This window comes from Bufo gargarizans, chromosome 1 (assembly GCF_014858855.1).
Source record: "Bufo gargarizans isolate SCDJY-AF-19 chromosome 1, ASM1485885v1, whole genome shotgun sequence".
In the NCBI taxonomy this organism is placed as follows: Eukaryota; Metazoa; Chordata; class Amphibia; order Anura; family Bufonidae; genus Bufo; species Bufo gargarizans.
This window is the reverse complement of record NC_058080.1, coordinates 278725169-278797257: the sequence shown is the minus strand read 5'-3', so window position 1 is coordinate 278797257 and position 72089 is coordinate 278725169. Positions and strand designations below refer to the sequence as shown.

The window sequence follows — 72089 nt, the reverse complement described above, 5'->3', positions numbered from 1 at the left end:
GTCTTTCATTGGAGGTAGCAGATCTCCGTAAGGGCTCTTTCACACCTGCGTTCTTGTCTTCCGGCATAGAGTTCCGTCGTCGGGGCTCTATGCCGGAAGAATCCTGATCAGGATTATCCCCATGCATTCTGAATGGAGTGAAATCCGTTCAGGATGCATCAGGATGTCTTCAGTTCCGGAACGGAACGTTTTTTGGCCGGAGAAAATACCGCAGCATGCTGCGTTTTTTGCTCCGGCCAAAAATCCTGAAGACTTGCCGCAAGGCCGGATCCGGAATGAATGCCCATTGAAAGGCATTGATCCGGATCCGGCCTTAAGCTAAACGTCGTTTCGGCGCATTGCCGGATCCGACGTTTAGCTTTTTTAGAGTGGTTACCATGGCTGCCGGGACGCTAAAGTCCTGGCAGCCATGGTAAAGTGTAGCGGGGAGTGGGGGAGCAGCATACTTACCGTCCGTGTGGCTCCCGGGGCGCTCCAGAGTGACGTCAGGGTGCCCCAAGCGCATGGATCACGTGATCGCATGGCACGTCATCCATGCGCATGGGGCGCTCTGACGTCACTCTGGAGCGCCCCGGGAGCCTTGCGGACTGTAAGTATACTGCTCCCCCGCTCCCTGCTCCTACTATGGCAACCAGGACTTTAATAGCGTCCTGGCTGCCAAAGTAACACTGAAAGCATTTTGAAGACGGATCTGTCTTCAAATGCTTTCAGTACACTTGCGTTTTTCCGGATCCGGCGTGTAATTCCGGCAAGTGGAGTACACGCCGGATCCGGACAATGCAAGTGTGAAAGAGGCCTAATACTCTTTCTCAGTTTCAGGTGACCGGTTCAGCTTGCGTTCATGGAGTTTGTTCTGAGCCTAAGATCTCGCTCCCGGATACGTTCTCCGGGGGGTAGTGAGAATTTTGTTTGTTTTAGAGAGGCTTGCAAACTAAATTTTTGCCTACTTTCCCATTCCTCTGGTGATAAGGAACAGAGTGGGGATCATCATCTCGCTGCTCAGGGATAACGCTCAGTCCTGGGCCTTTTCGCTGCCGGTGGGGGCACGGCCCCTCCGTTCAGTGGATGAATTCTTTTTAGCCCTGGGTCAGATATATGATGATCTGGATCGTATTGCTCTGGCTGAGTCTAGACTACGTCTTTTATGTCAGGGTAAACAATCCGCAGAGATATACTGCTCAGAATTTCGGAGATGGGCAGCTGATACTGGTTGGAATAATGCTGCACTCCGAAGTCAATTTTGCCATGGTCTTTCAGAGGGATTGAAAGATGCATTTGCCTTTCATGAGAGACCTACCTCCTTGGACTCAGCCATGTCTCGGGCGAAAATGGAGTTTGCAAGCCTCTCTAAAACGCACAAAATTCTCACTACCCCCGGAGAACGTATCCGGGAGCGAGATCTTAGGCTCAGAACAAACTCCATGAACGCAAGCTGAACCGGTCACTTGAAGCTGAGAAAAAGTCTTACAGAGATCAGCTACCTCCAATGAAAGACCCTGGAAGCGTTCAGCCAAAAGTGAAACCGGATCCATGCTTGAGACGGTTATGGCGGCTTATAATGTCACGGACGGTGTACAGGAAACAAGGCAAAGCAACATGTATAAATGACTCGCTGGATCCAAAAGCTAAGGAACCAAGGGAGACCCCTGCAGAAGACCTGGCACTTTCCCTGGCTGCTCAGCCTATGCAAAGATCCTAATGGTGGAGGTTTGCATATCCAGGAACCTTGACTATAAAGCCCTGAGCACCCTACAATAGTGAGGGGACACGACCACCGGCTCCCTACACAAGATACGGAGGGAGTCAGGGTCACCTGGGATCCAGCAAACAGAAAATAACAGATAAAGGTACAACACTTAGCTTTGAAGCAAACAGGAGAACAAAGTCAGCATGCACACACACTCCAGGAAGTAGTATAAGCCGCCCAGAAAAGCATTCTGGGGAGGAATTTAAAGGGAAGCAATTAGTCCAACACATGACAGCTGAGAGAGGCTAACGAGAGGAGGAACTGAATACCACAACACAGAAACTCAAGGAGGAGGTTCTGAAAGGCCTCTGTCAGAGCTTCTCAGCTGTCTGGTTGTGACATGGTCTTTGTTCTTTTCCAGGTTTAATTTTGTTGTCACGTTCCGCCCTGGGGTTAAGAATGTGAAGGCGGATGCCCTGTCACGTTGTTTTCCGGGAGGTGGGAATTTTGAAGACCCGGGTCCCATTTTGGCTGAAGGTGTGGTGGTCTCTGCTCTTTATCCTGAATTGGAGGCAGAGGTTCAGGTAGCCCAGTCAGAAGCTCCTGATCTTTGTCCTCCTGGGAGGTTGTCTGTGCCTCTCGCTTTAAGACACAAGATTTTTAAGGAATACCACGATACTGTCCTTGCTGGGCACCCGGGGGCAAGAGCCACACTGGATCTCATCGCTCGGAGATTCTGGTGGCCTGCGCTTCGTAAGTCGGTTGAGGGTTTTGTGGCAGCCTGCGAGACCTGCGCTTGTGCCAAAGTTCCTCATTCACGGCCATCAGATCCTCTCCTTCCCTTACCCATTCCTTCCCAACCTTGGACACATCTGTCCATGGACTTCATTACGGACCTGCCTCATTCCTCGGGGAAGACTGTGATTCTGGTTTTAGCAAAATGGTGCATTTCATCCCTTTTCCTGGCTTGCCCAATGCCAAGACGCTGGCGCATGCATTTATTGATCACATTGTCAAATTGCATGGTATTCCTTCAGACATAGTCTCTGATAGGGGCACGCAGTTCGTTTCCAGATTCTGGAAGGCTTTCTGTTCTCGCTTGGGGGTTCGGTTGTCATTCTCTTCTGCTTTCCACCCGCAGTCGAATGGCCAGACTGAGCGCGTCAATCAGAATCTGGAGACATATCTGCGCTGTTTTGTGGCGGAGAATCAGGAGGATTGGTGTTCTTTTTTGTCCCTTGGTGAGTTTGCTTTAAATAACCATTATCAGGAGTCCTCTGATATGTCACCATTTTTTGGTGCATATGGGTTTCATCCGCAGTTTGGGACTTTCTCGGGAGAGGGGTCTTCTGGTTTACCTGATGAGGACAGATTCTCCTCGTCTTTGTCATCTATTTGGCAAAAGATTCAGGATAATCTAAAGAGCATGAGTGAGAGATATAAGCGTGTGGCGGATAAGAGACGTGTGCCTGGTCCGGACCTGAATGTTGGTGATCTGGTGTGGTTGTCTACTAAGAATATCAAATTGAAGGTTCCCTCCTGGAAGTTGGGTCCTATGTTTATTGGGCCTTACAAAATCTTGTCCGTCATCAATCCTGTTGCCTACCGTCTTGATCTTCCTCAGACTTGGAAGATCCATAATGTTTTTCATAAGTCCTTATTAAAACCTTATGTCCAACCCATTGTACCCTCGTCTTTGCCTCCTCCTCCGATTGTGGTTGATAGTAATCTTGAATTTCAGGTCTCTAGGATTGTGGATTCTCATGTTGTCCGCGGTTCTCTCCAGTACCTCGTTCATTGGGAGGGTTATGGTCCTGAGGAGAGGATGTGGGTCCCAGAGACGGACATTAAGGCCACTCGTCTCATCAGGGCTTTCCATAGGTCCCATCCTGAGAAGGTGGGCTCTGAGTGTCCGGAGTCCACTCGTAGAAGGAGGGGTACTGTCACCACCAGACATCTGAGAAGCTCTGACAGATGCCTTTCAGAACCTCCTCCTTGAGCTTCCTTTTGTTTTGCTTTCATTTTCTCATCTCGTTAGCCTCTCTCAGCTGTCATGTAGTTGCACTGATTGCATCCCTTTAAATCCCTTCCCAGACTGCTTCACTTTGCGGTTTATATTCCTTCCTGGAGTGTGTGCATGCTGATCCTACTTCTGAGTCTTCTACAGATAAGTTTTGTTCATTCATTTGTGTTTTTCTGTTTGCTGGATCCCAGGTGACCCTGACTCCCTCCGTATCAAGTGTAGGGAGCCGGTGGTCGTGTCCCCTCACTATTATAGGGTGTTCAGGTGTTATACAGTCAAGGTACGAGGATATGCGATCATCTAATATTGGGATTTTCGCATAGGCTGAGCAGTCAGGGAGAGAGCCAGGTCTGATGCAGGGCTCTCCCTTTTGTTCCTTAGTTTTGGATCCAGTGAGTCGGATATTCATTTTGTGTCTTCTAGTTTCCTGTACACCTTCCGTGACACTATAGTTGTCAGGGTTGCACTCTGACTACCTCAGAGACCGTCTGTCATAGGCAATGACTCTCTCACGTCCATCCTGAACTTGGGATTACACAGCCCCCAGACCATTTAGACTTCTGACGGTGTACAGCAGAAATGGGGTGTCGAACTGCGCTTAAGCCAGAATCGGGGCACTGTTTAGCGCCTCCTTCACTGCTTAGCACCTCCTTCACTGCTTAAAAGGCCTCTTTTTGCCGGGGTCCCCACTCGATGGGACGATTCTTTGGACCCCCTGAAGTGCCCCTTGCTAACTCGTTTAACGGGCCCACCAAATGAGCAAATTTGGGTATAAACCTCCTGTAGTACCCGGCCAGTCCCCCGAATGCCCACACCTCTCGTAGTGTACACGGCTGGGGCCACTTCTGGACAGCCTCCACCTTGCTGGAGGCTGGCTTTACCCCCTCCTAGGTGACCAAATTTCCAAAATACTGTATTTGCTGTCTAAACAGTTGGCACTTCTTGGGCTTGAACTTGAGCCCATGGTCTTGCAGCCATCCTAGGACCTGTCACAGCTTCTGGAGGTGATCCTCAAAGGAGGCCCAAACACTTCTATGTCGTCCAGGTATATCAATCCCGACTCAAAGTTCAGATACTTCAGACAGTGCTCCATCAACCCCTGGAATGTTCCCAGGGCATTGGACAGGCGAAATAGCATCCGGTTGAACTCGTAAAGTCCCATAGGTAGAATGAAGGCTGTCTTTGCTTTGTCCTTCTTGGCCACCGATACCTGCCAATACCCACTGACCAGGTCAAGAGTCAAGAAGAACTTTGCACGACTCAGGACGGACAACGATTCCCTAATCCACGGAAGGGGGTATGCATCCCGGACGGTCTGGGCGTTCAGCTTCCAAATATCCACTCAGAAACGGAGACTCCCATCTTTCTTCTGCACCAAGACTACTGGAGAAGCCCAAGACTTTGACTCTCCTGGATCATCCGGTTTTCCAACATGCTGGCCACCATATCCTTCAACTCCTGTTACATTTTAGTTGGGATTTGCCGGTAACGTTTCCTGATCGGTGCAGCATCACTGGTGGAGATTTCATGTTCGATGGCGGAAGCACACCTGAAGTCCTCATCATATCTCAAGAATGCCTCCTAAAAATTCCTAAAGAGTGTCTTCCAGCAACTTCTGTTGTCCTGGAGTCAGGGTCTTGCAGTCCACCCCCATGATCACTCGACTATTCCACTCTGCCGTCGGGGTCTCCCTTTGATGGACTTCTACAGAATAGGTCCAGGCAGATCTCCTACATGGCTGTAGCATGAAGCTCCTTTGTTGAGAGATATCCCCTTCGGACACATAAAATTTGGCCAGCAAGGTATTCCCAGGAAAGGTTAAGACTTCAACATTGAGGCAGCATACAGGCACACATCCATCCTTCACAATAGTGAGGGCCCGGGCTACCAGTGGGCAAGTCTGCGTTTCCTCTTGGTAAGCAAGCTCAATCAGGACCTCCAGTCCATTCAGTTGTCGTCCAGCCCCCATCAGCAGCATAAAAATTTGTTCATGTCGAGGTGGGATCTTCACCGGGGTCCTCCTCGGCACCTTCACGTGTCCAATGGGCCAACCGGACGAGTTGCTCTTTTGCAGACTACAGGTCCTCACCATCTGCTGTAGAACCTTTTGGGTTGGCCAGTGTGTGGTGGCCCATTGCCAATACTTTGGCCCTTCTTTGGCATAGAGTTGATGGTCTAGGTCTCCCAGCACATTCATACCTAATGTCACGTCCATTCCTCTCCGGAACGAGTGGTCCACCAGCACGACCCCCTTCTTGCCGACGTCTTCCCCAAACAGTCTGACCCGCATCCAGACTAGACTAGAGGACAGTCAGCAGCTACTGACAAGCCAAGATGTGGAGGAGACATCCGCTGCATCCTCCACTAGGAGGGCAAGTATGACGATGACAAGAGTATGTGAGTATGACGATGACGAGAGTATGTGATGACGAGAGTGGCGCGGGAGCTGGTGTTGCGAGCAGTCAGGCTCCTGACCCAAAGACGGTTGAGGAAGACAACAGTGACGTGCAGACAGTACTCGACTATGATGATGTACCATAGCTAACCGCACTAGGGAGCCTGGTAACGAAGGGGCTTCATCATCATCAGGAGAAGAAGGTGGTAGCTTGCCTGTGAGGCAGGGGCGGAGCCAGCAAGTCACTAGCATGTCCGTGAGTCAGCAGGGTGGCAGCAGTGGAAGGTCGGTAGCCAAATGTGCCCGGGATTGTCCACGCCCAACGCAGGAGCCTACATGCCTGGGAAGTAGTGGTGCATGGGTTCATGGAGGCAGTGGCGGTAGTAGCTTTTTGTTAAGCCGCCGGAGGTGGTACACATGGCCATATGTTAAATCTGTGGACAGAAGATGAAGCATGGCCAGGGTGCCAATGTTGGCACTACAGCCCTGCATCAACATATGCAGCGTTACCATAAAGTGGCCTGAGAAAACCATGGCTCCGATGTGGTGGTCCAGCCTGCTGCAGCAACCGCTGCATCGCCCAGTGGCACACAGCCAATTTCAGGCAGTCAAGGCTCCACCACCCCAGCCAAAGGGAGCTGTCTGTCCTTCCCATCATCTTCTGGTCCTGATGCTCCTGCTCCCCCTTCTCCTCGTCAGTCATTCCGAGGCTAAACGTGCTCCTGTCCAAGTTGCTGGTGCTGCAGTCCCTCCCTTTCCAAGTGGTGGACTATGCACCTTTCAGAGAACTGATGGCTTGTGCCGAGCCGAGGTGGAGAGTCCCAAGCCGTCATTTATTTGCCAAAAAGGCAGTACCAGCCCTGCACACACATGTAGAACAGAATTTGGGCCACTCCTTGAGCCTGTCGGTGTCTGACAAAGTGCGCAGCAGCGCGGACGTGTGGAGCTGTAACTACGGTCAGGGACAATACATGTCCTTTACGGCCCACTGGGTAAATGTGGTTACTGCACAGCCACACCAGCAACTTGGCCAGGTGACGCCGCTTCCGCCTCCACGTTGTCATGCCATTGGTCCTGCGACAATGTCCGCCTCTGCCTCCTCATCCTCCACCGTGTCCTCAGCCTCCACTGCAGGGACAAGTCACAGTGCCCCTCCAGCATACCACATGTGCAGGGCTCGGCGGTGTCACGCTGTTCTGCATCTCATTTGCCTGGGAGAACGGAGTCACACAGGGGAGAAACTGCTCCGTGTCCTTCATCAAGAAATTAAATCCTGGCTTTCTGTGCAACAACTAAAAATTGGAACCATGGTGACCGATAACAGGAAGAACATAGTGTCGGCGCTGCGTCAAGAAGGGCTGAGCCATGCGCCCTACATGGCACATGTGTTCAATCTGGTTGTCAAGCGGTTCCTGAAGTCTTCCACCCATCTGCAAGACATCCTAAAAATGGCCAGGAAACTGTGCATGCACTTCAGCCACTCGTACACCACAAAGCTGCAGCGGCAGAACGGCATTCACCAACATAGGCGGATATGCAACGTTTCCACCCGTTGGAATTCCACCCTTGTCAGAATTATTGGACATAAAAGAGTCCATCATATAAGGCCTATACAGGTATATGAACAGGAACATTAAGAGAAGACATTTTGGTCTGATTTTATATTATTCAAGAGGGTAATATAGTTCAAACCCTTGTGGACTTAGAAGTAAGAAAAGTCGACAGGCACTCTATAGCTGGTTTCTAAAGATATTTATTGGTTGATATTGTACAGAGTTTTTGTTAAAAATTTTAATTTTTATTCCTATTCATTAAAAATTATAAAAAATTATTAAAATATTGGAATTGTTTATTTGTTGTTGTGGTGGGAGATGGGTGGTGTGATCTGGATACTTGGAAGGTGTAACCTGAAAATATTATTCGGATGATGGGGGGCTGAGGTTGTGTGTGGTGCTGATGTGGTCACCCAGGTAGTGGGGAATTAATTTCTAATTGTTGGGAGTAAAATCGAGAAAATATGATCAAGAGTGAAAAAAATCAATGCAATTAATAAAATACAAAATAATCAGTGAAAAATAATCGATGTAAAATAATCGAGGCAAAAATAATCGAGATAAAATAATCGATGAACAAAAATCGATACTAAAGTACTATTGAAAATATAGAGGGATCCAATAATGTCCAGGATATGTCCAAGGTTTAGGATAAAAATATGATCAAAATATGAAAAAAAGTATATATATATGTGACTTGATAAGTAGAAAATAAAATAAAAGAGCTAAAAAATAGTCTTTGCAGATATATTAACATGCGATAGTATAGGCGGAATTTGTCTCCTGTTCGAACAAATGGTTGGTAGTATAATGTTCGCTTTCAGTTTATTGCTGGTGGCGTCCCACACAGCAATTGTTTGTACTCACCCTTCGGTCTGAGTTAGGTACCTGTTTGGTAGAGCTGTAGCTGGTGTGCACTGTGTATCACACGCTTTTTCTCGCTGGATCGGTGTCTGGATAAGCGGTAGTTGGTGCGCTTTTTCTGGTGGTTTGTTCGTGCACGCTGTGTGTTGCGCGCCTTTTCCTGCTAAATCGGCGTCTCACGTGATTTGTCACGTGATTGTTGGCCGTTCAGTAAGTGACTTTTTCTTCGTATTTTAAGTCGCAAAAGGTTCTCTGTGTGATTCCGATCTTCTAAGTTCTTCTTAGCAAAGGCATGGGTTTTGGTGGGTAGTCGCAAAGTAATGCCAAGTTGCCATACGCGTTTCGAGGTGTTCCTACCTCTTCATCAGTGGCCATATTGGATTCATTAGACTGCCCACTTTTATACCCACCTCTTTATTGTCCCACCAAAGACCCGGCCTGGATATTGCTAATTGGAGTTGGGTTTGTAGTTTAGTATTGTCAATTGTCATGTTTTAGGGAAAGAGGTTTAGTTTATTTGTGGTTTTTCTCTTGCGTTTTATTATGAATCTGTATCGATCTTATTTGGGGGTATTCCTTTCTCTGTATTGTCTTTTAGGGTGTTGTGTTTGTTTTTTTTGAGGTTTTGTTGCCAGAGATAGGATGTTTATAAGTTTGTAGATTGAATGATGTAAAAAACGCAGGTGCGGTTTTGATGCGTTTTTTGGGGGTATTTATTATGCATCCAATGTTTTTGTTTGGTTCCTGAGGTGTTAGAATTCAGGATATTGGTGGTTATCATGGATAGTAAGATTATTTTCCATCTAGAATGTCTATTTCTTGTGTTCCATGTCTTTGTTTAACCTTACTTTACATTATCTATATCTATCTTATTTGATTGGATCTGGATATTTTTTTATTTTTTCTTTCCTTTGGTCTCAGTGTTGGACGATTTTTATTGGGTCTGTTTCATAATTCATTGATATAATATGATGTTTTGATGTGCGTTTTTAGGGGGGTATGTGCGTTTTTTTGTTTTTTTGTTCATTAGTATTATTTTTAGTTCATATTGTTTTTCTAAGGTGAGAAGGGGTGAAGGTTTTCATGATTAGTAGAGTTTTTCGTGGTTAATAAAGTCTTAGTTGTTTTCCTGCTTAATAAAGGTTCAGTATGTTATGTTTAGCATAGTTTTACTTTATTTTTCCTTGTTTTTTTATATGTGTGTGCTTGGGAGTCTAGTCTACTTGTAGTTTTGTCTCAAGAAATCATCAAGGGAGTATATAAATATTCTGTAAATTTAGAGGGTTGTATATACCAGAATGGGGTTGTATATTGTGATCTAAGACGGAATACCCATATTAAGGAACGGACGAGGTGCTGGTACACAGCTGGACACTCGTCTGTCTGTCAAAGTGGGTGGTCGCCCAGATGTGATAATAAGATTTATAGAAACCCAAATAGTTCCAGTTCTGCGTTTAGCCCATCAGGTATTATAGTTTCAAAGTCGTAGATTCTTCGTGATTCTTGTCTTGACATTTTGGTTATATGGTCGCCCCCTCTCCAACTAATTTCAACTTTTTCAAAGGCAGCAAATCTCATTTGGCTTGCATCTTTGTTGTGATGAATCTTGTAATGATTTGATAATGTATGTTTTTCATAACCGTTTTTGATATTGTTTCTATGTTCTAATATCCTTTTTTTCAATGGTCTTTTGGTTCCTCCTATGTACTGTTTATTGCAGGGACATTCGATTATGTAGATTACATTCGGCGTGTCACAGGATAGGAATTCATTTATTTGATAGGAACATTTGTTTGTTTTTGAAGTAATTTCTACTTTTTTTTTTTAGGGATTTTGGTGTCTTTGCAATTATTGCATCGTCCACATCTGTAGAAGCCTTTTAGGTTGAACCAATTGTGTTGAATATCTTTGTTTTGTGGTTTTTTTATGATTTTTTACGGTTGGAGCCACCTTTAATGCTAAGTTGGGGGCTTTGGTGTAGACAATCTGAGGTGTGCTTGTTAGGAGAGGGCCAATTATCTTGTCTTTCAGAAAATGTAATGCCAGTGGTTTTTGATGATGGTTTCAACTTTTTTTTGTTGAGTGTTATATGGGAGTATTATTCTTATTAGGTCGTTGGATTGTTTCTTTTTATCTGTTTCTCTGGTAGGTGGTTCGAAGAAATCCTTTCTCTCCATATTTCTTACTTTGGATAGTGATGTGTCCAAAAGATGTGGTGGGTACTTCTTAATTAGGAATTGGTCTTTCATTTTCTGGGCCTCTTCTTCAAATGCTGTACTTGTTGTACAATTTCTTTTTATGCGTCTAAATTGTCCAGTTGGGATATTGAGTAACCATCTCGGTAGGTGGCAGCTGGAATATAATATGTAATTGTTTTTGGATACTTCTTTTTGGTATGTGGAGCATTCTAAATGATTGGGTTTGATTTTTATTGTTAGGTCCAAAAAGGTTATTTCTTTTTTGCTGGTATTGGAAGTGAATTTTAGATTATTGTCATTTTGATTAATCTGTTCCAAAAATAGTTCTAGGTCTTTGTCTGTTTTGTTCCATATGAATATGACATCGTCTATGTATCGCCGCCAAAGTACTAGGTCCTCCCCCAGTCTGGGTATGATATGTTGGTGTTCCCACTGGGCCATAAACAGATTGGCATAACTGGGGGCGAACCTAGTACCCATGGCGGTGCCTCTTGTTTGGAGATAATAGTCTGATTCGTACGCGAAATAGTTATGTATCTGACTCCTTCCACTATATATTCAATTTGGGTTTCTTTTAGTTGTCCATTAAGTTCTAGTTGTTTCTTTAGAGCATCAGTTCCTTGGTCATGGTCTATTATTGTGTATAATTAATTTACATCAAGGGTTCCAAGGGTCCAATGGGGTTCAAATTTCAGGTTTTCTATTAGTTGGATGATTTGGATGGTATCTTTGATGTCAGATGGGGTCTGTTTGACTATTGGTTGTAGTAGTTGGTCGATGTATTGGGATAAGTTAGATGTGAGGGATCCTATACCTGAGACTATAGGTCTTCCTGGGGGGTCGGTTGGGTTTTTGTGTATTTTTGGGATGCAGTAGAATATGGGTAATCTTTGCTGAGTGGTGGTTAATCAGGGAGTGCAGAATTATTAGGCAAGTTGTATTTTTGAGGATTAATTTCATTATTGAACAACAACCATGTTCTCAATGAACCCAAAAAACTCATTAATATCAAAGCTGAATATTTTTGGAAGTAGTTTTTAGTTTGTTTTTAGTTTTAGCTATTCTAGGGGGATATCTGTGTGTGTAGGTGACTATTACTGTGCATAATTATTAGGCAACTTAACAAAAAACAAATATATACCCATTTCAATTATTAATTTTTACCAGTGAAACCAATATAACATCTCAACATTCACAAATATACATTTCTGACATTCAAAAACAAAACAAAAACAAATCAGTGACCAATATAGCCACCTTTCTTTGCAAGGACACTCAAAAGCCTGCCATCCATGGATTCTGTCAGTGTTTTGATCTGTTCACCATCAACATTGCGTGCAGCAGCAACCACAGCCTCCCAGACACTGTTCAGAGAGGTGGACTGTTTTCCCTCCTTGTAAATCTCACATTTGATGATGGACCACAGGTTCTCAATGGGGTTCAGATCAGGTAAACAAGGAGGCCATGTCATTAGATTTTCTTCTTTTATACCCTTTCTTGCCAGCCACGCTGTGGAGTACTTGGACGCGTGTGATGGAGCATTGTCCTGCATGAAAATCATGTTTTTCTTGAAGGATGCAGACTTCTTCCTATACCACTGCTTGAAGAAGGTGTCTTCCAGAAACTGGCAGTAGGACTGGGAGTTGAGCTTGACTCCATCCTCAACCCAAAAAGGCCCCACAAGCTCATCTTTGATGATACCAGCCCAAACCAGTACTCCACCTCCACCTTACTGGCGTCTGAGTTGGACTGGAGCTCTCTGCCCTTTACCAATCCAGCCACGGGCCCATCCATCTGGCCCATCAAGACTCACTCTCATTTCATCAGTCCATAAAACCTTAGAAAAATCAGTCTTGAGATATTTCTTGGCCCAGTCTTGACGTTTCAGCTTGTGTGTCTTGTTCAGTGGTGGTCGTCTTTCAGCCTTTCTTACCTTGGCCATGTCTCTGAGTATTGCACACCTTGTGCTTTTGGGCACTCCAGTGATGTTGCAGCTCTGAAATATGGCCAAACTGGTGGCAAGTGGCATCTTGGCAGCTGAACGCTTGACTTTTCTCAGTTCATGGGCAGTTATTTTGCGCCTTGGTTTTTCCACACGCTTCTTGCGACCCTGTTGACTATTTTGAATGAAACGCTTGATTGTTCGATGATCACGCTTCAGAAGCTTTGCAATTTTAAGAGTGCTGCATCCCTCTGCAAGATATCTCACTATTTTTGACTTTTCTGAGCCTGTCAAGTCCTTCTTTTGACCCATTTTGCCAAAGGAAAGGAAGTTGCCTAATAATTATGCACACCTGATATAGGGTGTTGATGTCATTAGACCACACCCCTTCTAATTACAGAGATGCACATCACCTAATATGCTTAATTGGTAGTAGGCTTTCAAGCCTATACAGCTTGGAGTAAGACAACATGCATAAAGAGGATGATATGGTCAAAATACTCATTTGCCTAATAATTCTGCACTCCCTGTATAGGTATATTCTTGTTCATGTAGAAGGCCTTTATCTAATCCTTTTTTGGCATATTCTTTTAATGTGATTTTGAATACGTTAGTTGGGTCTTTGGTTAATTTTTCATATGTAGTTTGGTCTGAGAGTTGTTTTTAACATTCATTATCATATTTTTCTAGGTCTAGAATGACTGTGGCTCCTCCTTTGTCTGCAGGTCTAATAATAATATTTTCTTTCTTTTGGAGTTGTTTTATTGCCATAATTTCTTGTGGGTTGAGGTTATTTTCACGCTTTGTTGTTTCTTTTAATTTTCTCAGGTCAGTTTCTACACTCTTTCTGAAGGTCGAGATCTCTTGTCCTATTTCTTGTCTGGGATATTTTTTTGACCTTTGATGTTGATATAGAGAGGGTGAGTTATCGTATGTTAGAATTGGGTTTTTTATAAAATATTTCTTTAAGCATAGTTTACGTATAAATTTTTCAATTCCAATAAAGGTGTCAAATTTGTTTAATTTCAGTCCTTTATTGAGCAAATTGATTTGTGTTGGTGTGAGTGTAGCAGCGCTTAGGTTGACAACAGTGTTAGTATCTTCATTGATTAGGTTTTGTAGTTTCTTCTGTCTTTTTTTCCCTTGTCCTCTTCGTATGGTCTTCTTTTTTGATTTTGTGTCTGGGGTTGGTATTGTGGGTATGTGTTCTGTTTCTGATGATCCTGATATGTGTTTCGTAAGTGTATTGATTTCTGGTTGTGGTGATCTTGGTGCCAATCTTGGTTGGTTTCTCTGTATCTTAAATTGTATCTGTGATTGGGTGGTGTGTACTGATTGTGTCTTAGATTGGGTGGTGATTGTCTTGTAGATCTTGTGCGAATTCTGTAATGTGGTGGTGTCCTGTCTAAAAAATGGGGATTAGTCAGTGTCTCGTATTTGTTATTGGTAGGAATGTTGTATTATGTGTGTTCCAGGTTATCAGTTGGTGCTTTGTAGGTTTTATTGGATTGCAGTGTTTCAGATATGAGAGTTATTGTTTTCATGGGGTTTTAGATTTTTCTGCTTTTCTTATTGATAATGTCTTGTTCTATGGTGCCTAGATTTTTGCTAATTCTTTGTTGCCAGTTGGTGAATTCTTTATTTTGTGGAAATTTATCTATGATTTCTTTTGTGTGATTAATTTTTGTGGTAATATCTTCTAAAATTTGTATTCTCCCTTTGATTATAAGCTGTATCAGGGCTTTAGATTGTGTTTTTAAGAGTACTTCCCATTCTTTTGTGAATTCCTCGTTACATAGATCTTGTGCTGGTGATTTATATAGTTGGAGACCTTTCGGTATGATGTCTTGTTCTAAATAAATGTTAAGGGATTTTATCTCCTATCTTTGTCTGAGCTGTTTTATTAGTAAGGTTTCTAGTTCTCTGAAGGTTTCTGTCATGGATTTTTCTCTTTGTTGTTCGATATTTGTGTATATGTGGTTATCCAATGTAAATGTTTCTACTCTTTGACGTTGGTTTTCTATATAGTGCCAGATATCCATGGTTATAGATGTGGGGAGCTCTACTATAGTTTTTGGTGCACAACCTTGTGGACTTAGAATCACCAACTCGAGATTAGACTCGTGTAAAGACTTTTGTTTGTAAAACCTAGGAGGGTTTGCATATTCTGCTCTTGTGTCAGAAGAAATTTAAACAGGTCTAATAAAATGTATTTACCCAGATAAGATACTGAAGTAGAAATGTGCGAGTTTTAGGTTAATTGAAATGGATAGAAAGAGACTCATTTTCTTTGGGTTTTTTATATTAATCAATGTATGAGTGGATTCTTATTTTTATGTCATCGATTTAAATATGTGTGCTTTATAAAACTAAGAGTGTGGTAATTATAGATATATTCATTTTAAGGTTAGAATTGAGGTAGAAATTCCTATGTAATTTCAGAATGTCTCCCAGAGAACAGTGCAGGTTAATGATCTCTTTCCCTGAAGATTTCTTGAATGGAGAAATGTGGACCCAGGTGGTCAAAAGCAAATATTGGGTTTTCCCCAGAACAATGATCTGAGTGCTGTAATGTGTGTTTTAAATTAATTAGGTCAGAGATTTAGAAAAGACTAGATGTTTGACCAGATATAAAATTCATTGTCTCTTTCAGGTCTATTCAAGGTTCTGTCTGGAACTTTAGTTAAAGTTTATCCCTTCTTCAAATTAATAAGAAAATATGCAGAAAATAGCTATAAATGCCAAGACTTTTATATGGACCCTTAGTGCCACCTAGTGTTAGGATAAAATTAAGACCTGAATTGTGAAATCACTAGAGCAGGTCCTATTAGTTATAAAGTGATGTCACTAAGTAAATGGTCAAACCAGGCCAGTCCCATTTTAGATGGGCTAAAAAGATGGTATGGGCTGACAGAGGGAATCTTCTTAAATCAGCTTGGGATGGTCACCTTGAAGAAAACATCTTGAAACATCTTGAGACGTGAAGACATCTTGATCCATCGGATCCAGCCGCTTGACCACCTTTTCAGCCATTGGAGGCAGCATCTTAGAACCATTGAAACTGATTTCTGCTAGCTGATATTTTGGTATAGTATAACCTTACCTATATTTTATAGGATAATTAATTAATATAATATATATCTATATATATTCAATTAACCATACTTTGTGTATAGTATCTGTTTTGAAATAAGATTGGGGTGTACCTGCAGCATCATCCTAAAACTTGATCCGATTCAGGGAGATTTATACGTACTGTTGGAAACACGGTATCATCTCCAAAGAACTGAATTCAGATCTAGACCGGTATTGTTAATGTATATATATATTTGTATCAATAAAAGAGGAAATCTGAAATAGACCAGATTTGGATTTAATCAGACATTTGTCGGCTGAGAGAAATCAGGTATCAAATTGATTTAAAATATAATTAAAGGGTATTGTCATAATAAGGCATAGTAGTGGATAAATATATACTCTAAAGTACTTTGACTTTCTTAAAGGATTTGCATATCATTGATTGATTTTATAGTTTTTTTTATATATATTAGCTTGTACTGTATTATTGTTATTTAGTAAATATATATTTTGATTTACCACCGCCTTCTTTTTGTTGTCTAACTTAGCGCAGATCACGAGCTCGTTTTAGCTTGGTATTTATTATAATATGAATATAGGAAATGTCGCACTAAGATGAGAAGGGGATCCAGAAGAGGATGCAAGGGTATATTGGCGAAAAACAAGGGACCCATTCTGAGGAATCTCACAAAAATTTATCGGAACCATACAGAGGTTATGTATGTTCCTGAGATGTTCTTCACAATATATGATTTTAAAAGACGTATTAATGTATGCCAATGTCTGCCACTGTCATAACCAGGATGGCAAAATATATATATATTTTATTATCAATATTGTATAGATCGTGGGAGGACTCCCTTAAAGATCCGTAGAGGTATCCACTTGGATGAATCATTAAAGGGATTTCCTCTTTTTTTTTTTTTTTTTTTTCCTAAAGAATGGAGTCAATTCCTTTTAAAAAATAAAAATAATATATATAGACACTTTGTATGGTCCCCTGCACGATCTCTTTTATGTCCCTCTATATGAGAATTTCACTATTATAAAAACTATATGTAACCGCAATGTATCGTTTGGGATTTGAAACTATTGTGTGCAGATACTGTTTTCCCTTGTAACCACATCAGTAGTCAATGTATCAAAATAATTAATACATATTGAAGAGACTACACATTTTTCCATAGAACATCCAGTTGTATATAAAGACGCAATAGAATTGCATGGATTCATTTGCAAGAACGATACTTATTCCACTTGATGTGATTTCAGAGAAACCGCTATAGTATAAATTTTAAACAAGACATGGAGGTCTCGATAGGTGGAGATCCCGTTATCATTTATACCTATATATGGACTTATACTAATATTCTTACTTTTATCTTGATGTTCTTTATTCATAAGATGGATTGATATTACTTACTCGATTATATGAATGATATGGCTGATGCGTAGGGATCGACCGATATTGATTTTTTAGGGCCGATACCGATAATTTGTGAACTTTCAGGCCGATAGCCGATAATTTATACCGATATTCTGGGAGTTTTCATTTTTGAAAAAAAAATCTAAAATTCCCACAAATCTGCTGAAAATTAATGTTTATTGTTAATGTGTATTTTTTTTTGTAAATCTTTCTTTTTCATTTATATTTAATATTTTGGTGTTTTTATTCTTTTTTTTGTAACTTTTTTTTTTTAAAGGGTTTCTACCACTTCGGTTTCACATATTTAGCTGTCAGACACTAGCGATCCGCTAGTGTCTGCTCTGCCCAACCATCCTAATATAATTGCTTTTGGGGCAGCCGTTTTGCTAAAAAAAGAACTTTTATTAATATGCTAATGAGCTTCTAGGTGCTATGGGGGCGTCATTAGCACCTAGAGGCTCCGTCTACCTTCAGAAACTGCCGCCGCCGAGCGCGTCCCTCCAGCCCGCCCATCTCCTCCTGAATGCGATCCTCCTTGTGAGCGTATGTATTCTGCGCATGCGCAGTGAATGTCTGACCGCTTCCCTGCTCAGACATCTCCACTGCACCTGTTCCTCGGAGAACTATGGCGTCATCGCGCAGGCGCAGTGGAGATGTCTGAGCAAGGAAGCGGTCAGACATTCACTGCGCATGCGCAGAATACATACGCTCACAAGGAGGATCGCATTCAGGAGGAGATGGGCGGGCTGGAGGGACACGCTCGGCGGCGGCAGTTTCTGAAGGTAGACGGAGCCTCTAGGTGCTAATGACGCCCCCATAGCACCTAGAAGCTCATTAGCATATTAATAAAAGTTCTTTTTTTAGCAAAACGGCTGCCCCAAAAGCAATTATATTAGGATGGTTGGGCAGAGCAGACACTAGCGGATCGCTAGTGTCTGACAGCTAAATATGTGAAACCGAAGTGGTAGAAACCCTTTAACTAACTTTTAGCCCCCTTAGGGACTAGAACCCTTGTCCTATTCACCCTGATAGAGATCTATCAGGGTGAATAGGAGCTCACACTGTCCCTGCTGCTGTGTGCTCTGTGCACACAGCAGCATGGAGCTTATCATGGCAGCCAGGGCTTCAATAGCGTCCTGGCTGCCATGGTAACCGATCGGAGCCCCAGCATTACACTGCTGGGGCTCCGATCGGAGGAGCAAGGGAGAGGGGATCCTGTGAAGGGGCGCACTGCGACTGGGGTGGGGGGGCCCTATGCGCCACCACTGCTTAATACTGGGGGGGAGGGGGGGCGCACTGCGCCACCAATGGTTAATACTGGGGGGGCTTGGGGGGGAGGCGCACTGCGCCACCAATGCTTAATACTGGGGGGGGGGCTTGGGGGGGCGCACTGCGCCACCAATGTCTGATACTGGGGGGCTTGGGGGGGCGCACTGCGCCACCAATGAAGATTAATCTCTCATTTATTCATATACAGGAGGCGGGAGCTGCAGGATCACATAGCCGGCTCCCGACCTCTATGAGCAGTAGCTGCGATCCGCGGCACCTGAGATCGCAGCTACAGCTCATAGAGGTCGGGAGCCGGCTATGTGATTCTGCAGCTCCCGCCTCCTGTATATGAATGAATGATAGATTAAGCTTCATTGGTGGAGCAGTGGCCATAGCTCCTCCCCTCCTCTTGTCCCCTGTCCTTACATTGGCGGCAGCGGCAGCAGCAGCACAGGGGGAGGGAGACACTGCTCCTTCTCCCCTGTGCTGCTAAGGGGAACACGGAGAGCGCTGTCAGCAGTGCGATCTGTGTTCCCCATACACTATCGGAATATCGGCAAAATAAATGCCGATACCGATAGCGTTCAAAATCCTGAATATCGGCCGATAATATCGGTAAATCCGATAATCGGTCGATCCCTAGCTGATGGTATGCCGAATATATAGCGACAGTCAGCTCCAATACACACTGATCCCAATCCTTAAAATCCGGATTCCGAACCAGTCTTTTTTTGTCTCTCATGCACTATAAAAATGGAATACGAACAGGGGGCCGTCAACCACTGAGGAAGGGGTCTGTTTTGTAAATCCCCGAAACGCGTCTGGTATCCCCCCCCCCACCTACCAGGAGGAGTGGTTCTGCAAGTCCGAGGAGCCTGGAGGTTATATTTTGTGGGCCAGAGTAATTAACGGAATACATCGGTGTTGCAATACGTAGGCAACCTAAACCACGTGCAACAAACATTTCCACTGGCGCCAAATTTAAATCAGGACATCAACCCTTGAGACCGGAGCTGTACACCAATACGCCGAGTCCAGGGACTATTATCCAGCGCAAAGGAGCCTCGGGTAAGCACTTGCATATCCCACCCAAAAGCGATCGCATTAGACTAACACAGCGGGACGCCGCTGTGCGTATCAGCAGCCAAACTGTTACTGAGTATAATTTCATAGCTGCATACGCTTGGGACTTTGATTTTTCCTACCTGAGAGACCTACTACAAAGACTGGTTGTCGGAGTGGATTACCATACATGGAATCATTCTTCAGAATTTAACTAGTGAATATCCCTATGTTTGACATTTGAATTCACTATCTTATTTTTAATCACACACATCGGGATCTCATTCATCAATTTATTTATTTATTTAAATAGTATCGAATTTAATCCTTTTTTATCGCTCTTTTATTGTTATATTTTATCATTCATATCATCACCAGTATCAAATTTTATTTGCTCTCCTGTTATTTTAATGCTGATATCATATTGTGCTTATTGTACTTCTATTGTGTTTTTGCTGTTATAATAAATTAAAGATCCCTATACTTTTAGTGAGTGCCCCACTTCTATTCTTCATTTATTATAATATATTAGAATCATTGCAGATTGTAATTTATTTACATAAATAATATAGACTGTTAATCGGAGACAGCATAAATATTCCGACACCCTCCATATGTTGGACCGACTATACGAACAGAGAAAGGTCATTAATGATTTCTTGATGATCCAAGCGGACAGGAGTACTCCTCTGTGTAACTTCGATGTCAGCCAGTGGCAGTTCATGCGTGACACCTGCCGTTTGCTCAGGCCCTTCGAGGAGCCCACATTATTTGTCAGTCGCCAGGACTACGGTTTGAACAATGTCATTCCACTGCTTCATGTCCTGGAACAGATGCTGGTAAATCTGGCTGATGAGGGGACTGGACATGTGGCGCTTAGATCTCATGGCCAAATGAGCCCTGTGGGGGCTGAACTGGAGGAGGAGGACATTGGAGAACAAGCAATTTGTAGCGACCTGAATGGTTTTTCTGCACAGGTGACTGGACAGGAGGAGCAGGAGGAGAAGGAGCAGCCAGAGGAGCTACAGGGCGATGCAGTGGAGATGGAGGCAGGGATTCCCCTTCGATTTACTTGCACAAATGGCCCGATGCATGCTCACTTCCTTGCTTAGTGACAACTCAATTGTCACCATTCGGCGGAGGGATGACTTCTGGCTCTCCACCTTGTTGGACCCTCGCTACTGGTCCAAAATGGGGGCCTTTTTTACACCCACTGAGAGGGAGGACAATCTGAACTGCTACAGAGACAGCCTATGTAGTCAGTTGACCGCTGCCTATCTGCGCCATCGTCCATCCTCTCGCAGGTCTGACCGGGGGCCCTCTGCGCTCATGTTCCACTGCCATGGCTGCTGGGGAGGGGTGGGGTGGCAGGAGCAGTACCAGCTCCATCCAGCAGCAGCCTGAGTCTAGAGTCGCTGATGAGCAGCTTTCTTTATCCGCATAGTGAAGAAACAACTCACCAGCAGCTAGACATAGAGCAGAACCTGAAGCAGCAGGTGGTGGCATACTTGAAGTGCACCCTGCCAGCCGTCAATGAAGATCCGCTGTTCTACTGGGCATCCAAACTCGATTTGTGGCCGCAATTGGCCGAGTTTACCCTGAAGAAGCTGTCCTGCCCGGTCAGTAGTGTGGCATCAGAGCAGGTGTTTATTGCGGCGGGGGCCATAGTTACCCCAAGAAGAACTCGCCTGTCCACTCCAAATGTGGAGAGACTGACCTTTGTCAAGATAATTCAGGAATGGATCAGCCAGGATTTCCACTCACCAATGGCTAATGCATCAGACTAGATAATCCATGGTGCCACACCAACACTTTGACAAAAGAGACCGGTTTCTTCTGGCTACCTGCCTCAGCTACTATTCTGAGGTTGCCATCCGCCTGATGCCACACATCTGTTGTCAAGTGCTCCTTCTTTCACCCACCATCTTCAACTGGTAATCATATTGCCATCCACCTCCCCACTCTGTCACCGGGTCACTCTGTGGTCTCCTGATGCTGCTGCCACCTCAACACTATGTCACCTTGCCACTCTGTGGTCTCCTGATGCTGCTGCCACCTCAACACTATGTCACCTTGCCACTCTGTGGTCTCCTGATGCTGCCACCACCTCCACATTCTGTAATTCTGCCACTCTGTGGCCTCCTGATGCTGCCACCACCTCCATACTCTGTCATTGTGCCACTCTATGGCCTCCTGATGCTGTCGCCACCTCCACACTCTGTCATTGTGCTACTCTGTTGCCTCCTGATGCTGCCGCCACCTCCAGACTCTGTCATTGTGCCACTCTGTGGCCTCCTCATGCTGCCTCCACCTCCAGACTCTGTCATTGGGCCACTCTGTCATCTAATCATGCCTCTTCCACCTCACCACTATGTCATAGGGCCACTCTGCTGACTTCTCATGCTGTTCCCACCCTTCCTACTTCATGACCGGTACACTATTTTGCCTTTCAGCCTGGATGACATCATAATTTATTTGACCCTTCTTTTGATCGCTCAGAAGGAAGGAAAAATGAGACTCCCCATGGATCCTGTCTGTGTATCAGCTGTAAAGCCTGTATGGTCCCATCAGAATTGGCTTGTGATTTGGTAGCCAAAAGCAGGAGTTGGTACAAAACACAGAAGACATGCAAATATTCCATTCACGTGTCATCTCTGTTTTGGATCCACTCCTGTTTTTTTTTCACATTAGCAATACTGATGGATTATTGACCAATTGCTGACCGAGTAAAGGTGGATGCTCCACAGACAGGATTCGTATTTTGGGGGTTATTGTTCTGAAAGGAAGGGCAAAATAATCAGTGATGTCAACACACACTTACTGCTGACCCCCTCTCCACTCTGTCGGGGGCTCTACTTGTATAAGCGTTTAATAGAACAGGTTCTGTAGACATCTATGTGGAATGACGGCGGTGTAAAGGGAGTGCGCTTCTTCCTGGCGCTAACATCGACCTGTAAGGCTGAGTTCACACTTGCTGCCGTGTGATCCAGCAGGTAGCCCGCCGGATCCGCTGATTTGGATGTGACTGAAAGCATTTGTGAGATGGATCCAGATGTGTAATTATTACACAGCATATTTGATCGCTACATATTAGTTGTTAACTTTTCAAAATTTTGGGTAAATTTGGGATTTTTTTAGAAATAAAAATGAAAAAATATTGACTGAAATTTACCACTATCATGAAGTACAATGTGTCACGAGAAAACAATCTCAGAATGGCTTGGATAAGTAAAAGCTTTCCAAAGATATTAGCACATAAAGTGACACGTGTCAGATTTCCCCAAAAAACGGCCTGATCCTTAAGGTGAAATATGGCAGGGTCCTGAAAGGGTTAATCAATATTAATATACTACTATGTGAAATGAAATTGATACATACCTAAATAAATGATCAGAACTGACCTTGTATTCACTCCATCAAAAAGACACATTTCTATTTCATGTCTTATATTACTGAAAACTTCTGATATGAAATGATACATTTTATTGTAAGTAATGAAAAGCATGCACTTTATATTCCACACAATTATTTTATTAACTGTTTGTTATCTTTAAAAAAATAATTGCAAAAACTCAAAAAATTATTGTGATTTTTTTTAAAATCAGATTCAGCAAGGACACCAGTGACATCACAGGGTTTATTACATAATTGATTCATTCTATGCTCTGTGGCACCTCCTGTGAGGATATACAGATGTACTCATCCTGAGCTGCCTGGTTCAGGAATAGTAAAGCTACAGTGAAAACAGTCTTTAAAGATATTGTGAGACCAAGAAAATATCCACCAGTATATAACTGCCCATAATTCCTCCATCATTCATCTTATACTGGATCAGGTGTGACATCATGGAACTGGATTGTGGTGTTCTCCGCATCGGATTGTGGATCAGTCATGTGACATCAGGTGATTGGATTGTGGATCAGTTATGTGACATCAGGTGTCTAGATTGTGGATCAGTCATGTGACATCAGGTGATTGGATTGTGGATCAGTCATGTGACATCAGGTGATTAGATTGTGGATCAGTCATGTGACATCAGGTGATTAGGTTGTGGATCAGTCATGTGACATCAGGTGATTGGATTGTGGATCAGTCATGTGACATCAGGTAATTGGATTGTGGATCAGTCATGTGACATAACGTGATTAGATTGTGGATCAGTCATGTGACATCAGGTGATTGGATTGTGGATCAGAAAAGACCGGCACTCACTGTGAAAGAAAATCTTTATTGTCACATTGGATCGTGACGCGTTTCGACTCTCGTCTGGAGCCTTTCTCAAACGTGAAGGATATAATACAAACATTGGTGGACACACGGCATTTAAATAACCCGCCTAGGCGGAAGTGACATCACACTACCATGGTTACAGAAATCAACATAGGACAGCTGTCCAATTACAATGTAAGCTAATAAAGTTAAATGAAACTAACAGGGAAAAAAACAGAAAGAAAAGATCCCAGCCGCAATCAATTAGCGATTCCTCTAATAGAAGTTGCATAACAATAGTAGGGTTAGTAGTGGAAAAGAATTAATGACATGATGATGCCGCTGGGATGTCTTCAAGTTTTCTAAAAGACAAGAAAAAAAGCAAGAATAAATAATGTGTTGATTTACCATTATGGTAGGAACAACATATTACACTAGAAAATAACACATCTAACAAAAAGGTAGAGAATTACAGGAAACTGTGGAGATCATACTCGCGGTTCAGGCCTTTGGGCTCTAATGTCTGCAAAGTGTGAATCCAGTAGGACTCACGCTTTTTCAACATTTTAACCCTATCGCCACCTCTACGTGGTTGGGGCACATGTTCTATGATCTGAAACCGCAACTGTGAAATGTTGTGATTGTGGTGCTCAAAATGATGCGGTATTGGTAAAAGAAGATTCTTCTTACGTATAGTGGACTTATGTTTAGAAAAACGATCTTTCATACGCATAGAAGTTTCGCCTATATAAAGTAAGCCGCAGGGACACTTGAGTAAATATATAATGAAATTACTGTTGCAAGTATAGAAACCCCGAATGGGAAATTGTTTCCCTGTATGTGGGTGTGAAAAAAATTCACCTTTAATCACACTAGAACAGTGTATGCAGCCTAGGCAGGGGAAAGTACCTTTTTTGGGTGTAGATAAGGTAGTTTGACGTTGTGCCATTTGGGCACTACCAATATCAGCCCGCACCACCATATCGCGTAGATTTTTGTTACGTTTATAACAGATAAGGGGCCGGTTTTGGAATTCTTCAACAGAGGGATAGGCTCTAGATAAAATATTCCAATGGCGGTTGATAATCAATCTGCATTTTTGGATCCAAGGATGAAATTTTGAAATAAAAGGGATACGGGATTTTTTTATATTTTTAACTGTGGGGACGGCTTTATCTCTTTCTTGTTTCAATAACGAGCTAGGATATCCACGGTGTCTGAACCTGTCACTCATTTCTTCAAGGCGAGTTTCCTTGGTAGTGGATTCTGAAACAATTCGACGCACCCGCTGAAACTGTGAATGGGGTAATGCCTTTTTAAGAGAAGGGGGATGGTTACTGGAATAATGTAGAAGTGAATTTCTATCAGTGTGTTTAATATGTAGATCCGTGACCAGCAATCCATCCACTCTTTTCATAATCACAGTGTCAAGGAAACTAATACTATAGGCGTCATGATGTAATGTAAACTGAAGTTCACTCCACACTGAGTTAAGGTAATTAGCAAATTCTAGAAGGGATCCAATGCCGCCGCGCCACACACAAAAAACATCATCAACGAATCTTCGCCAAAAATTGCAATGTAAATTAAACAAACTATTAGAGTAAATATACTGATCCTCAAACCACGCCATGTATGTATTTGCGTACGGCGGTGCGGCATTGGAGCCCATCGCGGTCCCACAGCATTGTTTGTAAAAAGTATCTTGAAACAGAAAATAGTTCTCATTTAAAATAATCTCCAATAGATCCAGAAAGAACTTTTTTTCGTGTGAAGTATAAGAGGAGAGAGACAGTAACCAATCAACCGCACGTATGCCTTTAGAGTGAACAATGGAGGTATATAATGAACATACGTCAAATGTTACCAATAAGTCATCATCCTGTAATGCCAATGTAGCAATCTGTTTTAGAAAATCATTAGTGTCAAGGATAAAGGAGGGCATAGTTTTAGTCAATGGTGTCAAAGCTTTGTCTAATAAGATAGCTGGGGGAGACAGAATAGAATCTGTTAAGGCCACAATTGGTCGACCAGGGGGCTGATCCAAAGATTTATGTATCTTCGGAAGTGTGTAAAACACCGGCGTGACAGGATGGTGATTAATCAAAAAGTGACCCAATTTTGGGTCTATTGTTTTATCTTGTAGATATCTATCAACCAACATACAAAGCTTATTTTTGATAGAAAAAACAGGATCCCCTGGTAATGGTTGATAAACCGCAGTGTTGGCTAACTGGCCCAGAATCTCAGCAGTATAGTAATTTTTGTCCATAAGGACAAGAGCACCACCTTTATCAGCAGGTTTAAGAATCAAAGTGTTGTCATGAATAAGATCATCTATAGCTTGTTTCTCAACCAGTGAGAGATTATGTGTTAAATGACAACCACTTTGTCTTAAATCCTGTAAGGCACAAGCGAGATCGCGTTGAACAAGGGAGACAAAGGTCTCGACAGGATGGTAAGACTTGGGCGGTTGAAAGGTACTTTTCAATCTTAAACCGAAGTCATGTAAATTAAGTAAATATTCATTAACATTTGCGTCTACAATAGCAGTTTTATCAGTTTTATCAGCGTCTGCAAAATGTGCCTTAAGCCTAATATTTCGGAAAAATCTTTGGCAGTCCATGTCTAATGAAAAACTGTCGAGTGAGGCTGTAGGACAGAAAGACAGACCCTTTTCAAGTACATTAAGTTGCACCACACTCAGGTTTTTTGATGAAATATTGACAACTAAAGTTTGATGCGAGTCTGTACCTGAGAGCGCGTCGTCCTGGGAGCATCGAGACCGCCGATAATGACGTCCTGCTCGTCTGGTATTCTTCTTGATGGGGGTCGCTGTCGGCGTCTTCCTAAAAAAGGAGGTCGTTGTGTTCCAGTGATGGAGTCGCTGCCAGACCCAGAAGACATGGAGCCTGTTCGACGCTGTGAACGAGGAAATAGTGGGGTTGCTGTGCCTGATAGATCTTGCCATCTGTAGATGCGCTTACTTTGGTAATCCTCAGAGTCTCTGATAAACTTTTGCCGCTCGTCTTCAGCGCGAGCACCTGTGGGATTTATCTTCAATGAGTTACTTCTCTTACACGGATGAAAGGGCACGTGAAATCGTGTCCGGTGTAACCGCCAACGTGGACTTTCTTAAAATTCCTCCAACTGAATTTCGGGGGAGAGAATTGGAGAAGGAACTGCGGAGGTTAACCTCCTGGGAATTGCATGTATCCACCTTGGCTGAGTATTGTCGCTTGCAACGTATTCCTCGTGGACTGAGAGTCCATCTCCGACCTACCTTCTTCTGTGACAATCTCGAATACTGTACCCACTTCGCAAATATCCTCAACAAATGTTCTACAGATCTTATGGTATTAACCATTGAATTCCTCACGGAGGCTATTGCTACTAGCAAACAAAAAATTGTGTCCATTGAAGCTCAATTAAAGGACGCATTACCAGCGGATGAATTAACTACCTTGAAGACAAAGGTTGAAAAAATCTGCACGGATCTCAAAAGGGACATTGAAACAACCAAGCGGCAAAAGTTTATCAGAGACTCTGAGGATTACCAAAGTAAGCGCATCTACAGATGGCAAGATCTATCAGGCACAGCAACCCCACTATTTCCTCGTTCACAGCGTCGAACAGGCTCCATGTCTTCTGGGTCTGGCAGCGACTCCATCACTGGAACACAACGACCTCCTTTTTTAGGAAGACGCCGACAGCGACCCCCATCAAGAAGAATACCAGACGAGCAGGACGTCATTATCGGCGGTCTCGATGCTCCCAGGACGACGCGCTCTCAGGTACAGACTCGCATCAAACTTTAGTTGTCAATATTTCATCAAAAAACCTGAGTGTGGTGCAACTTAATGTACTTGAAAAGGGTCTGTCTTTCTGTCCTACAGCCTCACTCGACAGTTTTTCATTAGACATGGACTGCCAAAGATTTTTCCGAAATATTAGGCTTAAGGCACATTTTGCAGACGCTGATAAAACTGATAAAACTGCTATTGTAGACGCTAATGTTAATGAATATTTACTTAATTTACATGACTTCGGTTTAAGATTGAAAAGTACCTTTCAACCGCCCAAGTCTTACCATCCTGTCGAGACCTTTGTCTCCCTTGTTCAACGCGATCTCGCTTGTGCCTTACAGGATTTAAGACAAAGTGGTTGTCATTTAACACATAATCTCTCACTGGTTGAGAAACAAGCTATAGATGATCTTATTCATGACAACACTTTGATTCTTAAACCTGCTGATAAAGGTGGTGCTCTTGTCCTTATGGACAAAAATTACTATACTGCTGAGATTCTGGGCCAGTTAGCCAACACTGCGGTTTATCAACCATTACCAGGGGATCCTGTTTTTTCTATCAAAAATAAGCTTTGTATGTTGGTTGATAGATATCTACAAGATAAAACAATAGACCCAAAATTGGGTCACTTTTTGATTAATCACCATCCTGTCACGCCGGTGTTTTACACACTTCCGAAGATACATAAATCTTTGGATCAGCCCCCTGGTCGACCAATTGTGGCCTTAACAGATTCTATTCTGTCTCCCCCAGCTATCTTATTAGACAAAGCTTTGACACCATTGACTAAAACTATGCCCTCCTTTATCCTTGACACTAATGATTTTCTAAAACAGATTGCTACATTGGCATTACAGGATGATGACTTATTGGTAACATTTGACGTATGTTCATTATATACCTCCATTGTTCACTCTAAAGGCATACGTGCGGTTGATTGGTTACTGTCTCTCTCCTCTTATACTTCACACGAAAAAAAGTTCTTTCTGGATCTATTGGAGATTATTTTAAATGAGAACTATTTTCTGTTTCAAGATACTTTTTACAAACAATGCTGTGGGACCGCGATGGGCTCCAATGCCGCACCGCCGTACGCAAATACATACATGGCGTGGTTTGAGGATCAGTATATTTACTCTAATAGTTTGTTTAATTTACATTGCAATTTTTGGCGAAGATTCGTTGATGATGTTTTTTGTGTGTGGCGCGGCGGCATTGGATCCCTTCTAGAATTTGCTAATTACCTTAACTCAGTGTGGAGTGAACTTCAGTTTACATTACATCATGACGCCTATAGTATTAGTTTCCTTGACACTGTGATTATGAAAAGAGTGGATGGATTGCTGGTCACGGATCTACATATTAAACACTACTGATAGAAATTCACTTCTACATTATTCCAGTAACCATCCCCCTTCTCTTAAAAAGGCATTACCCCATTCACAGTTTCAGCGGGTGCGTCGAATTGTTTCAGAATCCACTACCAAGGAAACTCGCCTTGAAGAAATGAGTGACAGGTTCAGACACCGTGGATATCCTAGCTCGTTATTGAAACAAGGAAAGAGATAAAGCCGTCCCACAGTTAAAAATATAAAAAAATCCCGTATCCCTTTTATTTCAAAATTTCATCCTTGGATCCAAAAATGCAGATTGATTATCAACCGCCATTGGAATATTTTATCTAGAGCCTATCCCTCTGTTGAAGAATTCCAAAACCGGCCCCTTATCTGTTATAAACGTAACAAAAATCTACGCGATATGGTGGTGCGGGCTGATATTGGTAGTGCCCAAATGGCACAACGTCAAACTACCTTATCTACACCCAAAAAAGGTACTTTCCCCTGCCTAGGCTGCATACACTGTTCTAGTGTGATTAAAGGTGAATTTTTTTCACACCCACATACAGGGAAACAATTTCCCATTCGGGGTTTCTATACTTGCAACAGTAATTTCATTATATATTTACTCAAGTGTCCCTGCGGCTTACTTTATATAGGCGAAACTTCTATGCGTATGAAAGATCGTTTTTCTAAACATAAGTCCACTATACGTAAGAAGAATCTTCTTTTACCAATACCGCATCATTTTGAGCACCACAATCACAACATTTCACAGTTGCGGTTTCAGATCATAGAACATGTGCCCCAACCACGTAGAGGTGGCGATAGGGTTAAAATGTTGAAAAAGCGTGAGTCCTACTGGATTCACACTTTGCAGACATTAGAGCCCAAAGGCCTGAACCGCGAGTATGATCTCCACAGTTTCCTGTAATTCTCTACCTTTTTGTTAGATGTGTTATTTTCTAGTGTAATATGTTGTTCCTACCATAATGGTAAATCAACACATTATTTATTCTTGCTTTTTTTCTTGTCTTTTAGAAAACTTGAAGACATCCCAGCGGCATCATCATGTCATTAATTCTTTTCCACTACTAACCCTACTATTGTTATGCAACTTCTATTAGAGGAATCGCTAATTGATTGCGGCTGGGATCTTTTCTTTCTGTTTTTTTCCCTGTTAGTTTCATTTAACTTTATTAGCTTACATTGTAATTGGACAGCTGTCCTATGTTGATTTCTGTAACCATGGTAGTGTGATGTCACTTCCGCCTAGGCGGGTTATTTAAATGCCGTGTGTCCACCAATGTTTGTATTATATCCTTCACGTTTGAGAAAGGCTCCAGACGAGAGTCGAAACGCGTCACGATCCAATGTGACAATAAAGATTTTCTTTCACAGTGAGTGCCGGTCTTTTCTTGCCATTATTCTGGGATCGCTATCTCGGACGCGAGCACCACGCCATTCAACGGAGTGCCGGCTGATCATTATCTGTTGGATTGTGGATCAGTCATGTGACATCAGGTGATTGGATTGTGGATCAGTCATGTGACATCACAGAATTGGATTGCGATTCTCTCATATGACATCACAGCGGTCTGTGCAGATTCTCCACAAACTTGGTGTAATACTTTTCTGACGGAAGAAAGGAAAATATTACTGATGATCTCCACCCCCAAACTCCAACTACGACTGCTCTACCTGCTCCCCCGCCACCAGTAATGGCTCACTGCTCTACCATCTTCCCCACCCCCATGTATGACCCACTCGTCCACCATCTCCCTATCTCCACGTACAGCTCACTCGTCAGCCATCTTCCCAGATACGGCCCACTCGTTTACCATCTCCCCACCGCTAGGTAAGACTCACTGCTCTATCATCTCGCCTTCCCCACGTATGGACCACTTGTCCATCATCTCTTCCGCACCCAAGTACAACCCACTCCTCTACCATCTCCCCCGCCCCCAGTTATGGCTCACTCGTCCACCATCTCCCCCATCCCCAGGTACGGCTCAGTCATCCATATCCCCCACCCCCAAGTACGGCCCACCATCTCCCCCACCCCCAGGTATGGCCCACTCATCCACCATCTCCAAGCCCCCAGGTACGACCCACTCTTCCACCATCTCCCCCACCTCAAGGTATGACCCACTCTTCCACCATCTCCCCTGCCCCTGGGTAAGATCCACTCCTCCAACATCTCCCCCACCCCCGAGTATGGCCCACTCTTCCACCCTCTCCCCCCCCCCTCCCCAGGTACGGCTCACTCCTCCACTCTCTCTCCCGCCCCTGGATACAACCCACTCCTCCACCATCTTCCCTGCCCCCGGGTATGACCCACTCCTCCACCATCTCCCCTGCCCCTGGGTACAACCCACTCCTCCACTTCCATCTTCCCACCTCCAGGTACAATCCACTGCTTATAAATTGACTAAATTAACTAAATTGACTAAATTAACACTATGGTCATAAAAAACAAGAGCAGCTGTTTAACCCTAATTAACCAGCCAGACACTGTCATGGGGTGTACACTGCTGCAGCGCCTCCATTCAGCTCACACACAATTAATACTCTCATCAATTACCATCGTCCGGCTGAATGTGCCCGTTCCGGATGAGGAAATCTAGTACGGCCAGAGCACAGTTGGGTTTAAACTCCTGGGTGGCGATAGCAACTCTCACCTGCAGGGCGACACAATGACCTGTCACATAGAGAAAGTCCACACTCTACTGACAATGAGGGGCCACAGTGTTACTCACCTTGTCCAGGGGCCATAGATAGAACTCCTGCACCTCTCCGTCCCCTGCATGAGGCTGAAAGGACTCAGGAACCTCCAAGTCAAAGACGAACTCACACTCAAGGTACAGGGCATCGTCCTTCTCATAGGCATAGCTGTAAGGGCAAAAGCACAAGTCGTTACCAAGGACTGGGCAAGACATGATGACCTCATGTACAATGACCCTGGAAGATGGCACCATGCGTGTGATACATGTGTGCTCAGTTGCTATGATGGGGAAGGGCACAATAGATATCACCATGGAACCAAGGACTTTGGAAGAAGCAGCAGATAGGTTGTGGGCTATGCCATAGACAATGGAGCCACAACACAAGGGTACCTCCATGGAGGATGGAACCACAGTAAAAGGGCACCACCATGGGTGCGAACATCACCCCCCAGAGAATGTTATATTAAATAAAAGAAAATGCTAATACAAAAGAAAGTATCTTGTATACTGCCCCACACCAGAGACATCAGCATGGGGCACATGGCGGCAATCATTTTTGAGGTGCATAACACTGAAGACGTCTACTGGAGCTTACCTTACAGTCCCGGCTGGTCTGGCTTTGGATGCAAGGGATTCTGGGATACACGCCTCTTCTTCACACTCCTTTAGGAGGGTCTCCCACACGCCGGACCCTGCAGAGATTGCTCCGGCCGCCTGTTGAAGACACACTACTTAGCAGTGTATCAGCCTTATATCCAGTGCCTTATAGACAGAGGAGTTCCCCTTTAATTACACTCTGAGCAGTCAGATTTGTAAAGTAGACCATATTGGTCATCACCCAGTTTTCCTATAACCCCTGACCAGACTCTCCGTCTCTCCCAGAGCCCTGACCATATATTCCAGCTATTCAAGAGCCTCTGACCTGACGGTCCAGCTATCCAAGAGCTCCTGACCAGACGGTCCACCTCTTCAAAAAACCCTCACTGCTCAGGCCGCTCTCCCAGAACGCCTCACAAGAAGGCCCTTTTCTCTAAGAACCTCTGACCAGGCAGCCTGTGTCACGGCGGGGAGTGGGGAAAACCCCCCACCGTGCGGTATCAAAGGGTAAAGGGGATCAGCCTGGCCAAAAGGAGTAATAAGAGAGCAGGTCACCTCCTACAGCATCCCTAATCCTCTCCCTGACTCCTCACCGTATGAGCGGACCCCGATGGTGGGACGGCTCATACCCTGGATACCTAATATCCTGAGTCGCCCTGGAAATTCCTCACTTAGAAGCAGGGGAGAGACGACCTATTCATCCCAGTAATAGAGGAACAGGAGTCTCTATATAAGGCCAGGCTGCAAGCAGAGGGGAACACATACAGCATATGGAGATGGCAGGTAAGTGACACCCATAACACACTTACCTGCCAAAGACACACTGACTGGAACCCGTGCACAAGTTCTGATGTCCACACCAACATAAAAGCACACAGCACACACCACAAACCACACAGGAACCCAGGACATCATAGCTGCAATAACGTGAGACACCACAAGAACATCTATGACCACAAGGGTGACCCTCACTGGACAGATGGAATATGAAGACCAGGAGGATAGCTCCAGCATACATCATGGCTGGAGTACCCCTCAGCTTCAGGCATCCAGCAGAGGCTAAATAGCCCAAGCAGCCGCACCCACACCCACATAAATCCAGCCGCACCCACACCCACATAAATCCAGTGTTAACAAAACACTAGGAAGGGATTTAACCCTTCCAACACCAGACAAGGGAAGGAAGCCACTTAAAATGGAAGTGCACACACAAGCATAGAAAGCTACACGTTGCCGCAGGCAACAACATGCATGGCAACCATGTCACGGCAATCCCCCAGAAGGCCGAAACACTGCCACCGCATGCTCTCACAGCAACACGTTGCCGCAGGCAACCACAAGTGTGGCAACAGTGTCACAGCGTACACCATAGCCCGTGACAGCCCGGCTCTCCCTGAAACCTTAACCAGGTAGCCCAGTTCTCCCAGAACGTCTGACCAGGCAGCCCGGCTCTCCCTGATCCCTTGACCAGGCGGCCCAGTTCTCCCAGAACGTCTGACCAGGCAGCCCGGCTCTCTCTGAACACCTACAAAGATGGCCCAGTTCTCCCAAAACCTCTGACCAGGCAGCCCGGCTCTCTCTGAACACCTGACAAGATGTCCCAGTTCTCCCAGAACCTCTGACCAGGCAGCCCGGCTCTCTCTGAACACCTGACAAGATGGCCTGGCTCTCCCAGAATCCCTGACTAGATGCTTCGGCTCTCCTAGAACCCCTCACCAGATGGTCCAGCATTCCGGGGTAGTTGGGTTTTGTTAATGAACGTCGTGCGATCCACATAAAGATTTTGGAGCCTCTGCGTAGAAAGCCATTCACATTGACACTGCAGCTGGAGACTCCAAGGAGAGCTGGCGGGAGGGATGAAAAAATAAATAATGATAGACCGGTCATGTGCACAAGTTCCTGTGCAAATAGAGTGCAAGCTCCTGGGCCCAGGGCACCACCACGTGTTACAGAGATCTTATGACTCACATGTAGCTGCTCGCTCTACGCTGAGAAGAGGAGGATCCGAGAAGAAAGTCTTCACATCCAACTGCTGCGGATGAGAGAGGAAAGAGAATCACGTCACGCCATTTATACAGTGAACATGTGACCACACACGCGTCATACAACACAGCGTAACAATGGCGTGAAGAAAGACTGATTACACAGGAGTCACACACTACACGTCTATTACATGCAACAGGAATTGCTGACTAAAAAGGCCAATAACCATAAAGTCACCATCATATAATAGAACAGCAGCGTTATAAGAGGAGCGGCTGATATCAGTCCCATCTTATTACAGTACAGCGGAGGTATAAGAGGAGCGGCTGATATCGGTCCCATCTTATTACAGTACAGCGGAGGTATAAGAGGAGCGGCTGATATCAGTCAGGTGTAGATGATGTGCAGCACTGGAGATCAGTAGTTATCATGGGGATCAGGGAGGTTTTTGCATTTCCTGTCACTCTTACCAAACACTACAGTCTGTCTGAGCCGATTATGGCTGATAACAGGGAGCAATAAACTACAATACATGGAAGGCAGACAGAGTGCGGATGTGAGGACTATTACCTGTAAGACGTACAGACAGGAGACCATGACTGGCAAGACGTACAGCTACGAGGCCATGACCGGCAAGTGCAGTGGCCGGGTTTGGGGTGGCCCCAACACTACGCTGGGTCCTCTCGGACACTGCAGAGGTGTCACCACATGCTGCTGCTCTCTGGAAGGGATGCTAAGGCGTGCTGCACCCCAATGGAAAATAAATCCAGAGTCAGGGTCTGCAGTTGCAGTACGCAGGTTTAATGTGCCGGTGGCAAGATCCCTTTAAGTTTGTGACGCCAGTGCCGGTAACGGTGGCACACCGATTTATTGTAGTAAAAATTGAAGAACACAAGTTGCAGTAAACCAGAATTTCCATTTACTAAAACAGTTCAACTATTTACAGTCTTTGGTTAGTTCCACATGTAAAAGGTTGTTACAGGCAGGGTTTACATAAAACGGCAGGCAAAGTCCTTGCAAGATACTCAGAGGGAATAAACACTTACAGATCAGGCTGCACTTTTCCTCAGTTCCTGTCTGGCTTTCTCCAAGGCCCGTTTTTTCCTTGGGTAGGGAAACCTTCCTCTGGTATATGTCTCCTTGCTGTGTAATATCCTTCTGCCCTTCAGCTCTCTGTTTGGCTGGAAATAAACGTGGCTCTGCTCTGTACTTTTAAGGGAACTTGGTTTCTCAGGAGGCAAACTCTTCTCCTGGTGGCAAGCTAGTACCCTGGACTGTATAGCTGCATGTCAGAAGCTGCCCCTCAGCTCTCCTCTGGCTAAAGTCCACACGGACTTCTGACTACACACCTCCCTGAACAGGACCTGACTATATATACTAAGGGGTTCCCTAGCTCCCTCTACTGTCTAGGAGGAGGAACTACCCCTAACAGGCCTGGTACAGGTGAAAACAGGAAAAATACACATAAAAACATCATATAAAATACAATGACCCTGTCCAACAGGAGGTGGGGAACAACGTGGCCCAAGTGACCCTTGTGTAGTGCCCACATTTACCTAGTGGGACACTACATAGTAACCAGGGGGCTTCTTTATTGGAGGAATTCAGGTACAAAACAATACAGACGCGGCATTGGTCTGGCTTCTCCAGTCTCCTCCCTGGCAGAAGAAGGGTTTGATGCCGAGGAAAGGCCTGAGCTAGCTGTCCCTCTTTCTCTCTCTCTCTCTCTACGAAGGCTGGTACCCTGGTCCAGGACTTGTGATCCAGGGTTTGCGGCAGTGTGTCCCCGTCTCAGCGTCTTCTTCTGGTCACTCACTCGTCTGGCAAAGTCTCCTCCCTGGCAGAAAAAGAGTTTGATGCTGAGGAAAGACTTGAGCTAGCTGTCCTTCTCTCTCTCTCTCAGAAGGCTGGCATCCTGGACAAGGGTGGCTCCTTGGGCACAGGGCTAGTGACCCATGGTCTGTGGCTCAGTGTCCCCATCTCAGCGTCTTCTGGTCGCTCATGCAGACTGGCAGAGTCTCCCCCTCCAAGCACTGATTCCTAACTGCAGCACACTAGGGTCTCTGACTGCTCTCCTTATATACAGTTTCTGGCTGAAGTAGAACCTTCTAGTGGGAGGGGTGGAGTGGAGAAACTCACCACATCAGATACATTGTTTCAGCTCCCGTCTGGTATAGACTTACCGTATTTATCGCCCTATAAGACGCACTGTTTTTCTCCGAAAAGTGGGGCGAATGCTGCCATTTTTACACTGGTGACACTGATAAACCGCCGGCCGCAATGCTGCACAGCGCGACCTGCGGGGTATCAGCGGGGAGGGAGGAGGGGCTGGAGGCCGGCAAGTGATGTCAGAATCAGGGAGGGGCCCGGTGCAGTCACTGTACACTATTACACCGGGCGCCGCTCACCGCAGTCTTTATATGTAAACTGTAGACCTGGGAGGTTTGTTAAAGTACGGCAATCCTATACAGTAGTAGATACAAACACAAAAAAAAGATATGAGCTCACAAAGTACCAAAAATATATAATGTTTTATTAGGCAAAATCAGTAAAAATACATTACATAAAAAAAATTAAAAAAAAGGTGGGGGGGGGGGCAGAAAAGACACTATCCTGGTAATACATACCCAGCGAGAAATATAACATATGCTTAAAATAGTTATATCCAGTAAAAGAATAATAGTTAATAATAATCATATGGTGTAAATACATCTGGTGAAACAATGTATAGGGGCGATGGATACCAAGCACGGATACTGGCACCCACGGAAATATATATAATGTCAAAACATATTGCACACAAGTACTGGCCAGACACCAAGATTAGCCTATACAAAGGCTCACCTAGTGCGGGTGATGTATACCATTGGTGCCACCATCCTGGTATACATCACCCGCACTAGGTGAGCATTTGTATAGGCTAAAACCTAGGTGCGTCTTATGGGCAGGTGAGTCTTATAGGGCGAAAAATATGGTACATTAGAGCTTCAGTGATACTCAATGACACAGCAGGTTTTCCAGACAAAAGCAAGTTTCCAGACATTACAACATTGTCATGCACTAGGGAGAGGGGAAGAGGAAGTTCACCCACAAGCTGCCACCCACGCCTCTGTCCCTGCCTACTTACACTACGGGGTGACGGGCGTAACTGGGCGACGGTCCCTAACCTCTATAAGTGCAGAGAGGCAGAGGCAGTAGGAGGGAACCCTGCAGATGGATCCAAAGTCACAGAAAGTGTCAGGAGCAATACTGAAATGCCAGAGATCAACACTAACGTAGGTGAACAGGGGTAACAATGACGGTAAACATACACACCTAGGGTCAAACCTGGAGGTCACGTCAGTACACAAGGAATACAAGGACGGGTCAGAGTACAAGCCGAGGGTCAAACCTGGAGGTCACGTCAGTACACAAGGAACAGCAAGGACGGGTCAGAGCACAAGCCGAGGGTCAAACCTGGAGGTCACGTCAGTACACAAGGAACAGCAAGGACGGGTCAGAGCACAAGCCGAGGGTCAAACCTGGAGGTCACGTCAGTACACAAGGAACAGCAAGGACGGGTCAGAGCACAAGCCGAGGGTCAAACCTGGAGGTCACGTCAGTACACAAGGAACAGCAAGGACGGGTCAGAGCACAAGCCGAGGGTCAAACCTGGAGGTCACGTCAGTACACAAGGAATACAAGGACGGGTCAGAGCACAAGCCGAGGGTCAAACCTGGAGGTCACGTCAGTAAACAAGGGCAGGCGAGGTTGGGTCAGGAACAAAAGCCAAGGTTCAAAATCCAGAGTATCAGAAGCACTGAGTAGTAGCAATTAGGCACAGGACCAAAATCGCAGGCAACCTGTGGCCAGCAGGCTACCAGTATAATCAGTGAAACGCTAAGGTCATGTGACGTGGCCAGTTTCGGACCTTCCTAACATCAATGATCCTAGAAACAACAAACTCATCTTGACCGTTAACCTCCACCGGAGACGGAGATTCCTGTGGAGGAACAACAGGCAAAACGTACTTTTTGAGCAAAGACTTATGGAACACATCATGAATTTGAAACGTGTCTGGTAGTTTCAGCTTAAAAGATACCAGTTTAACAATGTCAAGTATTTCATATGGTTCTATAAAGTGTGGCGCAAATTTCCTAGACACCCCTTTTAACCCCTTAAGGACACAGGGCGTACCTGTACGCCCTGTGTATTTCCGATCACCGCCGCTCGGCGGGCGGTGATCGGAACCCGGTGCCTGCTCAAATCATTGGAGCAGGCACCTTGGCTAAATGCGAGGGGGGGTCCCGTGACCCCCCCATGTCGGCGATCAATTCAGACCTGCAGTTTGCGGGTTTTCACTGTTGTGGCGGTGCCATTGGGTCCCCATGCGGCTGTAGGGGGGACCTGATGGCATGGAAGGAAGCGCAATGCCTTCCTTAGGCATCGCACTGCCTTCTGGTGACGACCCTGTGAGATCCAGCCCCCTGAATCTCACAGGCCGGAAGCTGCATGAGTAACACACACTGTATTACTCATACAGCCAATGCATTTCAATACAAAAGTATTGGAATTCATTGTAAAAGGGATCAGACCCCAAAAAGTTGAAGTCCCAAAGTGGACAAAAAATAAAATAAAAAAAAAGTTTAAAAAATAAAGTTTTCCCCCCAAAAAATTAAGTTTCAATAAAAATAAACCAAAATGTAATTTTCCCCAAATAAAGTTAAAAAAGAAATTGGTAAAAAATAGAAAAAAAAAAAAGCAGACATATTAGGTATCGCCGCGTCCTTATCTACCTGCTCTATAAACATATCACATGTATGCCCACCAAAGTAGTACCAATCTAACCGTCACCTCATCCCGCAAAAAATGAGACCCTACCTAAGTCAATCGTTCACAAAATAAAAAAAACTCAGAATATGGAGACACTAAAACATCATTTTTTTTGTTTCAAAAATTATATTATTGTGTAAAACTTACATAAATAAAAAAAAGTATACATATTAGGTATTGCCACGTCCGTATTGACCGTCTCTATAAAAAAAAGGTGTAAAAAAAGCTATTTACAAAAAGTGTAATAGCAAGCGATCAAAAAGTTATACACACCCCAAAATAGTGCCAATCAAACCGTCATCTCATCCCGCAAAAAATCATACCCTACCTAAGATAATCGCCCAAAAACTGAAAAAACTATGACTCTCAGACTATGGAGACACTAAAACATGATTTTTTTGGTTTCAAAAATGAAATCATTGTGTAAAACTTACATAAATAAAAAAAATTGTATACATACAGTAAAGACCAAAAGTTTGGACACACCTTCTCATTCAAAGAGTTTTCTTTATTTTCATGACTATGAAGGCATCAAAACTATGAATTAACACATGTGGAATTATATACATAACAAACAAGTGTGAAACAACTGAAAATACGTCATATTCTAAGTTCTTCAAAGTAGCCACCTCTTGCTTTGATTACTGCTTTGCACACTCTTGGCATTCTCTTGATGAGCTTCAAGAGGTAGTCATCTGAAATGGTCTTCCAACAGTCTTGAAGGAGTTCCCAGAGATGCTTAGCACTTGTTGGCCCTTTTGCCTTCACTCTGCGGTCCAGCTCACCCCAAACCATCTCGATTGGGTTCAGGTCCGGTGACTGTGGAGGCCAGGTCATCTGGCGCAGCACCCCATCACTCTCCTTCATGGTCAAATAGCCCTTACACAGCCTGGAGGTGTGTTTGGGCTCATTGTCCTGTTGAAAAATAAATGATGGTCCAACTAAACGCAGACCGGATGGAATAGCATGCCGCTGCAAGATGCTGTGGTAGCCATGCTGGGTCAGTATGCCTTCAATTTTAAATAAATCCCCAACAGTGTCACCAGCAAAGCACCCACACACCATTGCACCTCCTCCTCCATGCTTCACGGTGGGAACCAGGCATGTAGAGTCCATCCGTTCACCTTTTCTGCGTCGCACAAAGACACGGTGGTTGGAACCAAAGATCTCAAATTTGGACTCATCAGTTCTAGAGATGTGTCTCTAATCTGAGCTGCTGTTAACCTGCGATTTCTGAGGCTGGTGACTCGGATGAACTTATCCTCCGCTGCAGAGGTGACTCTTGGTCTTCCTTTCCTGGGGGCGGTCCGCATGTGAGCCAGTTTCTTTGTAGCGCTTGATGGTTTTTGTGACTGCACTTGGGGACACTTTTAAAGTTTTCCCAATTTTTCGGACTGACTGACCTTCATTTCTTAAAGTAATGATGGACACTCGTTTTTCTTTACTTAGCTGCTTTTTTCTTGCCATAATACAAATTCTAACAGTCTATTCAGTAGGACTATCAGCTGTGTGTCCACCTGACTTCTCCACAACGCAACTGATGGTCCCAACCCCATTTATAAGGCAAGAAATCCCACTTATTAAACCTGACAGGGCACACCTGTGAAGTGAAAACCTTTTCAGGTGACTACCTCTTGAAGCTCATCAAGAGAATGCCAAGAGTGTGCAAAGCAGTAATCAAAGCAAAAGGTGGCTACTTTGAAGAACCTAGAATATGACATATTTTCAGTTGTTTCACACTTTTTTGTTATGTATATAATTCCACATGTGTTAATTCATAGTTTTGATGCCTTCAGTGTGAATCTACAATTGTCATAGTCATGAAAATAAAGAAAACTCTTTGAATGAGAAGGTGTGTCCAAACTTTTGGTCTCTATTGTAATAGGTATCGCCCCGTCCATGACAACCTGCTCTATAAAAATACCACATGATCTAACCTGTCAGATGAATGCTGTAAATAACAAAAAAAACGGTGCCAAAACAGCTATTTCTTGTTACCTTGCCTCACAAAAAGTGTAAAATAGAGCAATCAAAAATCATATGTACCCTAAACAAGTACCAACAAAACTGCCACCCTATCCCATAGTTTCTAAAATGGGGTCACTTTTTTGGAGTTTCTACTCTAGGGGTGCATCAGGGGGGCTTCAAATGGGACATGGTGTCAGAAAAAGCAGTCCAGCAAAATCTGCCTTCCAAAAACCGTATTGCATTCCTTACCTTCTGCGCCCTGCCGTGTGCCCGTACAGCAATTTATGACCACATATGGGGTGTTTCTGTAAACTACAGAATCAGGGCCATAAATATTGAGTTTTGTTTGGCTGTTAACCCTTGCTTTGTAACTGGAAAAAAATATATAAAAATGGAAAATCTGCCCAATAAGTGAAATTTTGAAATTGTATCTCTTTTTCCCATTCATTCTTGTGGAACACCTGAAGGGCTAACGACTAGAGTTGAGCGAACACCTGGATGTTCGGGTTCGAGAAGTTCGGCCGAACTTCCCGGAAATGTTCGGGTTCGGGATCCGAACCCGATCCGAACTTCGTCCCGAACCCGAACCCCATTGAAGTCAATGGGGACCCGAACTTTTCGGCACTAAAAAGGCTGTAAAACAGCCCAGGAAAGAGCTAGAAGGCTGCAAAAGGCAGCAACATGTAGGTAAATCCCCTGCAAACAAATGTGGATAGGGAAATGAATTAAAATAAAAATTAAATAAATAAAAATTAACCAAAATCAATTGGAGAGAGGTCCCATAGCAGAGAATCTGGCTTCCCGTCACCCACCACTGGAACAGTCCATTCTCAGATATTTAGGCCCCGGCACCCAGACAGAGGAGAGAGGTCCCATTGCAGAGAATCAGGCTTCACGTCACCCACCACTGGAACAGTCCATTCTCAGATATTTAGGCCCCGGCACCCAGACAGAGGAGAGAGGTCCCATTGCAGAGAATCAGGCTTCACGTCACCCACCACTGGAACAGTCCATTCTCAGATATTTAGGCCCCGGAACCCAGGCAGAGGAGAGAGGTCAGATAACAGAGAATCTGGCTTCATGTCAGCAGAGAATTAGTCTGCATGTCATAGCAGAGAATCAGGCTTCACGTCACCCACCACTGTAAGAGTCCATTTTCATAAATTTAGGCCCAGCACCCAGGCAGAGGAGAGAGGTCCCGTAACAGACAATCTGGCTTCATGTCAGCAGAGAATCAGTCTTCATATCATAGCAGAGAATCAGGCTTCACGTCACCCACCACTGTAAGAGTCCATTTTCATAAATTTAGGCCCAGCACCCAGGCAGAGGAGAGAAGTCCCGTAACAGACAATCTGGCTTCATGTCAGCAGAGAATCAGTCTTCATGTCATAGCAGAGAATCAGGCTTCACGTCACCCAACATTGGAACAGTCCATTTTCATAAATTTAGGCCCAGCACCCAGGCAGAGGAAAGAGGTCCCGTAACAGACAATCTGGCTTCATGTCAGCAGAGAATCAGTCTGCATGTCATAGCAGAGAATGAGGCTTCACGTCAGCCACCACTGCAACAGTCCATTGGCATATATTTAGGCCCAGCACCCAGGCAGAGGAGAGAGGTCCCGTAACAGAGGATCTGGCTTCATGTCAGCAGAGAATTAGTCTGCATGTCATAGCAGAGAATGAGGCTTCACGTCACCCAACATTGGAACAGGCCACTGTCACATATTTAGGCCCAGCACCCAGGCAGAGGAGAGAGGTCCCGTAACAGACAATCAGGCTTCACGTCAGCCACCACTGCAACAGTCCATTGGCATAAATTTAGGCCCAGGCACCCAGGCAGAGGAGAGAGGTCCCGTAACAGAGAATCTGGCTTCATGTCAGCAGAGAATCAGTCTGCATGTCATAGCAGAGAATCAGGCTTCACGTCAGCCACCACTGCAACAGTCCATTGGCATATATTTAGGCCCAGCACCCAGGCAGAGGAGAGAGGTCCCGTAACAGAGGATCTGGCTTCATGTCAGCAGAGAATTAGTCTGCATGTCATAGCAGAGAATGAGGCTTCACGTCACCCAACATTGGAACAGGCCACTGTCACATATTTAGGCCCAGCACCCAGGCAGAGGAGAGAGGTCCCGTAACAGACAATCAGGCTTCACGTCAGCCACCACTGCAACAGTCCATTGGCATAAATTTAGGCCCAGGCACCCAGGCAGAGGAGAGAGGTCCCGTAACAGAGAATCTGTCTTCATGTCAGCAGAGAATCATTCTGCATGTCACAGCAGAGAATCAGGCTTCACGTCACCCAACATTGGAACAGTCCATTGGCATATATTTAGGCCCCGGCACCCAGACAGAGGAGAGGTTCATTCAACTTTGGGTAGCCTCGCAATATAATGGTAAAATGAAAATAAAAATAGGATTGAATGAGGAAGTGCCCTGGAGTCCAATAATATATGGTTAAGGGGAGGTAGTTAATGTCTAATCTGCACAAGGGACGGACAGATCCTGTGGGATCCATGCCTGGTTCATTTTTATGAACGGCAGCTTGTCCACATTGGCTGTAGACAGGCGGCTGCGTTTGTCTGTAATGACGCCCCCTGCCGTGCTGAATACACGTTCAGACAAAACGCTGGCCGCCGGGCAGGCCAGCACCTCCAAGGCATAAAAGGCTAGCTCTGGCCACGTGGACAATTTAGAGACCCAGAAGTTGAATGGGGCCGAACCATCAGTCAGTACGTGGAGTGGTGTGCACATGTACTGTTCCACCATGTTAGTGAAATGTTGCCTCCTGCTAACACGTTGCGTATCAGGTGGTGGTGCAGTTAGCTGTGGCGTGTTGACAAAAGTTTTCCACATCTCTGCCATGCTAACCCTGCCCTCAAAGGAGCTGGCATTGACACAGCTGCCTTGGCGACCTCTTGCTCCTCCTCTGCCTTGGCCTTGGGCTTCCACTTGTTCCACTGTGACATTTGGGAACGCTCTCAGTAGCGCGTCTACCAACGTGCGCTTGTACTCGCGCATCTTCCTATCACGCTCCAGTGCAGGAAGTAAGGTGGGCACATTGTCTTTGTAGCGTGGATCCAGCAGGGTGGCAACCCAGTAGTCCGCACAGGTTAAAATGTGGGCAACTCTGCTGTCGTTGCGCAGGCACTGCAGCATGTAGTCGCTCATGTGTGCCAGGCTGCCCAGGGGTAAGGACAAGCTGTCCTCTGTGGGAGGTGTATCGTCATCGGCCTGCGTTTCCCCCCAGCCACGCACCAGTGATGGGCCCGAGCTGCGTTGGGTGCCACCCCGCTGTGACCATGCTTCATCCTCATCCTCCTCCACCTCCTCCTCATCCTCGTCCTCCTCGTCCTCCAGTAGTGGGCCCTGGCTGGCCACATTTGTACCTGGCCTCTGCTGTTGCCAAAAACCTCCCTCTGAGTCACTTCGAAGAGACTGGCCTGAAAGTGCTAAAAATGACCCCTCTTCCTCCTCCTCCTCCTCCTCCTCCTCCTCCTCCTGGGCCACCTCCTCTTCCATCATCGCCCTAAGTGTTTTCTCAAGGAGACATAGAAGTGGTATTGTAACGCTGATAACGGCGTCATCGCCACTGGCCATGTTGGTGGAGTACTCGAAACAGCGCAACAGGGCACACAGGTCTCGCATGGAGGCCCAGTCATTGGTGGTGAAGTGGTGCTGTTCTGTAGTGCGACTGACCCGTGCGTGCTGCAGCTGAAACTCCACTATGGCCTGCTGCTGCTCGCACAGTCTGTCCAGCATGTGCAAGGTGGAGTTCCACCTGGTGGGCACGTCGCATATGAGGCGGTGAGCGGGAAGGCCGAAGTTACGCTGTAGCGCAGACAGGCGAGCAGCAGCAGGATGTGAACGCCGGAAGCGCGAACAGACGGCCCGCACTTTATGCAGCAGCTCTGACATGTCGGGGTAGTTGTGTATGAACTTCTGCACCACCAAATTCAGCACATGCGCCAAGCAAGGGATGTGCGTCAAATTGGCTAGTCCCAGAGCTGCAACGAGATTTCGCCCATTATCACACACCACCAGGCCGGGCTTGAGGCTCACCGGCAGCAACCACTCGTCGGTCTGTTGTTCTATACCCCGCCACAACTCCTGTGCGGTGTGGGGCCTGTCCCCCAAACATATGAGTTTCAGAATGGCCTGCTGACGTTTACCCCGGGCTGTGCTGAAGTTGGTGGTGAAGGTGTGTGGCTGACTGGATGAGCAGGTGGAAGAAGAGGAGGAGGAAGCCGAGTAGGAGGAGGTGGCAACAGGAGGCAAAGAATGTTGCCCTGTGATCCTTGGCGGCGGAAGGACGTGCGCCAAACAGCTCTCCGCCTGGGGCCCAGCTGCCACTACATTTACCCAGTGTGCAGTTAGGGAGATATAGCGTCCCTGGCCATGCTTACTGGTCCACGTATCTGTGGTTAGGTGGACCTTGCCACAGATGGCGTTGCGCAGTGCACACTTGATTTTATCGGATACTTGGTTGTGCAGGGAAGGCACGGCTCTCTTGGAGAAGTAGTGCCGGCTGGGAACAACATACTGTGGGACAGCAAGCGACATGAGCTGTTTGAAGCTGTCTGTGTCCACCAGCCTAAATGACAGCATTTCATAGGCCAGTAGTTTAGAAATGCTGGCATTCAGGGCCAGGGATCGAGGGTGGCTAGGTGGGAATTTACGCTTTCTCTCAAATGTTTGTGAGATGGAGAGCTGAACGCTGCCGTGTGACATGGTTGAGATGCTTGGTGACGGAGGTGGTGGTGTTGGTGGGACATCCTCTGTCTGCTGGGCGGCAGGTGCCAACGTTCCTCCAGAGGCGGAGGAAGAGGCCGAGGCGGCAGCAGCAGAAGAGGCCGAGGCGGCAGCAGCAGAAGAGGTAGCAGGGGGAGCCTGAGCGACTTCCTTGGTTTTAAGGTGTTTACTCCACTGCAGTTCATGCTTTGCATGCAGGTGCCTGGTCATGCAGGTTGTGCTCAGGTTCAGAACGTTAGTGCCTCGCTTCAGGCTCTGATGGCACAGCGTGCAAACCACTCGGGTCTTGTCGTCAGCACATTGTTTGAAGAAGTGCCATGCCAGGGAACTCCTTGAAGCTGCCTTTGGGGTGCTCGGTCCCAGATGGCGGCGGTCAGTAGCAGGCGGAGTCTCTTGGCGGCGGGTGTTCTGCTTTTGCCAACTGCTCCCTCTTTTGCTACGCTGTTGGCTCGGTCTCACCACTGCCTCTTCCTCCGAACTGTGAAAGTCAGTGGCACGACCTTCATTCCATGTGGGGTCTAGGACCTCATCGTCCCCTGCATCGTCTTCCACCCAGTCTTGATCCCTGACCTCCTGTTCAGTCTGCACACTGCAGAAAGACGCAGCAGTTGGCACCTGTGTTTCGTCATCATCAGAGACATGCTGAGGTGGTATTCCCATGTCCTCATCATCAGGAAACATAAGTGGTTGTGCGTCAGTGCATTCTATGTCTTTCACCGCTGGGGAAGGGCTAGGTGGATGCCCTTGGGAAACCCTGCCAGCGGAGTCTTCAAACAGCATAAGAGACTGCTGCATAACTTGAGGCTGCGACAGTTTCCCTGGTATGCATGGGGGTGATGTGACAGACTGATGGGGTTGGTTTTCAGGCGCCATCTGTGCGCTTTCTGCAGAAGACTGGGTGGGAGATAATGTGAACGTGCTGGATCCACTGTCGGCCACCCAATTGACTAATGCCTGTACCTGCTCAGGCCTTACCATCCTTAGAACGGCATTGGGCCCCACCATATATCGCTGTAAATTCTGGCGGCTACTGGGACCTGAGGTAGTTGGTACACTAGGACGTGTGGATGTGGCAGAACGGCCACGTCCTCTCCCAGCACCAGAGGGTCCACTAACATCACCACGACCATGTCCACGTCCCTTACTAGATGTTTTCCTCATTGTTATGGTTCACCACAACAACAAATATATTATTTGGCCCAATGTATTGTATTCAAATTCAGCGGGATATAAATTTGAGGCCTAGTATTTAGGCGCTGGGTGACAGGTATGGGTTTACTGACAGAATTAGACTTGGAAATGCACAGTAGCGTGTGTGTGAAGTTATTCTGAATGACCCTATGTGCACCTTGAATATTATATACCCTTTTAGGGATAGATTTCAAATAGCTCTGATATAGCAGAAACCACTAAATTATGAAATTGCTAAAACAAAAAATGTGCTTTGACGGACACTAAATAACTTTCCCAGCCACAACAGGACAGCGGTAACGAGAGATTTAGCGGAATATAAATTTGAGGCCTACTATTTAGGCGCTGGGTGACCGGTATGGATTTAGTGACAGAATTAGACTGGGATATGGCCAAAAAATAACCACACTATTGCTGGTTAAATGCACTTGGTGACGGGCGCAGCTTGCCCCTGATTTAGTATATGGCCAAAAAATGAACAGACTATTGCTGGTTAAATGCACTTGGTGTCACAGCTTGACCAACCACACTACTGAGGGTTAAATGCACTTGGTGACAGGTGCAGCTTGCCCCTGATTTTGTATATGGCCAAAAAATAAACAGACTATTGCTGGTTAAATGCACTTGGTGTGACAGCTTCACCCTGATGTAGGCTTTAGCCAAAAAACAACCACACCATTGAGGGTTAAATGCACTTGGTCGCAGCTTGTGCTGGCGCACCACAAGACACAAAATGGCCGCCGATCACCCCAGAAAAATGTGACTGACAAACGGTCTGGGCAGCCTAAAAACAGTGAGCAATTGAGGATCAGCAGCTCAATGATGCACAGCTGCAGATCGATCGATTAATCAAGTCCTTTGGAGGAGTTAATCTGCCTAATCTCGCCCTAATGTCGCAGCCGCAACCTCTCCCTACGCTAATCAGAGCAGAGTGACGGGCGGCGCTATGTGACTCCAGCTTAAATAGAGGCTGGGTCACATGGTGCTCTGGCCAATCACAGCCATGCCAATAGTAGTCATGGCTGTGACGGCCTCTTGGGGCAAGTAGTATGACGCTTGTTGATTGGCTGCTTTGCAGCCTTTCAAAAAGCGCCAAGAAAGCGACGAACACCGAACCCGGACTTTTACGAAAATGTCCGGGTTCGGGTCCGTGTCACGGACACCCCAAAATTCGGTACGAACCCGAACTATACAGTTCGAGTTCGCTCATCCCTACTAACGACGTTTGTAAAATCAGTTTTGAATACCTTGAGGGGTGTAGTTTCTAGAATGGGGTCATTTTTGGGTTGTTTCTATTATGTAAGCCTCACAAAGTGACTTCAGACCTGAACTGGTCCTTAAAAAGTTGTTGTTTTTTAATTTCAGAGAAATTTCAATATTTACTTCTAAACTTCTAAGCCTTGTAACGTCCCCCAAAAATAAAATGTCATTCCCAAAATGATCCTACATGAAGTAGACATATGGGGAATGTAAAGTAAAGTAATAACTATTTTTGTAGGTATTACTATGTATTATAGAAGTAGAGAAATTGAAACTTGGAAATTTGCAAATTGTAAAAAAAATTGGGCAAATTTGGTATTTTTTTATAAATAAAAGTTATTTTTTTTTACTCCGTTTTACCAGTGTCATGAAGTACAATATGTGACGAAAAAACAATCTCAGAATGGCCTGGATAAGTAAAAGCGTTTTTAAAGTTTTCACCACTTAAAATCTATACTAGATTTGCAAAAAATGGCCTGGTCCTTAAGGTGAAATATGGCCGTGTCCTTAAAGGGAACCTGTCACCTGCTTTTACCATTTTAAGCTGGCACCATCGCTATGTTGACTAAAGTACCTTATTTCCAGCAGTCTACTTTTTACTTTATTTTGTTTTGTAGTTTTGATATAAAAGCGCTTTTTATGTTATGCTAATTAGGGTCCAAGGTGCCCAGAGGGGCGTTTTTTTCACTCTCCGGTGCCCAGTGACGCCCCCTGCAGTGCCCAAGAACGCCTCCTGATCATCAAATAACCTCCCACAGCCCGGCAAACGGTTCCGCCCCCTCCCCACGTCATAGTCTACCTTATAGAAATGCCCCATCCTTCTTCCTGTCTGCTGCCAGAAAACTCGCGCAGGCGCAGTACCGCCTGCGCGATCATTAACCTCCTGAGGGCAACAGCCTCAAAAGTCTCACTGGGCATGCGCCGAGCCCAGTGATGTGACCTGAGCGCTGTTGCCCTGAGAACGTTGATGATCGTGCAGGCGGTACTGCGCCTGCGCGAGTTTTCTGGCCGCTGACAGGGAGAAGGACGGGGCATTTCTATAAGGTAGACTATGAAGTAGGGAGGGGGCGGAACCGTTTGCCGGGCTGTGGGAGGTTATTTGATGATCAGGAGGCGTTCTTGGGCACTGCAGGGGGGCGTCACTGGGAACCGGAGAGTGAAAAAAACGCCCCTCTGGGCACCTTGGACCCTAATTAGCATAACATAAAAAGCACTTTTATATCAAAACTACAAAACAAAATAAAGTAAAAAGTAGACTGCTGGAAATAAGGTACTTTAGTCAACATAGCAATGGTGCCAGCTTAAAATGGTAAAAGCAGGTTCCCTTTAACCGCTTGCCGCCACGCTAACGCCGAAAGGCGTCATCGCGGCGGCTCTCCCAGGTCACACTAACGCCAATAGGCGTCATCTCGCGAGACGCGAGATTTCCTGTGAACGCGCGCACACAGGCGCGCGCGCTCACAGGAACGGAAGGTAAGCGAGTGGATCTCCAGCCTGCCAGCGGCGATCGCTCGCTGGCAGGCTGGAGATCCGAATTTTTTAACCCCTAACAGGTATATTAGACGCTGTTTTCATAACAGCGTCTAATATACCTCCTACCTGATCTTCTGGTGGTCCCTTTTGTTAGGATCGACCACCAGAGGACTCAGGTAGGTCAGTACAGTCGCACCAAACACCACACTACACTACACTACACCCCCCCCCGTCACTTATTAACCCCTTATAAACCCCTGATCACCCATGATCACCCCATATAAACTCCCTGATCACCCCCCTGTCATTGATCACCGCCCTGTCATTGATCACCCCCCTGTCAGGCTCCGTTCAGACGTCCGTATGATTTTTACGGATCCACGGATACATGGATCGGATCCGCAAAAAGCATACGGACGTCTGAATGGAGCCTTACAGGGGGGTGGTCAATGACAGGCGGGTGATCACCCATATACAATCCCTGATCACCCCCTGTCATTGATCACCCCCCTGTCATTGATCACTCCCCTGTAAGGCTCCATTCAGACGTCCGCATGTGTTTTGCGGATCCGATCCATGTATCCGTAAAAATCATGCGGACGTCTGAATGGAGCCTGACAGGGGGGTGATCAATGACAGGGGGTGATCAGGGAGTGTATATGGGTGATCACCCCCCTGTAAGGCTCCATTCAGACGTCCGCATGATTTTTACGGATACATGGATCGGATCCGCAAAACACATGCGGACGTCTGAATGGAGCCTTACAGGGGGTGATCAATGACAGGCGGGTGATCACCCATATACACTCCCTGATCACCCCCCTGTCATTGATAACCCCCCTGTAAGGCTCCATTCAGACGTCCGCATGCGTTCTGTGGATCCGATACATGTATCCATGGATCCGTAAAAAATCATGTGGATGTCTGAATGGAGCCTTACAGGGGGGGGTGATCAGTGACAGGGGGGTGATCACCCTGATTACCCTGATCACCCCCTGTCATTGATAACCCCCCTGTAAGGCTCCATTCAGACGTCAGCATGCGTTTTGTGGATCCGATCCATGTATCCATGGATCCGTAAAAAATCATGCGGATGTCTGAATGGAGCCTTACAGGGGGGGTGATCAATGACAGGGGGGTGATCAGGGAGTCTATATGGGTGATCACCCCCCTGTCATTGATCACCCCCCTGTCATTGATCACCCCCCCCCCCCCTGGTAAGGCTCCATTCAGACATTTTTTTTGGCACAAGTTAGCGGAAATTTTTTGTTTGTTTTTGTTTTTGTTTTTTCTTACTAAGTCTCATATTCTACTAACTTGTGTCAAAAAATAAAATCTCACATGAACTCACCATACCCCTCACGGAATCCAAATGCGTAAACATTTTTAGACATTTATATTCCAGACTTCTTCTCACGCTTTAGGGCCCCTAAAAAGCCAGGGCAGTATAAATACCCCACATGTGACCCCATTTTGGAAAGAAGACACCCCAAGGTATTCCGTGAGGGGCATATTGAGTCCATGAAAGATTGAAATTTTTGTCCTAAGTTAGCGGAAAGTGAGACTTTGTGAGAAAAAAAACAAAAAAAAATCAATATCCGCTAACTTATGCAAAAAAAAAAATAAATTCTAGGAACTCGCCATGCCCCTCACGGAATACCTTGGGGTGTCTTCTTTCCAAAGTGGGGTCACATGTGGGGTATTTATACTGCCCTGGCTTTTTAGGGGCCCGAAAGTGTGAGAAGAAGTCTGGGATCCAAATGTCTAAAAATGCCCTCCTAAAAGGAATTTGGGCCCCTTTGCGCATCTAGGCTGCAAAAAAGTGTCACACATCTGGTATCGCCGTACTCAGGAGAAGTTGGGCAATGTGTTTTGGGGTGTCATTTTACATATACCCATGCTGGGTGAGAAAAATATCTTGGTCAAATGCCAACTTTGTATAAAAAAATGGGAAAAGTTGTCTTTTGCCAAGATATTTCTCTCACCCAGCATGGGTATATGTAAAATGACACCCCAAAACACATTGCCCAACTTCTCCTGAGTACGGCGATACCAGATGTGTCACACTTTTTTGCTGCCAAGGTGGGCAAAGGGGCACATATTCCAAAGTGCACCTTTCGGGTTTCGCAGGCCATTTTTTACACATTTTGATTGCAAGGTACTTCTCACACATTTGGGCCCCTAAATTGCCAGGGCAGTATAACTATGCCACAAGTGACCCCATTTTGGAAAGAAGACACCCCAAGGTATTCCGTGAGGGGCACGGCGAGTTCCTAGAATTTTTTATTTTTTGTCACAAGTTAGCGGAAAATTATGATTTTTCTTTTTTTTTCTTTTTTCCTTACAAAGTCTCATATTCCACTAACTTGCGACAAAAAATAAAAAATTCTAGGAACTCGCCATGCCCCTCATGGAATACCTTGGGGTGTCTTCTTTCCAAAATGGGGTCACTTGTGGCGTAGTTATACTGCCCTGGCAATTTAGGGGCCCAAATGTGTGAGAAGAACTTTGCAATCAAAATGTGTAAAAAATGCCCTGCAAAATCCGAAAGGTGCACTTTGGAATATGTGCCCCTTTGCCCACCTTGGCAGCAAAAAAGTGTGACACATCTGGTATCGCCGTACTCAGGAGAAGTTGGGGAATGTGTTTTGGGGTGTCATTTTACATATACCCATGCTGGGTGAGAAAAATATCTTGGTCAAATGCCAACTTTGTATAAAAAAATGGGAAAAGTTGTCTTTTGCCAAGATATTTCTCTCACCCAGCATGGGTATATGTAAAATGACACCCCAAAACACATTCCCCAACTTCTCCTGAGTACGGCGATACCAGATGTGTCACACTTTTTTGATGCCAAGGTGGGCAAAGGGGCACATATTCCAAAGTGCACCTTTCGGATTTCACCGGTCATTTTTTTACAGATTTTGATTGCAAAGTTCTTCTCACACATTTGGGCCCCTAAATTGCCAGGGCAGTATAACTACGCCACAAGTGACCCCATTTTGGAAAGAAGACACCCCAAGGTATTCCGTGAGGGGCACGGCGAGTTCCTAGAATTTTTTATTTTTTGTCGCAAGTTAGTGGAATATGAGACTTTGTAAGGAAAAAAGAGAAAAAAAAAAAATCATCATTTTCCGCTAACTTGTGACAAAAAATAAAAAATTCTAGGAACTCGCCATGCCCCTCACGGAATACCTTGGGGTGTCTTCTTTCCAAAATGGGGTCACTTGTGGCGTAGTTATACTGCCCTGGCAATTTAGGGGCCCAAATGTGTGAGAAGTACCTTGCAATCAAAATGTGTAAAAAATGGCCTGCAAAATCTGAAAGGTGCACTTTGGAATATGTGCCCCTTTGCCCACCTTGGCAGTAAAAAAGTGTGACACATCTGGTATCGCCGCACTCAGGAGAAGTTGGGGAATGTGTTTTGGGGTGTCATTTTACATATACCCATGCTGGGTGAGAAAAATATCTTGGCAAAAGACAACTTTTCCCATTTTTTTATACAAAGTTGGCATTTGACCAAGATATTTTTCTCACCCAGCATGGGTATATGTAAAATGACACCCCAAAACACATTCCCCAACTTCTCCTGAGTACGGCGATACCAGATGTGTCATACTTTTTTGCTGCCAAGGTGGGCAAAGGGGCACATATTCCAAAGTGCACCTTTTGGATTTCACCGGTAATTTTTTACACATTTTGATTGCAAAGTTCTTCTCACACATTTGGGCCCCTAAATTGCCAGGGCAGTATAACTACGCCACAAGTGACCCCATTTTGGAAAGAAGACACCCCAAGGTATTCTGTGAGGGGCATGGCAAGTTTTTAGAATTTTTTATTTTTTGTCGCAAGTTAGTGGAATATGAGACTTTGTAAGAAAAAATAAAAAAAATAAAATCATCATCATTTTCCGCTAACTTGTGACAAAAAATAAAAAGTTCTATGAACTCACTATGCCCCTCACGGAATACCTTAGGGTGTCTACTTTCCGAAATGGGGTCATTTGTGGGGGTTTTCTACTGTTTGGGCATTGTAGAACCTCAGGAATCATGACAGGTGCTCAGAAAGTCAGAGCTGTTTCAAAAAGCGGAAATTCACATTTTTGTACCATAGTTTGTAAATGCTATAACTTTTACCCAAACCATTTTTTTTTTTTGCCCAAACATTTTTTTTTTATCAAAGACATGTAGAACAATAAATTTGGCAAAAAATGTATATATGGATGTCGTTTTTTTGCAAAATTTTACAGCTGAAAGTGAAAAATGTCATTTTTTTGCAAAAAAATCGTTAAATTTCGATTAATAACAAAAAAAGTAAAAATGTCAGCGGCAATGAAATACCACCAAATGAAAGCTCCATTAGTGAGAAGAAAAGGAGGTAAAATTCATTTGGGTGGTAAGTTGCATGACCGAGCAATAAACCGCTAAAGTTGTGGAGTGCCGATTTGTAAAAAAGGGCCTGGTCACTAGGGGGGTATAAACCTGTGGTCCTTAAGTGGTTAAGGGGTTAAGGACAGATTTTTGGTGGATAGCCACACCTTCTCACCGACCTCAAAATTAGCTCCCTTAGTGCGTTTCCTGATAGCTTGCTTTTTCTGAACCTCCTGGGCTTTCTCCAGGTTCGACTGAACCTGGGCCCAGACTGTGCACAGTTCTGAAGTAACCACATCCGCCTCAGGGTTAGGCGAAGCCATGGAAAAACAAGAACCAAAATGAGGATGAAACCCTAAATTGCAGTAAAATGGAGATACCCCAGTGGATGAGTCTAGGGATGAAAGGTCGATGAAAAGGACAATACAATTCTGCATCTCTGGCAAAAGGCTTTCCAGAATCTTGAAACGAATTGGACACCCCTGTCAGAGACAATATTCTCAGTAATTCCATGACACTAAACAATGTGATCGATAAACAAGGAAGCCAAAGTCTTGGCACTAGGGAGTTTACTTAGAGGAACAAAATGTACCATTTTGCTGAATCTGTCTACCATTATCCAGATCACTGACTTTCCTTCGGAGGGTGGCAAGTCAGGGATGAAATCCATAGAGATGTGTGACCAAGATCTACTCGGGATAGGTAGTGGTAGCAGCTCACCCGCAGGACAGGTTCTAGGAGTTTTGGACCTTGCACATATCTCGCAGGCAGACACATACGAACTGATGTCCTTAAATAATGTTGGCCACCAGAAGGTTCTAGATACCAATTCCTTAGTGGCTTCAACACCAGGAAGACCACAGAGCACAGAATCATTGCACTCACCCAGAAGTCGGAGACGGAAATGGATAGGAACAAATAACTTATCTGCGGGTGTTCGTGCAGGAGCGAGATGTTGTGCAGATTTATTCTCTGAAGAGAGGTCAGCAGACACCAATGCTATCATGATGTTAGCTGCTAAGATAGGTTCAGGAGGCATGTCAGGAGGTTGGAAGGAACAAAAACTTCGAGGTAAGGCATCAGCCTTAACATTCTTACTTCCTGGTCTGAAAGTGATAGAGAGGTTAAACCTAGTAAAGAACAAAGCCCACCTGGCTTGTCTAGGATTGAGACGTTTAGCGTACTCAAGGAACAATAGATTTTTATGATCAGTGAGAACCGTGACACAGTGTTTGGCCCCCTCCAAAAAGTGTCTCCACTCCTTAAATGCCCACTTAATGGCCAGTAATTCACGATTCCCAATGTCATAATTCCTCTCCGAAGAAGAAAATTTACGGGAAAAAAAAGCACAAGGTCTTAGATTGGTCAGCTTAGGCGATCCTTGAGAAAGAACTGCCCCCACTCCATCTTCAAAAGCATCAACTTCAACCACAAAAGGTCTCTCCTGATCCGGCTGAATCAAGATTGGGGCATCTTGGAAGCACTTCTTAAGGGTTTCAAAGGCTTCAATGGCCTCAGTTGGCCAATTAACAAGATCTGCCCCCTTCTTGGTTTAGTCGGTTAGCGGCTTGGCAATAACATAATAGTTAGAGGACCCCAAAAAACGCTGTAATGCCTTTAGGGAAGATGGTCTCACCCACTCCAGGATATCCTGCACCTTCCCCGGATCCATCTTAAATGAGTGAGGGAGTAAGAACATAACTCAGATACAATATCTCTTGTACCCCAAACACACATATTTCTAACTTGGCGGATAGCTTATTTTCTCTGAGAACTTCGAGCACAAGTTTAAGATGGGACATATGGGAATCCCAATCGGCAGAGAAAATAAGGATGTCATCCAGATAAATAATCATAAACCTGCAGATAAATTCCCTGAAGATGTAACATAGTAACATAGTACATAAGGCCGAAAAAAGCCCTCCGTCCATCCAGTTCGACCTGTCATCCTGCAAGTTGATCCAGAGGAAGGCAAAAAAACCCTGTGAGGTAGAAGCCAATTTTCCTCACTTTAGGGGAATAAAAATTCCTTCCCGACTCCAATCAGGCATCAGAATAACTCCCTGGATCAACGATCTCTCTCTAGTAGCTATAGCCTGTAATATTATTACGCTCCAGAAATACATCCAGGCCCCTCCTGAATTCCTGTATTGTACTCACCATCACCATCTCCTCAGGCAGAGAGTCCCATAGTCTCACTGCTCTTACCATAAAGAATCCTCTGCTATGTTTGTGTACAAACCTTCTTTCCTCCAGACGCAGAGGATGTCCTCTCGTCACAGTCCTGGGGATAAATAGATGATGGGAGTGATCTCTGTACTGACCCCTGATATATTTATACATAGTAATTAGATCTCCTCTCAGTCGTCTTTTTTCTAAAGTGAATAACCCTAATTTTGATAATCTTTCAGGGTACTGTAGTTGCCCCATTCCAGTTATTACTTTAGTTGCCCTCCTCTGGACCCTCTCCAGCTCTGCTATGTCTGCTTTGTTCACAGGAGCCCAGAACTGTACAGAGTCCTTCATGTGTGGTCTGACTAGCGATTTGTAAAGTGGTAGGACTATGTTCTTATCACGGGAATCTATGCCCCTTTTGATGCAAACCATTATCTTATTGGCCTTGGCAGCAGCTGCCTGACACTGGTTTTTGCAGCTTAGTTTGCTGTTTATTAAAATTCCTAAATCCTTTTCCATGTCAGTGTTACCGAGTGTTTTACCATTTAATAAGTACGGGTGACTTGCATTATTCCTTCCCATGTGCATAACTTTACATTTATCAGTGTTAAACCCCATCTGCCACTTATCTGCCAAAGCCTCCAATCTATCCAGATCGCTCTGTAGTAGTATGCTGTCCTCTGTAGTATATACACAGTATACTGTCCTCTGTAGTATATATACAGCATACTGTCCTCTGTAGTATATATATATATACAGTATACTGTCCTCTGTAGTATATATACAGTATGCTGTCCTCTGTAGTATATATATACAGTACACTGTCCTCTGTAGTATATATATACAGTACACTGTCCTCTGTAGTATATATACAGTATACTGTCCTCTGTAGTATATATACAGTATACTGTCCTCTGTAGTATATATATATATACAGTATACTGTCCTCTGTAGTATATATATACAGTATACTGTCCTCTGTAGTGTATATATACAGTATACTGTCCTCTGTAGTATATATACAGTATACTGTCCTCTGTTGTATATATACAGTATACTGTCCTCTGTAGTATATATACACAGTATACTGTCCTCTGTAGTATATATATATATACAGTATACTGTCCTCTGTAGTATATATATACAGTATACTGTCCTCTGTAGTGTATATATACAGTATACTGTCCTCTGTAGTATATATACAGTATACTGTCCTCTGTTGTATATATACAGTATACTGTCCTCTGTAGTATATATACAGTATACTGTCCTCTGTAGTATATATACAGTATACTGTCCTCTTCAGTGTTAATTACTTTACACAGTTTAGTGTCATCTGCGAAAATTGATACTTTACTATGCAAGCCTTCTACAAGATCATTAATAAATATATTGAAGAGAATAGGGCCCAATACTGACCCCTGAGGTACCCCACTAGTGACAGTGACCCAATCTGAGTATTTACCATTAATACCCACCCTCTGTTTTCTATCACTGAGCCAGTTACTTACCCACTTACAGACGTTTTCTCCCAGTCTGAGCATTCTCATTTTATATACTAACCTTCTATGTGGTACAGTGTCAGATGCTTTGGAGAAGTCCAGATATACGACATCCATTGATTCGCCGCTGTCAAGTCTAGAACTTACCTCCTCATAGAAACGGATTACATTAGTCTGACATGACCGATCCCTCACGAAGCCGTGCTGATATGGCGTTATTTGCTTATTTCCGTTAAGATGCTCTAACATAGCATCTCTCAGAAAAATGTCATTCATAAAATTCTGAAAAACTGCTGGAGCATTACTGAGTCCGAATGGCATTGCCAGGTACTCAAAATGTCCCTCCGGAGTATTGAAGGCAGTTTTCCACTCGTCTCCCTCCTTGATACAAATCAGGTTATATGCCCCTCCTAAATCAAGTTTAGAGAACCACGATGCTCCCAGAACCTGATTGAACAAGTCAGGAATCAAAGGGAGGGAATATTGATTTTTAACGATGATCTTGTTCAATTGTCTGTAATCAATACAGGGTCTGAGACCACCGTCCTTTAACAAAAAAGAAACCAGCCCCCATAGGAGGAGTAGATAGCCTGATATGGCCCTTACTTAGGCTCTCTTTAATATAATCTTTCATGGCACCACGTTCCGGCCCAGACAAGTAAAAAATCCGACCCTTGGGAAACCTGGATCCCGGCACCAACTCAATAGCACAATCGTAAGACCTATGGGGTGTAAGTTCCTCGACCTCGGAGGTAGAAAAACATTGCGGAAGTCTTCAATATATGGAGTAATGGCCCTAGGGCTAGAAGCAACCCCCGCTACCACTATGGATACACAAGAGGAACAGTTAGGACCCAATCTTTCTAATCCCCCCATAGCCTAATTGATGGTTGGGTTGTTAACTTGGAGCCACGGCATTCCTAAGACCACTTCAATGGGCAAATTCTCCAGTATGAATAGGGAGCATTTCTCAGTATGACACACTCCCACGGACAAGGTTATCTCTGGGGTGCAATATCTGACCCCCCGCAAAGGAGTAGAGTCAATGGCTACAAGACTTATAAGAGTGGACAAGGTTAACACCGGTATTCCCACTTGTAGGGCGAACCCTAGATCTAGAAAGCTAGCGGCAGAACCGGAATCAATAAAAGCATTACCTGAACCCTTATTTGGCCCCAAAACAACAGCAATGGGAACCAGCAACTTTTTTCTTACCACCACAGGAAGTACCTTGCCTTTGGATCCCTCAGGAATGAATGAGCTTTCGATGGGAGGGATCTTAGGACATTGACGGACCCAATGATCAGTGCCACCACAGTAGAAACAGGTACCTTGTTGTCACCGTTGTTCCCTTCTGGTCATACCTAATTCCATAGGTTCTTTAGTCGGCACTTCCACCCTGAGTCCCACTGGAATGGATTCAGGGTTAGGGACAGTCTGTGAAAGAAAGAAATGGTCCCGCTGTCTCTCCCTAACACGTCTGTCCAATCTAATAGCCAGGGTCATAGTGTCCTCTAAGGACTCGGGACAGGGATAACATACCAGCATATCTCTAAGTTTTTTAGAGAGTCCGGACCTGAACTGGCTTTTGAGCGCTGGTTCATTCCAGCCAGAAGGAATGCACATTTACAAAACTGAGTGCAGTAATGCTCTACCGGCCGATCACCCTGGACTAGGGCCTTAAGCTGGGACTCAGCTACGGATGCTCTGTCAGGTTCATGATAAAGGACTCCCAGGGCCTGAAAAAATGCATCAACCGACCTAAGACACAGAGTCGGGAGGCAAAGAAAACGCCCACTCTTGAGGGTCCCCTTGTAAGAGAGAAATAACAGTTCCCACCCTTTGCTGATCGGACCCTGACGAAATGGGCCGCAGGCGGAAGTATAATTTACAACCCTCCTTGAAGGTCAAAAAACACTTGCGGTCCCCAGAAAATATATCAGGCAGTTTGACATGGGGTTCTGCCTGAAGTACAGGTAGATCAGAAGTAGGGAGAGATTGAGCTGATTCTTGGAGTTGTAATCTCTCCTTCAAATCCTGCACAATCTGCGCCAGGTTCTGGACATGGTCAGTAAGGCTCTGCAGGGGGTCCATAGGGAGATAAGGCCTGCGATTCTGTCATGCAGTAGGGAGTGGGGAAGAGGAAGTGCACCCACTAGCTGCCACCCACGCCTCTGTCCCTGTCTACTTACACTACCCGTCCTAGGCGACGGGGCATAACTGGGTGACGGTCCCTAACCTCTATAAGTGCAGAGAGGCAGAGAAGACAGAGACAGAATATAGCCAGGCAGAGGCAGTAGGAGGGAACCCTGCAGATGGATCCGAAGTCACGGAAAGTGTCAGGAGCAATACTGAAATGCCAGAGATCAACACTAACGTAGGCGAGTAGGGGTAACAAGGATGGTAACCAACACGCCTAGGGTCTAACCAGAATGTCACGTCAGTACACAAGGAACAGCAAGGACGGGTCAGAGTACAAGCCGAGGGTCAAACCTGGAGGTAACGTACACAAGGAATAGCCAAGACGGGTCAGAGTACAAGCCAAGGGTCAAACCTGGAGGTCACGTCAGTACACAAGGGCAGGCGAGGTCGGGTCAGGAACAGAAGCCAAGGGTCAAAATCCAGAGTATCAGAAGCACTGAGTAGTAGCAGTAAGCACAGGACCTGTGGCCAGCAGGCTGCCTGTATAAATAGTGAAAGGCTAAGGTCATGTGACATGGCCAGCGTCATATGACCCACTCAGACACAGAAGCCGAGCACCGAGTGGCCAGCTCGGTGCTAAGCCTGATACTGTTGCCAGGGGAACTAAGGACGCCGACCGCACAGACAGCAGGCCCCCTGTTACCTGGGAGATGAGCTTCATTCTCAGTTGTGGATTGCTGGTGCTTCCATAGCCCCTTTAAAGTTAAGTCTTTCCTTTCTCTTTTTGTATTTTGTTTGGGATCTGTGTGTTGCGTTTCCCTATTGTTTTTATTAGGCCTGTAGGAGACTCCTGTTCGTCCTTCATTTTAGAGGAACAGCCAGTCTCGTCCCTGCCAATAGTACCAGGGTCCTATCGGGCTAGATAGGACTTTAGGTATTCCTGTGTATGAACACACCTACCTCTGGGGTCTGTTCATGCTGGTAGTCAGTCAGGATTTTGGTTAGGGTTTTCACTAGGAGGTCTCCATCTTCCTTCCCTAGTTCTTAGGCCTGATTCCCCGTTTCCCCCATTCCTCCTATGCTCGGGTGGTGTTTCCCTCCCACACCAAAGTGTGACAGTCAGGCAGTCTGATTTTGGTGGTAAACAAGTCTGAGTTTCATTTCCCTCCAAAACATGGTCTTCTTTAAACCCTATGGCAGCTGTGAAAAATTACCAGCTTCTCAATGAAAGCCCTAATGGTCTCTCAGTATTCATTAACCCTTTCCACAGAGCCATGTAAATACATTGATAATGAACAGGATATATATCACAACATATAAAATGCAAGTAAACAGTATTAAAGAGTATAAGTTAACCCTTTCAAGAGAAATAAAGTAAGAAGTTTTAAATTTGCCTATAGGATATAGGCAAATGTCCACAAATGTCCAAATGTCAAAGTACTCCCTGCTCCAGGGCACTACACAAGACGTACAGACACGAGATCATGACTGGCAAGACGTATAGACATGAGACCATGACCGGTAACACGTACAGACATGAGACCATGACCGGTAACACGTACAGACATGAGACCATGACTGGTAAGACGTACAGACATGAGATCATGACCGGTAAGACGTACAGACATGAGACCATGACCGGTAAGATATACAGACATGAGACCATGACCGGTAAGACGTACAGACATGAGACCATGACCGGTAAGACGTACAGACATGAGACCATGACCGGTAAGACGTACAGACATGAGACCATGGCCGGTAACACGTACAGACATAAGACCATGACCGGTAAGACGTACAGACATAAGACCATGACCGGTAAGATATACAGACATGAGACCATGACCGGTAAGACGTACAGACATGAGACCATGACCGGTAAAACGTACAGACATGAGACCATGACCGGTAAGACGTACAGACACCAGACCATGACCGGTAAGACGTACAGACATGAGACCATGACCGTTTGCTGGGATATGGGGGGGGGGATTTTGTGTTCTCACCTCGTCCCTCCATTCCTGGAGACAGGGGAAGGCTCCCCGACCTCTGAGCCCCTCCATCACCTCCTGCACGGCCCGCGTCCGCTCATGGGGGGTGCGCAGCCGCTCACTCAGCTCCAGCCGGGCCCCGGAGTCCTCTTTATATAATGTGAAAATGTCAGAACTCTGCAGGAGAACCTGCGCCACTGGCTGCGTCACCCAGCCGACCCGCTGTCCCTGGACGCAGAATGGGAGACAACCTGCAGAAGAAGAAAAATCTTACAAATAATGCAGGGGGAGTGACATGTAGTGTACACACGACACCCTACCTGCATGCTGCATGTTGTTCATTTTCAGCAGCAGATCCAGGACCCGCTCAGACCACACGGCTAACGCCATAGATATACAGGACGTAACACAGTCCACTCCAACTGTAGTCTGCTCCACAGGCGGTAACACAGTCCACTCCAACTGTAGTCTGCTCCACAGGAGGTAACACAGTCCACGCCAACTGTAGTCTGCTCCACAGGAGGTAACACAGTCCACTCCAACTGTAGTCTGCTCCACAGGAGGTAACACAGTCCACTCCAACTGCAGCCTGCTCCACAGGAGGTAACACAGTCCACTCCAACTGTACTCTGCTCCACAGGAGGTGACACAGTCCACTCCAACTGTAGTCTGCTCCACAGGAGGTAACACAGTCCACTCTAACTGTAGCCACTCCACAGGAGGTAACACAGTCCACTCCAACTGTAGTCTGCTCCACAGGAGGTAACACAGTCCACTCCAACTGTAGCCGCTCCACAGGAGGTACCACAGTCCACTCCAACTGTAGTCTGCTCCACAGGAGGTAACACAGTCCACTCCAACTGTAGCCGCTCCACAGGAGGTAACACAGTCCACTCCAACTGTAGCCGCTCCACAGGAGGTAACACAGTCCACTCCAACTGTAGCCGCTCCACAGGAGGTAACACAGTCCACTCCAACTGTAGCCGCTCAGCAGGAGGTAACACAGTCCACTCCAAATGCAGAGCTGACAATACACAAGACTACGGAGTCCACCTCCTGCAAACCTACCAGGAAAGTAAAAACACACAGTCTGCTGTTCCTGAGAGCTCACGGCTCTTTTATACAAAAATTTGTTCGCAAACAGTCGTTGCTGCTGTGTATAGGGTTCCCATCCCAGGTAATATTTTTTCAAAAATATCAGCAGATAAACGTGATGTTCTTTGTGTTTTTCTATTATTTTGTTTTCAAATCGAAGCAAAGCAACATACGGCAATACGTGTAAACGTTTCCGGCTATGCAAAGCCTTCCTCAGACACTAAGAAATTACAAAAAATTATAATAAAGCCATATGTACATACTATATTCAATTGACAGCATATAGTTCTAGAAGAAAATAATAATGTGCGCAAAAGTCATTTACAGCAATGCAGGTTCTACAATGGCTCAGGTTAGTTCCCAAAAGTTGCATAAGGAGTAGTTTTCTATAACAACCAATCCCTTGTTTCTCCAGGATTAAGGGATGGACTATCTCTTCTGTACTGTATAATTATATACTTCTGTATCCTCTGTAGGAATACTATCTCCTGACAGGTGGCCTTTCTGTCTTTGGTTATAGTGGGCAGCTGGTAGCTTAGAATCTCTCCACCAGATACAGAGGAGGCTAGAGCCTGATAAACAACAATTACATTCCTTTGTCAATATTCTAACTCCCTCTCTGGGTTGCCTGGATCTTCTATAACCTTTCCCTTCTATGGGCTGGTACATGGAAGTAACTCTGGAGTTTAGATAACTCTCCAATATGGCTGCTGAGGTGCAGCTTTTTCCTCGGACATTACACTCTCCTCCTTCTTCTTCTCTTCTCCAGAGAGCAGGGCAGAGTCAGCCCTAGGAGGCTTATTAGAACCTCCCCCTCCCTGTGCAACTTTACAGGAACTCAAGCACAGGATTAGATACACAGCTCAGCAGACAGTATCACACATGATAGGATTAGATACACAGCTCAGCAGGCAGTATCACACATAATAGGATTAGATACACAGCTCAGCAGACAGCATCACACATGATAGGATTAGATACACAGCTCAGCAGACTGTATCACACATGATAGGATTAGATACACAGGTTGGAGATGATTCTGGAGCAGAGAAACCGTCACGCTCTGATTTGTCTCAACAATGATGGCTGCCCTCTTGTTGTCACCACCAGACATCTGAGAAGCTCTGACAGATGCCTTTCAAAACCTCCTCCTTGAGGTGCCTTTGTTTTGCTTTCATTTTCTCATCTCGTTAGCCTCTCTCAGCTGTCATGTAGTTGCACTGATTGCATCCCTTTAAATCCCTCCCCATAGTGCATCAGTTTGCGGTTTATATTACTTCCTGGAGTGTGTGCATGCTGATCCTACTTCTGAGTCTTCTACAAGATAAGTTTTGTTCATTCTTTTGTGTTTTTCTGTTTGCTGGATCCCAGGTGACCCTGACTCCCTCCGTATCTAGTGTAGGGAGCCGGTGGTCGTGTCCCCTCACTATTATAGGGTGTTCAGGTGTTATACAGTCGAGGTACGAGGATATGCGATCATCTACCATTGGGATTTTCGCATAGGCTGGGCAGTAAGGGAGATAGCCAGGTCTGTTGCAGGGCTCTCCCTTTTTGTTCCTTAGTTTTGGATCCAGTCAGTCGTATATTCATTTTGTGTCTTCTAGTTTCCTGTACACCTTCCGTGAAACTTGTGCTGGAGACACTTTCCACCTGCAGACCCTGCACCAATCCATCCTGATTACTAAAACCCATCCCCAAAATAACATGTGGTGCTGACAAGAGCCCTGAGCTATTTTTTCAAAGATAACAGCAGATAAACGTGATGTTCTTTGTGTTTTTCTATTATTTTGTTTTCAAATCGAAGCAAAGCAACATACGGCAATACGTGTAAACGTTTTCGGCTATGCAAAGCCTTCCTCAGACACTAAGAAATAAAAAAAAAGTGATAATAAAGCCATATGTAGATACTATATTCAATTGACAGCATATAGTTCTAGAAGAAAATAATAAATAAAAATAATATGCGAAAATAACATAACATAAAATACAGATGTCGACACTATGGAATCTAGAAAAATGTACTTGTCCGGATCTCGAGGTCGTCTGGAGTCAAAATCACTTTTCCATATAAGATGAAGACTGCGTCGACCTATTACATGTCTCGCAGAGGCGTCATATCAACTAGAAATCATATATTAAGGAATAAATATCCCGCTACAAATCCCAATACCTGGATCTAATGCATATTTTGTTATGATAGAATAAGGCTGCATTTAATAGTTTATACTGTTACTGCCATAATGACCCCTATGATCTCACGTCATCAAAAAACCTAATCACACTCCCATACAATTTCAAGGTATCTATACTTTTCATATAGGAACAAGGCCTTCCATCCCTTCCTGTGCCGCAGTAGATGTAGAGAAAGTGAAAAAAAAGTGGTGTAGCCACGCCAGAAAAAAAGGAGCTATGCTCCGAAGTACTTCAGTGGGGGTATCGTCCTGTGTCCACAAGCCCTATTTTAAGGAGAAGCAGGATTGCGCCCTAATCGGTGGGCGGATCCTGTTCTAAACACATGGGACGACGTGCAATCCACCGGCCGGATGCGCATCGGCCGGTGGAACGCATCGGGACCGGAAGTGCCCGGTCGTGGAATGCAAGATAGCTGAATAGCTCTAACCGCACGGACTCACCTGAAAATAGAGCAAATAGGACGCCTATGTGTTGTGGATTATATGATATGCCATCTACTATAAAGATAATTACTATTTTCACAACTATAGTGGGAGTTGAGAAACAGAATAACGGGGGATATAATGAGATAAAGGAATAAGAAGTATAAGAGAAGAATCAATAGGGATTATAGAAGAAAAAAATATGGAAAAAATTAGTAGGGATAATATAGATGGAAAAAGGGGCCAAAGAAAAGAAAAGAAAAGAGAGAAAAGGAAACAGGGGGGGGGGGGGGCAGGACAGTAAAGGTGTAATCGACAGAATATTGTGAAAAAAGGATACTAGATGCGGCACCTGGATCCAGGAGGAGGTTTAAAGGGCCTATGGAGAAAACGGAGATATACATTAGTATATATAAATACAGTTCTCTACGTGTTATTAAATGCAATGGGACATCAATCCAGATAATATTTCCTAAAGAAAACTTTGAATCTCATATTCTTTCTTCATACCCTTTGGGCTAAGGGTCTGTAATAAATGAATCCAGCGGTGTGCGGTTACACGGAAGGATAGAATTGTGGAATTCCTCCACCTGCGGAAACGCTTTACGTAGGAGTGGCCAGTGGCCCCGAAGGACATTGAGGACTTTTTTTGTAGCAGGATGATACGTGTTTACAAATGGGATTTCTTTATCAGTACCTGATCGTCTGATCTCTCTCTCTCTCGGTTTATGTAGGATATGTTGTGGATACCCTCTGTTTATAAATCGTTGTTCCATCTCTTTTTGTCTCATTTTTCGTATTGAGGGGTCCTGGACAATCGTCTCAATTCTTTTGAATTGGGAAATAGGGAGTGATTTCAATGGAAACTGGTGAAATGGAGTAAATTGTTTCTATCGGTAGTTTTGCGGAAAAGGTCTGAAGAGAGCGTCCCTGTTGTGTTGTTAATAGAAACACTGGTATCCAGGAAATCTATGGAAGTATTGCTGGGATGAATAGTGAATTGTAATTCCGGCCAGATCGAACTCATGTATTGATGGAGTGAAAATAAGGATTCTTCTGGGCCTGCCCAGATGCAGAAAATGTCGTCAATATACCTTTTCCATGTTAATGTGTGTTTAATGTACAACTGATTGGTATAGATGTACGTTTCCTCGAAGTGGGCCATAAAACTGTTAGCGTGGGGCGGGGCCACGTTGGACCCCATTGCGGTACCCAGGTTTTGTAGGTAGAAGCTATCCTGAAACATGAAGAAGTTATTGAAAAGAACTAATTTGAGAAGGTCAATGCATAGGGATTATACTTCTGTATGTAGATCTGAATTGATTAGTAATCTTTCAATTGCTGTAATACCTTTATCGTGTTGAATCGATGTATATAGGCTAGACACATCCCAGGTTACTAGGATACTCCCTACTGGTAGGGGTCCTAGTTCTCGAATAAGGGTCAAAAAGGATGACGTATCTAATAGAAAAGACTCTATTTTTTCTGGAAAAGATCTTTACTCCCTTGATCAAAAAGACCAAATCTTTTCTATTAGATACGTCATCCTTTTTTACCCTAATTCGAGAACTAGGACCCCGACCAGTAGTTCCATCGGGATATTTATTCCTTAATATATGATTTCTAGTTGATATGACGCCTCTGCGAGACATGTAAAAGGTCGACGCAGTCTTCATCTTATATGGAAAAGTGATTTTGACTCCAGACGACCTCGAGATCCGGACAAGTGCATTTTTCTAGATTCCATAGTGTCGACATCTGTATTTTATGTTATGTTATTTTCGTATATTATTTTTATTTATTATTTTCTTCTAGAACTATATGCTGTCAATTGAATATAGTATCTACATATGGCTTTATTATCATTTTTTTTTATTTCTTAGTGTCTGAGGAAGGCTTTGCATAGCCGGAAACGTTTACACGTATTGCCGTATGTTGCTTTGCTTCGATTTGAAAACAAAATAATAGAAAAACACAAAGAACATCACGTTTATCTGCTGTTATCTTTGAAAAAATAGCTCAGGGCTCTTGTCAGCACCACATGTTATTTGGGGATGGGTTTTAGTAATCAGGATGGATTGGTGCAGGGTCTGCAGGTGGAAAGTGTCTCCAGCACAAGAGGGCAGCCATCATTGTGGAGACAAATCAGAGCGTGACGGTTTCTCTGCTCCAGAATCATCTCCAACCTGTGTATCTAATCCTATCCTGTGTGATACTGCCTGCTGAGCTGTGTATCTAATCCTATCCTGTGTGATACTGTCTGCTGAGCTGTGTATCTAATCCTATCCTGTGTGATACTGTCTGCTGAGCTGTGTATCTAATCCTATCCTGTGTGATACTGTCTGCTGAGCTGTGTATCTAATCCTATCCTGTGTGATACTGTCTGCTGAGCTGTGTATCTAATCCTCTCCTGTGTGATACTGACTGCTGAGTTGTGTATCTAATCCTATCCTGTGTGATGCTGTCTGCTGAGCTGTGTATCTAATCCTATCCTGTGTGATACTGTCTGCTGAGCTGTGTATCTAATCCTATCCTGTGTGATACTGTCTGCTGAGCTGTGTATCTAATCCTATCCTGTGTGATACTGTCTGCTGAGCTGTGTATCTAATCCTCTCCTGTGTGATACTGACTGCTGAGTTGTGTATCTAATCCTCTCCTGTGTGATGCAGTCTGCTGAGCTGTGTATCTAATCCTATCATGTGTGATACTGTAGCTGAGCTGTGTATCTAATCCTATCATGTGTGATACTGTCTGCTGAGCTGTGTATCTAATCCTGTCCTGTGTGATACTGTCTGCTGAGCTGTGTATCTAAATCTTTTATGTGTGATACTGTCTGCTGAGCTGTGTATCTAATCCTATCCTGTGTGATACTGTCTGCTGAGCTGTGTATCTAATCCTATCCTGTGTGATACTGTCTGCTGAGCTGTGTATCTAATCCTATCCTGTGTGATAGTCTGCTAAGCTGTGTATCTCATCCTATCCTGTTTGATACTGTCTGCAGAGCTGTGTATCTAATCCTATCCTGTGTGATACTGCCTGCTGAGCTGTGTATCTAATCCTGTCCTGTGTGATACTGTCTGCTGAGCTGTGTATCTAATCCTGTCCTGTGTGATACTGTCTGCTGAGCTGTGTATCTAATCCTGTGCTTGAGTTCCTGTAAAGTTGCACAGGGAGGGGGAGGTTCTAATAAGCCTCCTAGGGCTGACTCTGCCCTGCTCTCTGGAGAAGAGAAGAAGAAGAAGGAGGAGAGTGTAATGTCCGAGGAAAAAGCTGCACCTCAGCAGCCATATTGGAGAGTTATCTAAATTCCAGAGTTACTTCCATGTACCAGCCCATAGAAGGGAAAGGTTATAGAAGATCCAGGCAACCCAGAGAGGGAGTTAGAATATTGGCAAATGAAGGTAATTGTCGTTTATCAGGCTCTAGCCTCCTCTGTATCTGGTGGAGAGATTCTAAGCTACCAGCTGCCCACCATAACCAAAGACAGAAAGGCCACCTGTCAGGAGATAGTATTCCTACAGAGGATACAGAAGTATATGATTATACAGTACAGAAGAGATAGTCCATCCCTCCATCCTGGAGAAACAAGGGATTGATTGTTATAGAAAACTATTCCTTATGCAACTTTTGGGAACTAACCTGAGCCATTGTAGAACCTGCCTTGCTGTAAATGACTTTTGCGCACATTGATGACCTTTGGATCAGCTTCAGTAAAGTACTGGGAATTTGTTAAAAGATATTAATTGTTAGAATTTATCACCTCTTTGAACCTTACGGTGCTGGCGTCACGAACACCAGGGACCCGGCCTCCATGGCATCTTAGACCCACACCACCAAGTGCACCTCAACCACCATCTGGCAGGAGTCCCTGGACAACAGAGTGTGCCCCTAAGGAACTGGTACTGTCCTTCCATTCACTGCACACCGGCCCAAGGACCGCTACTAACCGTGAGTCAAACTGCTATTACCCACATCGGCCCACCATAACGCAAACATATTGCCCCTGTGGCCTGGTCGCTGCAGGCACAAGCTTAGTGGTTAGAGTCTCTCAATGAGGAAACAGGCTTAGTGGTTACAATCTCTCCATGAGGGCACAGGCTTATTGGTTACAGTCTCTCAATAAGGACACAGACTTAGTGGTTACAACAGGCTTAGTGGTTACAGTCTCTAAATGAGGACACTCTGGATTAGTGGTTACAGTATCTCAATGAGCACACAGGGTTAGTGGTTATATTTTCTCGCTCTGGGCTTATGCTCAGTGGTTACAGTCTCTCAATGAGGGCACAGGCTTAGTGGTTACAGTCTCTCAATGAGGGCACAGGCTTAGTGGTTACAGTCTCTAAATGAGGACACTCTTGATTAGTGGTTACAGTATCTCAATAAGCACACAGACTTAGTGGTTATATTTTCTCGCTGAGGGCTTATGCTCAGTGGTTACAGTCTCTCAATGATGACACAGACTTAGTGGTTATATTTTCTCGCTGAGGGGCTTATGCTCAGTGGTTACAGTCTCTCAATGAGGGCACAGACCTAGTGGTTACAGTCTCTCAATGAGGGTACAGGCTTAGTGGTTAAAGTCTCCCACCACTAGATGGGGATAAAGTTCAGGTCCTATATATACCTAGTTCAGGCCTAGTTAGTCAGTTGAGACCAGAGAGGAGTTGAAACCAGGATGTAGTCAGAAGTGAGCAGATCTGAGGTAGTCAGATCAAGTTAGTGGGAAGAAAGATAGAGTGAAGACTTTGCAACACAGATTAGTGAGTGGAGCCGACTTTGCTAGGAGGTGATACTCAGATGTGAGGCGCAGAAGAGCGTTTTCCTTCTGTAGCTGGACTTTAGACTTGCATCCCTGACCAGTAGGAGTCAAGAAACAAGCATTCCTAGGAATCATCGGTGATAAGAGCCATTATTGAGGGCCACAGACACCTTTGCATGGTGGAGGTTTTATAGCTTCTGGCAGCCACACCAACCTTCTGAGAGACAGTTGAGTTTTCCTGTCTACAAACATTCAGCTTGTAGGGAATGACAAGGAATAGGATCCAACATATCTAAAGGAACCAGGTGCACCGAACCCACTGCTCCAAAACCAAGAAACCTAAACAGCCTTAAAACAGTGGATTTGCAGAATTACCTCTGTACCATCTAGAGACGGCATAATTGTACTGCTGCAACCAAGAGACATCCAAAGTAAAAGTTGTGAGTTGCATCTGCAACACGCCAGACCTGCAGGGTATGACAAAGTGAGGTCACGGTTATGGGCAATCGAGGGTACTCACTATATTTGAAGAACCCTGGGCAGGCGCGTGGCAGTGAAGGAGAGGTAGACACGGTTCCTCTGGGGCACGCTCTGTAGATAGGGACCAGGCCTGATGGTGGATGAGGTGCCCTGGATGTTACAGGTATTTTGTGTGCCTGGGGCAAGGTCCCTGTGGTATTCGTGACGCCAGTGCCTTTGGACGGTGGCACGCCGGTTGGTGGTTGGAATGATGGAGGTACACAAGTATATAGTGAACCAAACGTAACTTTACTGAACAATCCAACTTTGTACAGCAGGGAGTAGTACAGTCTCTCATACACAGTTCCACAAGGAGACTTATTCACAAAATTGCAGGCAATGTATATATATGCAAGATACGCAGAGGGTAACTTCACAAGCACTCAGCAGCAGATTGTACCTTTCCTCAGAATCAATGTACAGTGTCCTTTCTAGAACTCCTGCTCTGGCTTTATATCTCCCAAGGCCCGGATGCCTAAAGGGTGGCTTAAATCCTTGGTTACTTTCCTCCTCAGGTATTAGATTCTTGCTACGCTTTCTAAGGTCCTCTGCCCATCAGGGTCACTTAGCTTACCCTGGGTCGCCTTCTCCTATAAGGTGGATAACTGTAAGTTTCTCCCAGGAGGTTGGGTCCTGCAACTGGGGTATCTTCAGAGCTAACTTAGGCTCTCTTGTTCTCAGGCAGGCTGGAGCTTCTCAACAGCCTCCTGGACATCACTAGCAGCCAGGGCTATCCAGCTGCATGTCAGGAGCAGGCTTCTTAACCTGTGTCTTCTCAGACTCCTGACTCTGCACTCCCTCTCCCTGTCTAGGCCTGGACATTTATACTAGGGGCTCCCTATCTCCCTCGTTCTCTTCTCTCAGGATAACACAATGGGAACAGGGGCGCTGACCTGGCACAGCGTAACAGTAAACCAGGATAGTCCATAAGTGCAAATTGTCCATGAAAAATGTAAGACATTAAATAACAATTCTTGGAGGCTCAAAGCATTTAAAATGAGTCCGTACCCAGGTTCTTTTCTTTTTGATTAACCCACAGCCACGTAAAGATATCGCAGATTACACTAGAAAGGCAGCTAGAATCACAGAGGCTCGCACGAGGTGGAGTCCATCTCTGGGCACAATACTTTAAAATAGTAGCAAAATCTCAGAGGCTCATGTGCTTTTGAGTCTATCCCTGGGCCCAATTCTTGAAATTTAAGTTGCATAATAAAATAGCAGCACATAAAATAGTCCACATTATTCAAATGGCATAGAGAAAACAAGTGCTGTAATACCCGTAATCAACCTGAAAAGGGGGTGAAAGGG

The 72089-nt window shown here is 45.0% G+C and overlaps 1 protein-coding gene across 1 annotated transcript; it reads right to left on the bottom strand.

The window, feature by feature from the left end:
- Positions 1-23096: 23096 nt before the first annotated feature.
- On the bottom strand, positions 23097-62403 carry LOC122945127 (nudix hydrolase 24, chloroplastic-like). Its single transcript, XM_044304019.1, has 9 exons — positions 62117-62403; positions 61812-62047; positions 34144-34207; positions 33892-34019; positions 32174-32292; positions 31612-31744; positions 31437-31533; positions 30401-30487; positions 23097-23390 (listed from the first exon to the last, which is right to left on the bottom strand). Exons 1-8 carry the CDS (start codon positions 62184-62186, stop codon positions 30441-30443), a joined length of 894 nt encoding a protein of 297 aa, XP_044159954.1. The 5' UTR covers positions 62187-62403; the 3' UTR covers positions 23097-23390; positions 30401-30440.
- Between the last annotated feature and the right edge of the window lie 9686 nt (positions 62404-72089).

What these genes read in the sequence shown, in the direction of transcription:
- LOC122945127 (XM_044304019.1), bottom strand. Translation starts at nt 62,186, where the DNA reads ATGGCGTTAGCCGTGTGGTCTGAGCGGGTCCTGGATCTGCTGCTGAAA. An exon ending in GAACAACATGCAGCATGCAG is followed by an intron (nt 62,048 to 62,116) that starts GTAGGGTGTCGT and finishes CTTCTTCTGCAG; the next exon opens with GTTGTCTCCCATTCTGCGTC. An exon ending in CCGGAATGCTGGACCATCTG is followed by an intron (nt 32,293 to 33,891) that starts GTGAGGGGTTCT and finishes TGTCTTCAACAG; the next exon opens with GCGGCCGGAGCAATCTCTGC.